Here is a 72,089-nt window from a genome sequence, read left to right on the forward strand (position 1 = left end):
GATCGCGGAATTTGAGAATCTTTGCAATTTTATTCGTACCGTGGTGGAGGCCAGCCCGATGCGCTCATTAAGTAAGCCACTGGACGGTATTGTTGACATTATGACAAAACAGTCCAGGCAGAGGGACGTTTACGACGACGGTCAACGGCCGAGCGCATGGAACGAAGTGTGACCAAGAGTGAAGTAATATTTTATTACTCGGGAACGTACGTAATACCAAAAAACTCACACTTTACAGATTGAACTGGGACTACCAACCATCTCTCAGTAGAGAACGAGCTAGTAAAAGCTAACGGGACAAGTAATATAAGAAAACTACTCGTCATCCTCCTATAGGCCTTCATAGGAAGCATAGCTATAGGTGTACAAATAATCGAACTGCACTAAGTAGCAAACGATGCACACCAGATCTGTGTAACGACTGTAACGACGTTGTTTCGACCAAAATACCCACCCTCGTACTGATCAGGTCTCTACCCTCCGAGATAAGGTTTAACATGTCAGGGCCGATCTGAGGTAGGCCATCCTTTGTGAGTTTGGACTTGGTGTTACAGTCAACGCACAAGTGATAGGACACAGCATCGTTGAGGTAACGATGAAATGGAGAATTTCCGTTCGACCATTTCACGAGTGTACCGTGAATATTAGGAATCCGGTAAAATATTAATATAAAGATTTACGCCTCGTCTAGGCCGTTAACACTGCCATTGGACTATTGATGTCTGGAAACATGTTGCCTAGTCTGACGAAACTCGTTTCAAATTGTATCGAGTGAATAGACGTATACGGCTATGGAGACAACCTCATGAATCCATGGACCCTGCATGTCAGCAGGGGACTGTTCAAGCTGGTTGAAGCTCTAAGCTCTATAATGGCGTAGGGTGTATGCAGGTCGAATGAAGTGAGACTTCTTTATACCTCTAGATACAACTCTGGCAGGTGACACGTACGTAAGCATCCTGTCTGATCGCTTGCATCCTTCCATGTCCATTGTGAATCCCGAAAAAACTTGGTCAATTCCAGCAGGAGAATGTGACACCCCACACATCCAGAATTGCCACAGAGTAGCTACACGAATACTCTTCTGAGTTTAAACACTTCCGCTGGCACAAAACTTCCCAGACATGAACATTTCTGCTGATATTTGCGATGCCTTGCAACGTGCTGTTTAGAAGAGATTTCCATCTTCTCTTACTGTTACTGATTTATGGGATGCCTTGCAGTATTCAAGGTGTCAGCTCCGTCCAGCCATACTTCAGACATTAGTCGAGTCCATGTCACGTCATGTTGCGGCAGTTCTGCGTGCTCACGGGGGCCCTACAGGATATTAAGCGGGTGTACCAGTTTCTTTGGCTCTTTAGTGTGCAGGAAAGAAAAAGCTTTGATATTTAAAGGAAGTGGGTTGCTGTATCTGCACATTTATGATACTTGAATAAATATTAAATAAATAACTTCGCAATATTTACCTGTTGGACAACGAAAAGCAGTAGGACATAAAAATGGAAGTTTGCGAGAGAATATGTAAGCACTTGCTTTGGTAAAAATAACACTTTTATTAAAGACAAAAGTGAACAAACTAGTAAACTAAACAACTAATGAGTGGGTGATGGCTTCTTCTTCTAATATTCCGTTCGGCTGTGTTACAAATAGAATAACTGTATGTATGAGACCCTGTCATGTTGTGTCATTAATTATAAATGAGGTCAGGGTCAGAAGAATCTTTCAATGGCGACGTTCACGCACATATACACATACAATATAGATTCGGGACAAATAGAAGAATAAAGAAAAACTCCATCAATATGCGTGTGGTTGGCAAGCGTGGTCCCCATGGCTGGAGTGCACGAAGCAAGTTAACAAGAATTCATCTCAAAGAATGAACTGTTAATTGTTGCAAAATAGAAGACGTTCGAGAGAATAATTTGGAACTTTAACCCCAAGAATCAGTAACTGTGACTTGTAACATTTCTCGCAATCCACGAACAAGTGGTCGTCACAAACAAAATCCTGCGTAACATAAGTGGTAAAATTCAGAATAGCTAAACAATTTGGACAGGATATATTACCGTGGGACACGATCAGCGAAGGTAGCACTTTGAGATCCGTTCTTAACACATGTTGAGACAACGAAGACACGTGGAAACTAGATAATGAACTGAAATGGAAATCAGAGAAGTTTAAGACACCTGTTCAATTATGCTATACAAGGTAGATCACCATCTTACTAAATCAGACTGAACTGATAAGATATATCACGCTCCATGTGTTCGAACAGGGGGGGACCAGTACAATATCTTGCATGGCTGGATAAGTGGAACTGTTCATAATGTTCCGAAATTAGCAGGAAAAATTCCATATACCGCTCAACGAGCAACGAACGATGAAAGCAAGACGTTAATTCTGACTGGAGCGGAAATCTAGAAAAAAAAAGGTAAAGAGTTAACTGTGAATGGGCACAGTCACACTTAGTCGTTGCCCCGTCTCGTGTTTGTTGACGCTCAACTGCGCGGTCATCAGCTCCCGTGCAGTGTCCCAATGTTTATACAGTCCAATTTCAGACACGTTCAAAAATGATGATGAAATGATGGGGACAACACACCAACACCCAGTCCCCAGAAAGGGAAAAATCCCCAAACAGGCCGGGAATCGAACCCGGGACGCCGTGATACAGAGGCAGCATCGCTAGCTACTTTTTTCTTAAACATTTATTTAAGGAACAATGCACCAACCATGCACGCATTTATATAGGAAATGATTTAAACGAAAACAATTTGATCATTGCAGTTATGCTCATGTTAAAGAAATACAACAGAAGTTGGTATTACTAACTAAATTACCAGAAAGAATTCATTTGAATACCAAGAAAAGATTTATTAAAGACATCCAAACTCCTTCAAATGTGAATAAATAAGAAACTGCACTTTGAATTACATGTACTCCAATCTTTACAGGAGCATAAATAGCACTTTGTGAAGGATATCAGGCAGATTTTGGGATAATTTTAATATGTTAATGTACAAATGGAAATCGTCTACCTGAGAGACACGTCAAGGGAATAAATTGATCTTTAACCTTCTCAACTCAGTCAGACTAGCTATGAGCATTTCACACGATTATATGGAAGTCACTAAAAATTACACAGGATATGGAACATTTATGCCCATCGCACATGAAAACAATTTAAAAATCGCATTATACAATCTCTTAAATATCTGAGAATGGCGGAGAAGAGATGTCATAAAATTTACTAGAATTCCAACTACACTTTCTGGACATGAATGGAACGGTAATTGTCTGATGTGATCAAATCTATATATTAGATATTTCACTGGAAGATTGACTTACACATCACAGTGCAAAAATGAACAGGGCAATTTGCCACCCTTGAATACTGCATTATATTAGGTACAATATTATGGCTTTAACCAACCGATAAAGACGTTTCAATAAATACTGTCAATTTTCACATTAATACTATAAACCATTAATGCAGCTATATTGTTTTGTGTTTTGACACTATTAGACACACGATCTGACTGTCACATAAGTTACATACATTATCATATAAAATTCCAAACACTACTTTCTGAAGTAGAAAAAATACAAACCAAAGGGTTACACTAAAAATTTAAATAATATCCTTGAGGTAACTACAATACATCACTGTCAACAGTCTTCTTTTTTATATTAACCAATGTCCATTCTATCAAATGTAATATTTAACATATTACTGAACTGTTTCTTGTGATTCGAACACCTTCTAATTTTGTGGTATTCACAGAGCATGTGTACCTTGAACTTTGTGGTGCTGTCGGTTCTTAGTTTTGTAATGACGTAATTAACGAAATCTCCTAGCAGCCAGTACACAGTGTTGTTTTTTGCCTCTGGGAAAAAGTGTGGTTCAGGCCTGTGTATCAATGAGAGGGATATACTCTCAGGGGATGTCCTTGTAATCAGAGCTATTTGCTCTTGGATCCACTTCCAACCATTCATGTGACCGCTGTAAGTGTATGTACGAATTTAAAAATAATTCAAAAGCCAAGCTCGCTTAAATACTGTTTAATGGATAACCGGTTGCTACACACTGGAGGTGCCATCATCTGATCTGTGAAGATATAACGTGAAGGGTTTGAGGGAGGGTTACATGAGTTACACTATATACACTACTATTAGTACAGTACCACACACCTGAATGTAGCTTAACGTTTATAAACCATTTGCTTATAACACTACCTGAGGCAGACCAGCTGATGTAACGGTCACAAGAAAATAAAAAACTGCTCTCATTGTCATTCTTTTCCATCAGTTATATAAAACCGAAGTCACAAGATAAAACTATTTGGTACATGACCGCTGCTCGACTAACAACGGTCGGCATCACACTGCCTGATTCCGCGCCGGTACACCTGCTGCGATTCTAGTGATTTACAACCGGCCTCTGGATAGCGCCATCATCCAAGCAGTGCACAGACATTCCGATGGTCTAACCACTCATTACTAGCTGTGCGGAGTGGACGAGTTGTTCTAGGAGCTTTAGTCTGGGGCCGTGCGACCGCTACGGTCGCAGGTTCGAATCCAGCCGCGGGCATGGATCTTTGTGATGTACTTAGGTTAGTTAGTTTAAGAAGTTCTAAGTTCTAGGGGACTGATGACCTCCGATGTTAAGTCCCATAGTGCCCAGAGCCATTTGAACCATTTCAACAACTAATTACCACTACAATACAACGTTACTATTACTGCTAATCAAATACCCATGCAAAGAACACTTTCGCATACACTAACTGTATGTACTATACATGATATGCATACTATATATACTACACACACTATAAGGTACATCAATTACAGAGGAAAAACATCTGAAGCAAAGGTATTATATATATTAGCACCATATGGAGTTTGTTAAGGCGCTAATGTGGATAATGCCTTTGCTTCAGATGGTTTATAAATGTTAAACTCCATTAAGCTATGTGGTACTATACTATTTGTAACGTATATAGTGTAAATCATGTAAGCCCTCCCTCAAACCCGTCGTGTTATATCTTCACAGATCGTAAGATGGCACCTTCAGTGTGTTGAAACCGGTTATCCAGTAAACATTATTTAAGCGATCTTGGCTTTTGAACTTTTTTACAACAGAGTGATCGCCCCACTACCCACTATGTGTTCACTGCAAAATATCTACGAATTATTGTTCAACCAGATGGAGTTATTGACCTAAATTTGGTTCACAGAGTCCGAATGCGTATAGTCTTTCATTGGTTGTTAACTGACTTGCTCCATGATGTAGCACATTAGAACTAATGCTTTTCCAAATCTCAATCCAATCAATGTATGGAAACTGTCGTTCTATTTTGTTCCTTCCTTCGCTTTTTTTCGTTACCGTATTATGGCTCTTGATGTTAAGTGTCATGACTGCCTGATTTCGGCACTTACATCAATGAACTCAACATGGAAAACCCTCACATGCTGCAAACGACTGTTGATATTCTGCTCGTTAATCGGGGGAGGCAGACTTCGAGGTTTAATGATCTCGAAAAGTTGGCTGGTTGTGTTTTCTCGAAGGTCTCTTATTACGTTAACTTGCCTTTCCACAAAAATGTTAGAGGCTTTATCCCTTATATATCAGTTAATTCTAGTCCACCATTTTTAGGATCTAAAGTGGCTACTTTAGCAGATACCTGGAACACTTCACCTATCCACAAAAAGTTTGTGGTTTTGGACATTATTCTCCTCGCTATCATTCACGGTTTTGGAAATAGCTGGGCAATATAATAAACTGTATCAAGGATGCATGAGTTGATATGCATTGTTCTTTGAACTTGGATCATACATGGAGCTAAATTCTCTATAATGGCTCCTTACACTTCGAACTTGGATCAAAAATGGAGTTCAATTCTCTATGATAACTCCTTACACTTCTGCTGCAACTGTTCAATTTAAAATCGTCATTTTCATGGGGCATGCTGTCAGGGTGATCCCAAGTGTTTTATGTCGTCAGATTAATTTTGTGCACTCCTCGTTGATATAAAAATCTCTGAGTTTTAACATCATACTATTTCTTCCGTTTGGATACTCTACAGTATCAGTCACTGCTGCTAGCGTCGTTACCTCTTCGTTATCCCTTATAATGATCCCTATATCGTCAGCATAGGCTCTCATAGCTGTTTTATTTCCTCATAATGTTAAGCCTTTTAATCTAGCATTGACATGTCGGAAGAAACGTTCCAGTGAAATGGCGAAAAGCGAAATGGACAGAGGACTTCCTTGAAGGACACCTCGCTTTACATGTATCAGCCTGGATTGTTGGCAATTCAGAGCTATTTTTACATTTTTTGCTGTGTTCTTTATAAACTGTATGACCCTATCGTTGAATCCTATTTTCTTCAACGCCTGTAGAAGATATTCATGATTTACTACATCGAAGGCTTTATGAAAACCTAAAGGAAGTAAAACACACTTTATGTTTGTTACTGAAGTTATTGCTATGATATCCCTGTATTCTGCTACATTTTGAAAAATCGTTCTTTCTGGCGCTCAGTTCTGACGTTTACTAGTAACTTTATATGTAATGCATGAAATTTTCTTGTTTACTATTCTGGCTATTCATTTATAATCAGAATTCAGCAGTGACATTGGACAAAATTATTTGAACCTTTGTTTCCATTATTTTTTTGCCACAATATTGATTTTACTGCATTGAATAAGAACCTTCCTCAACTTTGACTTCGCCATTTTAAACCACCAGTCGATAGCAGTGGCATATTTACTACGAGCACGCAGGCATATTGCCCATGCTTCTTTAATCAGGTCTTCTAAATCATGATTTACTAACAAGAAAATGTTAAAATTGCACTGATTCTTGAATCGGCGAAATGGCTGTCTTGTTTTATTTACGCAAGCTAAGACACTTGCATGGTCTGAAGGTATGGTTTCTACTTTTTTCACGGAAGTTTCAAGATTTTTAGAAATATATAATCTATCAATCCTGCTACAAGATGTTGCCGGGACATAAGTGAACTTAACAATGTAGTGGTAATTGATTTCACATGCATCCTTTAATTCTAAACCAGTAACTAGTTGTTTTACTTCACTTGAGAAATTACAATTAGGTATCTGTCCTTTTCGATTTAAAACGCAATTAAAATCACTTCCAAGTAATTACTGACTTGGATTTTTCCTTAACAAGTACAGCAGTTCATCTTTGAAGTAACGTGCTCCGTCAGCCCGGTGAGAACTTCCTGAAGGGGTATACAGATTGATGATAGTCACATCATAGATATCTAGGCTTTTTCCCCTGAAGGATTCCAGTCGTTCCACCTCACTTCCTGGAATCCCATCCCTCACCATAACAGCTATTCAAACACTTGTTTCGTGAGACATTTATGTAAGTGACATAACCGGGAATTACTAAATCCGGGATTAGAACTTCTTGTAACTGGACTATATCAGCGCGGATTCGTACAAAAATTCCTGAAGTGTTGATAGTTTCCAACCAGACGTAATTTTATTTAAGTTTATAGTGGTGACAGAATAAAATTGCGTCATTGCGCTGTCAACACGTAGATGTTTTCATGAACAAATTTAGTTTCCTGTGGTTCAGAGTTCAGTATTAACAGTTTTCTCGGAATGCTGAACATCGAATAAGACTTCAGTCAGTTTATTACTTACTGTCCCTTTTTTTCCTACTTCTGAGGTTTTGTGTTGTACCGCTAGCAGACTGATTTCCTTCTAAACTTCCTTATTTTTCCTTCAGTGATTCGTGTAGGACTGTTTCGTATTGAACATTCTTTGGGCTTAGGTCGCCCTTTTCGAATTTTCGCTTCCCTTGGTTACGATCTATAATCACATTTGGTAGCTTTATTAATTTACTTCGCGACTCATCTGCAGCAGCAGCAGACGCTTTCTCAATTTTTTTTGCTGGCGCCTGTCCAGCGGTGTTGACCGTGATTTCATTTTGGCCACCACTTCCTTGTTATTTATTAATATCACTTACTTGCTGATCGAGGGAAAACAGTAGAGACGGCAGTTTTGCAACCTCTCCCTGAATTTGTTTACTAACAGATAGCTGCTGATCTTTGCAATCGGCTGCTGCACCTGTTGTCTCATGCAGATTAATGCTCACTACACCGTCTTCGTTTTCTGGTACCGCATACGTATTATCTTTCTGTTCATCATTTTCCATTAGCATTTTGCCTTCGGGTTCCTCTGGCTAGTCAACGCACTGTTTTTGCTGGCGGAGTGAGTGTGTTTAACAGGACAGCTCGTCCTCTGAACAACTATCAGTTGCCTCCAGAGGTCGTCTCTTCGGTTGCATTTCAGTTTCACGGGTAGTGGTAAAAGGGATTTCCCTTTATTGTTAACGGTGGAAATTGACTGTTATCATGAAGGTGGACACCAGCTTGGCCCGCTGCTATAACATTCTCAACCAGTTGATCCGAGCTATTCATTGGTAACAGATGATTAAAGGTAAGTTTCTCACACTATATCAAATTACTTTTAACAACAACACGTCGCTCGGACATTCTTGTCTGAAGTGGCCGGTTTCGTTACATATATGACATGTAGCTTCCTATACAAACAATTTGCGCCTTATACCCACAAACCATTATGTGAGACGGAATATTTGTCTTGACGTCCATCTCTACACAGTGGACAACGTTGAAACATTGCAATTTAAAGGGAAACGACTGTCTTTCATTTACAATTGATTTGACGTCCCCATAGTTTCAAAGAGCTTCCTTATACTTATTATTTTCAATTTCAATCGGAAGATTCAAGACACGAACGGTTTTGTAATCAATGTCAGCTGTATAGTTGGAAACCTTACTTTTATAGCCATTTATACTTCATAGCCCCACTTTGTCATACTTTATGAACTGTTGAAGCCCTGAATGGTTCAGATGGCTCTGAGCACTATAGGATTTAACATCTGAGGTCATCAGTCCCCTAGAACATAGAACTACTTAAACACAACAAACCTAAGACATCGCACACATCCGTGTCCGAGGCAGGATTCGATCCTGCGACCGTAGCGGTCGCGCGGTTCCAGACTGAAGCGCCTAAAACCGCTCGGCCACACCGGCTGTCAATTACCTGTGTAATCCAGTCACCTGTTCCCAGGGATGTCGGCTGAACAGGACGGGACACCTTGTCAAAAGGAAATACTAGCGTATCATTCGTGAGGTTTGTAGCTATAGTTAATCTAGCGACGAAATTTCGGTTAAACACCCAAAATTCCAATTAGAATCAGCACGACCAAAAGGAGCAATCAGATCACAAGAAATATCAACGAACATGGAGATTAACGGACGCATAACACTCAGCGAAGCTCAAGTACTGCGATGTAAACACGGAATTGCAGTGCAGCAGTAAAAAACGTGCACTCACTAGCGCGACTGAAACTGAACTACCACTAGACCACGAGCTGCGGACAACCTCTTTGCTACCTGATATGTGCTTAATGGAACTGGCTATTCAGCCACACTAGCAGATTACTTTTACTCTCACAGAGCTAGATATTGAAATTTGTCTTGTACACTCTCATTCACGCTATTCATTCATCAGGTCAGATGAGGATAGGATGTGTATACCGACATATTGCACATATAGAGTATGTATTGAATATGCGTGGTCGTGCTCGGACAGTTACCAAAAGTTCGTAAAATGTGCAGTAAAATAATGATAATACACCTTGTAGCCACTATAGACGCACTCAGCTGCTCAGGCTTTTTTATTTAGTTTACAGTTTGCGACCAGATTTCAGGTGCCAGAAGTACGTACATAAAGTTAAATGTTAAGCAAAATGATGAAAGGCTCATGTAGAGGCCCTTCAATGTGATATGTTTAATGCAGGTAGATTAAAACAATAATAGTCTTAGCCCGCTGCTGAACCCACGGAAACTGATTTCATTGTGCTGTTTTGCCCCCTGTGGTTCTAGTAAATTAAACAGGTACCATTAAGAAGTGGTAGAAGACTCTTCACTAGGTCCTTATTACACGCGATTTCCTCAGGCTCTGTCGAGTCGAATATTCTGAGACTTTTCCCCACTAAAGCTTCCCATTATATGTGGTGCAGTTCGATCCTCCTCAGCACTTGGTCCACACTTAGTGGGCCTTTCCCTCCGTATCCATCGTGTGTTAATGTTTTATGAAGTTCCCCGGCCAGTCATGATTTCTACCACGAGTTCGATCTGTTTCCTGTTCAAGTTCCTCAATATAGAACTTCTCTATAAATACGGATTCGGCAACATTGGTATGCCATATTTTTGATTTTGCGTCTTAGATGAATATTTTACGTGCTGCCTTGTGATTCAACTATGTAGTTTTAATTGTACCATCGCCTTAGGTTATGACAGGTTCCGATCCAATAAGTCGACACATCGCGCCTGTCCTGGTCATTCTATTAGCTTGTTCATTGCCATCGGTTCCTGAGTGACCAGTGACCCCAGAAATTTTACCCTGTTGCTTTCCCCTACTCTCCGAAGGGCTTCATTGCATTTTGCGATGATCTTTGATCTAGTTCCAGGGACTGATAGATATTTCACAGCTGGTTAGCAATCTGAATAAATGACAAATGAGTAACACTCCCACTGTATTTCTGTTTCTGCATGAAATTTAGCTCTATCTTACGTTCCACTCTTAAAAAAATACTTATTACCAAGACTATGTCCTTACAAACTGTTTTCCACCTTGATCTTGTATGCTAACCTTTAACAAAGTATAACGTAATTTGAACTGAAATGCAGCTTGTCTCAATACAACCTCTCTTTATTTTAAATGAACTGAAGTAAAACAGTTACATGCCCCTAATCAAAATTTCCACTTACCTCACGTCTTGTGACAACACTTTTCCAGATTTCTCGAAAGTACAACAGCAAACGGCAAGCAGGCAGCAGCTAAGCTAGATATCTGTTTCAAAATGAAATTATCAAATTCTATTCAATCTGTTGCGTAAGTCTTGGTGCAATGAGAACAACGACACAATGAGGTACAAAATTTGCAGAGAATTTCTATAAAAATGAAACAGCTTAATCAGTTGAAATGTTAATTCATGATCAGGGAAGTGGAAGTGTGGTGATCTTTCCCTCAGCGCCGGCCCGTGCGGTTCTAGGCGCTTCAGTCTGCAACCGCGTGACCGCTGCGGTCGCAGGTTCGAAACCTGCCTCGGGCATGGATGTGAGTGATGTCCTTAGGCTAGTTAGGTTTAAGTAGTTCTAAGTTCTAGGGGACTGATGACCACAGATGTTAAGTCCCATAGTGCTCAGAGCCATTTGAATCTTTCGCTTGCCACTTTCTTTTAAATAAAACAGTTATTCAAAATTTGTATTCCTTTCAACTTTCAATATATAGATGATATTCATCCTTGTTGTCGTTTACAACACATCTTTCTTCATCTAAAAGATAGAATCACAAGTCAACACAGCATTACAAAATACGTCCCTCACCTACCCTACTTAAAATAACGTATCAGAGTGCGCAGAGGCAAATACTTTGCACGAGAAGTCCAAAGATAGTTTAAGGTCGATTGCTCTCTCTCTCTCTCTCTCTCTCTCTCTCTCTCTCTCTCTCTCTAACGCGCACGTACAAAAATAAAAACAACATGACCACCTTACAGAAATGCAAATGCTCCTCCGTGCACACACTGATAGCGGATAATTTCGCCTATGGCCAAATTACCTCGACAGACTGCTCTCTCTATTCTGCGCTGTACCCCGTATATTGGAACCCCAGCAGGTTTATCTGTTTTCGACTCTTCAGCATATCAGACTATGTCTCCTGAAAGGTGCTGTGGTTCATACTTCCACTGCTCCTTTCTTGCAGTAGTTACGTCGAAAAGTTTATGAAGTAGCAAAAAATTATTGTGTGGTCGATCATTCGGCATTTCACAGACAGTTCCTATATTTAGCACATTCACTACACTGGTGTGAAATTCTCGTTATGCTAAAGGAATCAAGTTATTTCTAATTTTTTAACTGTATGTCCCTGCCGCTGTCTCCATTGTAACCGAAAGATGCAATGGTGGCTTGTCCAGCATGGTCTCCATACCAGCAACGGGTGTGCTGCTAATTCCTCCAGTTATAGCTAACCAGTCCAATGTCTGCACCTTACCAACCTCCCTGACAACGACCTTATACTTTATTTCACCATATTGTAGCCCCATCAGTTGTCATAGGTCTTATTAAAGTGGTGAATATCCAGAACATGTACCTAGGGATTTAGAACCTATCTTTTACATCTGGCCCTTTTAGTGCTCAAAACAGTGTTTTTTGCCAGTAAATGATTATTCTTTATGTGAATGACCCATGAAGGTTTCGCATCCATCTGCTCGTAGAAATTCATCAGGAAGCTTGACAAACCAATATACGTTGTATATGATGAATTTGCTTGCTCGTAAATGGTGCTACATCAGTTTTCTTGGGCCTGACGCTTATATTCTTTTTCTCTGCACCTGTTTTCCACAATGTGTAGTACACTTTGTGCTGTTACGTCCTTTAAAATTTCTGCACGGTATTTGTGAATTGTAAGAATGTAATTCCTACCACCTGCAGGCAGTAGTGGCCTGCCAAGCCTATGTGGTAACTAAGTAAGCCACTAGACGGTACTGTTGCCACAATGATGAAACAGTCCAGGCAGAGGGGCGTTTACGACTCCTGTCAACGGCCGAGCGCAAGGAACAGTCTGACTAAGAATGAAGTAATATTTTATTACTCGGGAACGTACGTGCTACCAAGAAACTCACACTTCGCAAATTTAACTGGGTATAGCGACCCGTGCTCAGTAGAGAGCGAGCTAGAAAAAGGTAACACAACAGATAATATAAAGAAAAACTACTCGTCACCCTCCGATAGGTCTACATCAGAATCATAGCTATAAGCGCATAAATAATCGAACTTGATTGCTCAAAGCATTGAGTAGAACTATCATTCTGTCTGCCTCTTCAACCTAAGAGAATGATGTGCTTTTTAATATCAGAGAATCCACAATCCACCCTTCTTGATGAAGATCGGTTGACTACCTGCCCAATGACTGACTCACCGAGCACCGGCTAGGCATATTAGCTGCGGGACTTTGGAAACTTCACTGATGTGGGGAGCTGATGTGCGGACAATGGAGTGCAAGCTGTTTACAGTCTGGATGGGGAGAGCGCGACTTACTGTTCAGCAATGGGCATCTGTTATCGCTACTGCCCCCAAGTGTGTGACATGGAGACAACAAGTAAGAGAAGGGGTGCATAGACAGCAAGACTATGATTGACCTTAAGGCACACCCTCGCTGGACAGCTGGAATGTAGTATAAGGTTGCTTTAATAAAGATCTGTAAATACTACAACTGTTTGAGTATACAGCCCCGCGTTTATCTGCCCTCTCCCCCACCATCTCACCCATCATAAGGCGCGGGGGTCAGGAATAGGCTCAGCTGTTACAGTTGGTGTCATGAAGTAGTCGTTACGCTTCACGACGCAGGTTGTCTGGGGAAGTGTTTTTCCAGCATAAAACCCTACAGTTTGCCGAGATAAGTGATTGTTGGGTAACTCTTGAGCCCAAACATAGTTTGCCGGCCGGGGTGGCCGAGCGGTTCTAGGCGCTACAGTCTGGAACCGTGCGACCGCTACGGTCGCAGGTTCGAATCTTGCCTTGTTCATGGATGTGTGTGATGTCCTTAGGTTAGTTAGGTATAAGTAGTTCTAAGTGCAAGGGGACTGATGACCTCAGCAGTTAAGTCCCATAGTGCTCACAGCCACTTGAACCACTTTGAACCAAAGACTGATTTTTAGTGTCGGGCAGTAAGACTGAGTAGTTTAGTAAATTACATTCGAGCGGCATATCTCCAAACCACTAGTATTGGCTCACTACAATTGGGTGCGTTGAGCCACACTTTGTTTATGTTTAATTCAGTATTTTTTCTGAGTTAAGAGCCCCAATTTGTGGAGTAATGGATAGAGTATGATAAGGTTATGTTTGCGAATTCATGTGAGTCCATGAACTAGTCATTGTTTGTTTTGCAGTCTTGCAAGGCAAGAACTGCCGTGCACTACGGCTGTAGCAGGCACATTTTTTACATGTACACGTGTTGATCATTTGGCTCTCGATTGTTCAGACTGTAGATGGGTGACGACACACGAGAAAAAGGTAACTTACAACCTTTTTCTTTAGTAGTGTTTTAGTGGTTTATTTGTGTTTCTGATACTGCTAATGGTGAAATCAAGTGCTGGTGTTACTACAGAATCTGTTGCTGCTGTAACAGAGGAAAAGTTTCCCCAAAAGCTCGAGCACGAGGACCGTCTTAATAGATCTGTGGCTTTGGAAACCTCTCAGGTTGAGTCGCAATCTGAGTCTTGGGAAAATAAGGCAGAGTTGGAGGTAGACTCTTCTACTTTTGATCCAGCAGCAACTGCACTCATCAATCCCTTTCGAAACCGGCGTCACCAAGAATTTTAGGCTGATGGCCACACCGGCTCCACTAAATCCCAAGGTCCAAAACCGAGCCATAATCTGTCTTCCTGGAGGCCTAATACCCTAGAACTGCTAGGATATCCTTAATGTAGTGCAGAAGTTTTCATGACATTTGCCACTACTGCCGGTCCTTACGGGCTGACATCGATAGCATTGCAGCACTCATTACACAATGGTCGGTTTATTGTTTGTTCTTGAGATGTGGCCCTAACTTCATTACATTGTTACAAATAAAAATCACTCGCGAGGCTTGCTGTAACACAGTTTCGAGAAACCTTGTAACTTCCGTGCGTCATTAAAATCGCAGCAGGAGTTCAGCACGTCGCTCGATCTGCATAATTCCATCAGCCCTGCAGGATATATTCCCACCACAATATTACTCACAACGCGTCGACAATAGTGGATACCTCTTCGTTCCCTATGATCATCTCTGAATCAATCAAACTTGGACAGACTTTGGTTCATGACACATAACTACTGAAGTGTTGGGTTACGCGCAAATTTTTGTTGATGGTCTAGGCAGTGATTGAGATATCTATGGCATAGGGAGCGGGAGTGAATATCGTTCCCCAGTTCCTGTTGGCACTTGCGGGCAAGTGTACTGCTCATTTCACTGACTCGCCGATAACCAATGTGCATGCAGGTCTTTACGTATTGCTGTGACTGCTTGACGGTATTAAATAAATGTTGTTGTGGTCTTCACCCCAGAGACTGGTTTGATGCAGCTCTCCATATTACTCTATCCTGTGCAAGCTTCTTCTCCTCCCAGTACTTACTGCAACCTGCATCCTTCTGAATCTACTTAGTGTATTCATCTCTTGGTCTCCCTCTACGATTTTCACCCTCCACGCTGCCCTCCAATGTTAAATTTGTAATCCCTTGACGCCTCAGAACTTGTCCTACCAACCGTCTTGTCAAGTTATGTCACAACATCCTCTTCTCCCCAATTCTGTTCAATACCTCCTCATTAGTTATGTGATCTACCCATCTAATCTTCAGCATTCTCCTGTAGCACCACATTTCGGAAGCTTCTATTCTCTTCTTGTCCAAATTATTTATCGTCCATTTTTCACTTCTATACATGGCTACATCCCATACAAATACTTTCAGAAACGACTTCCTGTCATTAAAATATATACTCTATGTTAACAAATTTCTGTTCTTCTGAAACGATTTTCTTGCCATTGTCAGCCTACATTTTATATGACCATTATCAGTTATTTTGCTCCACAAATAGCAAAACTCCGTTACTACTTTAGTGTCTCATTTCCTAATCTTATTCCCTCAGCGTCACTTGAATTTATTCGACTACATTCCATTATCTTCGTTTTAGTTTTGTTGATGTTTCTCCTTCAAGACTCTGTCGATTCCGTTGAACTATTCTTCCAAGTCCTTTGCTGTCTCTGACAGAATTACGATGTCATCGGCGAACCTCCAAAGTTTTATTTCATCTCCATGGATTTTAATACCTACTCTGAATTTTTCTTTTTTTTCCTTTACTGCTTGGTCAATATACAGATTAAATAACATCGGGGTGAGGCTACAACCCTGTCTCAATCCCTTACCAACCACTGCTTCCCTTTCATGCCCCTCGACTCTTATCACTGCCATCTGTTCAGTACAAATTGTAAATAGCGTTTCGCTCCCTGTATTTTACTCCTGCCACCTTTAGAATTTGAAAGAGAGTATTCCAGTCAACATTGTCAAAAGCTTTCTCTAAGTCTACAAATGCTAGAAACGTAGGTTTGCCTTTTCTTAATCTATCTTCTAAGATAAGTCGTAAGGTCAGTATTACCTCACGTATTTCAACATTTCTACGGAATCCAAACTGATCTACCCCGAGGTCGGCTTCTAACAGTTTTCCCATTCGTCTGTTAATAATACGCGTTAGTATTTTGCAGCTGTGACTTATTAAACTGATAGTTCGGTAATTTTCACATCTGTCAACACCTGCTTTCTTTGGGATTGGAATTATTATATTATTCTTGAAGTCTGAGGGTATTTCGCCTGTCTCATACATCTTGCTCACTAGACGGTAGAGTTTTGTCAGGACTGGCTCTTCCAAGGCCATCAGTAGTTTTAATGTAAAGTTGTCTATTCCCGGAGCCTTGTTTCGACTCAGGTCTTTCAGTGCTCTGTCAAGCTCTTCACGCTGTATCATATCTCCCATATCATCTTCATCTACATCCTCTTCCATTTCCATAATATTGTCCTCAAGTACATCGCCCTTGTACAGACACTCTATATACTCCTTCCACCTTTATGCTTTCGCTTCTTTGCTTAGAACTGGGTTTTTGATGTGAGCTCTTGATATTCATACAAGTGGCTCTCTTTTCCCCGAAGGTCTGTTTAATTTTCCTGTAGGCATTATCTATCTTACCCCTAGTGAGATATGCCTCTACATCCTTACATTTGTCCTCTAGCCATCCCTGCTTAGCCATTTTGCACTTCCTGTCGATCTCATTTTTGAGACGTTTGTATTCCTTTTTGCCTGCTTCATTTACTGCGTTTTTATATTTTCTCCTTTCATCAATTAAATTCAATAATTCTTCTGTTACCCAAGGATTTCTACTAGTCCGCGTCTATTTACCTACTTGATCCTCTGCTGCCTTCACTACTTCGTCCCTCAGAGCTACCCATTCTTCTTCTACTGTATTTCTTTTCCCCATACTTGTCAATCGTTCCCTTATGCTCTCCTGAAACTCTGTACAACCTTTGGTTTAGACAGTTTATCCAGGTCCCATCTCCTTAAATTCCCACCTTTTTGCAGTTTCTTTATTTTTAATCTACAGTTCATAACCAGTAGATTGTGGTCAGAGTCCACATCTGCCCCTGGAAATGTCTTACAATTTATAACCTGGTTCCTAAATCTCTGTCTCACCATTATATAATCTGTCTGATACCTTCTAGTATCTCCAGGATTCTTCCATGTATACAAACTTCTATTATGATTCTTGAACCAAGTGTTGGCTACTCTCGAATTACAGTCACCCATGACTGTTCAATTTTCGTTTTCCTTCGCTACCTAATTAATTTCCTTTATCTCATTATACATTTCTTAATTTTTATCATCATCTGCAGAGCTAGTTTCATATAAAATTATACGACTGCAGTAGGCATGGCTTCATGTCTATATTGGCCACAATAATGCGTTTACTATGCTTTTTGTAGTAGCTTAGCCGCACTTAAATTTTTTTATTCATTATTCTGCTCCTGCATTACACCTATTTGATTTTGTATTTATAACCCTGTATTCATCTGACCAAAATCTTGTTCCTACTGCCACCGCACTTGACTAATTCCCACTGTATCTAACTTTAACCTACCCACCCCTTTTTAAATTTTCTAAGCTACCGACTCGATTAAGAGATCTGACATTCCACGCTCCGATCCGTGGAAAGCCAGTTTTCTTTCTCCTGATAACCACATCCTCTTGAGTATTCCCCGCCCGGGGATCCGAATGGGGGAATATTTTCCCTGCGGAGTATTTTACCAAAGATGACGCCAACATCATTTAACCATACAGTAAAGCTGCATGCCCTCGGGAAAAATTACGACTGTAGTTTCCCCTTGCTTTCAGATGTTCGCAGTACCAGCACAGCAAGGCCATTTTGGTTAGTGTTACAAGGCCAGATCAGTCAGTCATCCAGACTCTGGCCCCTGCAACTACTGAAAAGGCTGCTGCCATTCTTCATGAACCACACGTTTATCTGGCCTCTCAACAGATACCCCTCCGTTGTGGTTGCACCTACGGTACAGCCATCTGTATCGCTGAGGCAATGTCCATGGTTCATATATAATAATGACGTTTTCCGGAGAGTACAGAAGTTTAGTGTGTTTTGTGAATACAGTGTCTTCGTGGAAATACGGTATATTTAACAGCGAGTTTTTAATTTTCTTAAAATCCACTTGAAAGTAAATCCAGTGCAAGTCTTTACTCTGAACCCTCCTTATTAATACTATTAAATGGCGTCAATTTGATTTGCACTCAAGTCTCTGTTGGCCGGATTCGTGTAAATATGTAAAATACACAGAAGGCAGATAGTGAGTGCTGAATTTTCCAAGAGCAATGAGGACATCTTTATTTCGTAATTGAGTGAAGTAATAAGTCAATGTGTATAATTTGCAATAAAACAATATCAGTTCTCAAGGAATACATTATGAGGCTAAAAATTCTGAAAACTATTCCAAACTTACAAGGTAATAAAAGTTAGAAATTATGCGTGTTTGAAACGTGGATTGAAATCTGAGAAAATTTTGTTTTAAGAAAGTAAAAATTGAACAACAAGCAGCAACTCTCCTAGTTTTCCCATGGCTCACCCAGCAACAAAACATGGAAAATCATTTTCTGGCTGCAAATTTATAAAGAATTGCATGACTGCAGATGCTGATGAAATGTCTCCAGAGAAAGCTAATTTATTTAAAAACATCAGTTTTTCTGCAAACGCTGCAGCTGGAATCGAAATACATAACTCAGTTTTCTGAGAAAACTCAACATAATGAGTGATTGTCTTTGGTTCTGAATGAGTCAACGTGTGTTTCTATTCTTATTGAATGGATGAACAAAAATTATGAAGTTTATGAACAGTTTCTTGACGTTCATAGCATTCACGGCATTGCCACGAGAGAAGAACTTTTTAAAGGCGTAGAAAATGCTGTTGAGTAAAACAGTCTTCAACGTAAAATCTTAAGGTGTTTCTGAACTAATAGTGGCAAAAACATTTGTGGAGAAAACACAAGTATCATTGCTATAATAAGAAAGGAGATAGAAAATGTCGGAGGATCGAAACCGTTAATCCCACGTTCTCTCATTCGTCAACAGTTCCTGGGTGGAAAATCCTTGAATATATCAGAAGCCTTAAAGACACTCATATCAGCTGTATAAAAGAACACATACTCTCAGTCATCGTCAACTCCGCGAGTTTACTGTATGCTAGAGTGCGTTGGCTTAGCTGTGGAAAATCTCTGACCCGGTTTTTGGGCTCCTAGCAAGAATTGAAATTTTCTGAATAGAAGGAATCGATCTCAGTTGTCACAGAACGCTGGGTAGCTATGGAAGTATTCACTTTGTACAAATTTAATTAAACATGTGAACAACAGTATTTTCAAGTTACAAGGCGAAAACTAACTACTGCCTGATTTGCACACTCATATTAAATCCTGTCAAAAAAAAAAAAAATTGTTTCAGTCTCAATTCAACAAAAAGGGTTTCATGTATTTTAATACATGCCAAAATTCATTAAGCAGTCAGAGACTCCATTCCTGGTTGATTTTGCAACTGAAACTTCGAATGCTTGAGAATTAAATTTTGATTGCTGTGTTTCAGAATTTGGTACAAACGATATTAAGATTATTCAAAATCTTTTTAATGCCGATATTGAAACACTTGCCTCAGAATTGCAAATGGAATTGGTTGAATAGCAATGTAGCGATTTTTGTAGTGATAAATGACTGTATTCGTCATTGCTGGCATTTTATATCTCCACTCACACAGTTTCACCAGTTGTGTGTGTTTGCTTGTGACGTTTTATCCACTTTTGGCTCTACTTATCTTTGTGAAAAAAACGAACTATACAGTAATATTAAAGATCTAAACAAGCTTAGGAGCATTTGAAGCCGCTGCTGATAATTTCCCGTAGTGAGCCCCCCAACTGCAAACAATTGTAAGAGTTAAGTTGCAGCTACGTAAATCTAATTAATTATAATTACAATACTTAATTGCGAATTGCCTACGTATGTCACTTAGTTGTAAATTTTCAAGAAATATCATGTAAGTAATTACAGTTAAAGCAATCAGTACCTTTATATACGTCAGTTAATGTTTGTCTTAATCGGTAATAAATAAAAATAACTAATTATTGTACCTCTACATCTACATCTACATCCATACTCCGCAAGCCACCTGACGGTGTGTGGCGGAGGGTACCTTCAGTACCTCTATCGGTTCTCCCTTCTATTCCAGTCTCGTATTGTTCGTGGAAAGAAGGATTGTCGGTATGCCTCTGTGTGGGCTCTAATCTCTCTGATTTTATCCTCATGGTCTCTTCGCGAGATATACGTAGGAGGGAGCAATATACTGCTTGACTCTTCGGTGAAGGTATGTTCTCGAAACTTTGACAAAAGCCCGTAACGAGCTACTGAGCGTCTCTCCTGCAGAGTCTTCCACTGGAGTTTATCTATCATCTCCGTAACGCTTTCGCGATTACTAAATGATCCTGTAACGAAGCGCGCTGCTCTCCGTTGGATCTTCTCTACGTCTTGTACCAACCCTATCTGGTACGGATCCCACACTGCTGAGCAGTATTCAAGCAGTGGGCGAACAAGCGTACTGTAACCTACTTCCTTTGTTTTCGGATTGCATTTCCTTAGGATTCTTCCAATGAATCTCAGTCTGGCATCTGCTTTACCGACAATCAACATTATATGATCATTCCATTTTAAATCACTCCTAATGCGTACTCCCAGATAATTTATGGTATTAACTGCTTCCAGTTGCTGACCTGCTATTTTGTAGCTAAATGATAAAGGATCTATCTTTCTGTGTATTCGCAGCACATTACACTTGTCTACATTGAGATTCAGTTGCCATTCCCTGCACCATGCGTCAATTCGCTGCAGATCCTCCTGCATTTCAGTACAATTTTCCATTGTTACAACCTCTCGATACACCACAGCATCATCTGCAAAAAGCCTCAGTGAACTTCCGATGTCATCCACCAGGTCATTTATGTATATTGTGAATAGCAACGGTCCTATGACACTCCCATGCGGCACACCTGAAATTACTCTTACTTCGGAAGACTTCTCTCCATTGAGAATAACATGCTGCATCCTGTTATCTAGGACCTCCTCAATCCAATCACACAATTGGTCTGATAGTCCATATGCTCTTACTTTGTTCAATAAACGACTGTGGGGAACTGTATCGAACGCCTTGCGGAAGTCAAGAAACACGGCATCTACCTGTGAACCCGTGTCTATGGCCCTCTGAGTCTCGTGGACGAATAGCGCGAGCTGGGTTTCACATGACCGTCTTTTTCGAAACCCATGCTGATTCCTACAGAGTAGATTTCTAGTCTCCAGAAAAGTCATTATACTCGAACACAATACGTGTTCCAAAATTCTACAACTGATCGACGTTAGAGATATAGGTCTATAGTTCTGCACATCTGTTCGACGTCCCTTCTTGAAAACGGGGATGACCTGCGCCCTTTTCCAGTCCTTTGGAACGCTACGCTCTTCTAGAGACCTACGGTACACCGCTGCAAGAAGGGGGGCAAGTTCCTTCGCGTACTCTGTGTAAAATTGAACTGGTATCCCATCAGGTCCAGAGGCCTTTCCTCTTTTGAGCGATTTTAATTGTTTCTCTATCCCTTTGTCGTCTATTTCGATATCTACCATTTTGTCATCTGTGCGACAATCTAGACCTATGACCTATGACCTATTTGTCATGATTTACTCGCACTGTAAATATTGCAAGAATTCCATGTAGAATAAGCCAATGCTTTCCATTCCGAATAAAATAGTTACTCAAACCGTTTTATAATACAGTATAGTAATTTTTTATTTTTGCCACACTATACCCTATTTTAGAATAAAGTTGCCTAAAGGTATTTGTTCTTGCCTGTGCTGCAAAATGTGTCGAAAAAGAGACATACCTTCATCGTTAATAAGATCTGTAGCGAGCATAGCAACTACCCTACTTGCATGTTTAACGAAATCGTGTTGGCAAACGACGGCAAATCAGAATTCGATTCATAAACAGATACTGAAAGGGAAAGGGTTACGATGCTTCAACGAAGAGAAAAACCTTGCAACATTGTTGGAGAGAAATTGCTAACTCGTCGCGGAAGCTCGGGCATTACAGATGACTGCACAGAGCACTGTCGCAGGCCCTACTTTATAGTGCCGAGTTTACAGGAGAACGAGTGACTTACAAATTGCACATTTCTAGTAACCAAAGAGACCGATCCAGGCCTTAAGGTGGTTAATGAATTTTAAAAAGAAATTAAAAAAAATATTCTAATTGCAAAAGTGTCTGAACCAAGTTGTTTTAGGAATTCCGAAATGCACTCTTTCCAGTTTAAATGCTCATCATTACTGACATATAAAAAATTTGAAGTTTCACCCTATTCGTTATTCCTTACTACTTGTTACCTTGATATCTGATATAGTGCCCATAGATATGCAGAACTGAATATATTGTGCCTTTTTAAATTTGAGTGTGAGACCATTCGTGGGAGACTAATGATAGTTTTAAAAACATCGTTTACCAACTGGTGCTTTTTATCATTTAATGTTTTTAAAATTTGTATGTTAACACGTAAATGTCGTTCTCAGTAAAGCAACTCCTCTGAAAGCCAAACTGTGATTTGCTGAGGATATTATTGTTGCTAAGGTAAGATTCTATTCCGTAACAAATCACCTGATGTCAACAGCGAAACAGGTCGGTACCTATAGACACCACTCTTATCAAATTTCTTAAAGAGGAGCTTAACAACGCGATATTTCAGTCTCTCTGGAAAAATGCCTTGAGTTAGTCACGCATTGCATATTTCGGATAAGACCACACTTATTATATAGAAACAAATCTTTAGTACTGTAACGGGATCACCATTAAAACCAGATGCGATTTATGTTTTAGAGAATGTATAATTTTTTAACTAGATAACTCACAAACAGAGTAAAGTTTCAGTGGATGCTGGAGTATCAGGTAGCGTTGGTAGCATTGGAGAAATTGGAGGATACAATGGTTTCCGATCTCGTATTAGTTATTCCAGATTTTGACAAAGACTTCATCCTCTCTTATGATGCATCAAATAAGGCAATCGGCTGTATTTTGGCTCAGATGCTTGATGGATAGGTGTATCCAGTAGTTTAAGTACCGTGGCGGTTCAATAAGGTGTAAGGTAACGGCTCAACAAACGAAAAGGGAATGTTACCGGTCATACGTGATATTACACATTACTGATTTTTTTCAATGGTAGAAGCTTTAAAGTTGTGACCATGCGTCACTGAACTGATTGTTTAGTCAACACGATCCCACTACTCGTTTGCCACGTTGGGCTCTCAAGCTTAGTGAGTTTAATTACGAGTTTGTCGCGAATAAGACACACAAATGCGGATACATTAAGTCGCAAAATTGACATGTTTAGTGTACTGGACAAGAGCTTATTGGAACAGGAGGGAGCACAGGCGGATGATAAAGACTGTCAGACCTTTAAGTCACAGACGCATGTTATCATACTTGATGATCTGTTGTACAGAGTCCCGAAATGGGGACCACGTATCGTGGTCCCGACAGTTCTTCAAAAGGAAGAGCTACAGCAGGCTCATGACCAGCTGCTGTCTGTTGCTGATGGCCAACGAGCAACAGATAGGCTTATTGCGGAATGGTTTTGGTTGAGGAACAGCCAGCGTGACTTGCAGGAATATGTCAAAGAATGTGTACCATGCGCTGAGGGAGAGGATACTTTGCACTAGAGAATCCCTTCCCTGAGGTTAACAGAGGCATTGAAGCCATTTTAAATGCTTCAGCTCGACATTTGTTATCCACAGAACACGTGTACGTATGTGCTTACGGTCATCGCCCTTTTTAGCGGTATCTAGTAATGACACCAATTCCAGATCAACAGGCCAGGGAGACTGGAGTCCCCAATAATTTAATTTCGGGCCAGGGTAAGTGCTTAGTTTTGGAACCTACGGAGCAAATGTGCCATGTATTGCGTATTCGGAAGTTACGAAAGAGCCCGTTCCACCCGCAAACCGAATGTAGAATGGAGCACCACCCTAAGACCATTTGCAAACTGCTAAGCTTTAATGATGACTGTGTTATCTATTTTCTATATATAGTTTGCACCTGCAACTCGTAGGTCCATACAGGAACAGTCATGTCTCTACTTGAGGTAGTATATGGGCCGAATTTGCCGTCCCACTTTGACGTTTTGAGTCCTAAATTAGGCGCCAACTGCGAACCAGTGAAGATGTTTGTGAGAAGAAATCGGGAGGTGTGGAGAAACATACAAAAGGTGAACATGAAGGCTGTGGTATGCCAGGAACCGCCGAATAGGCTAATGGGCAGATTACCACAGTACTGTATACGGAAGTGGGTATTGGTCACTAATCCCGGTACACCAGAAGGAATGTCGAAGAAGATCTTGGTCAAATATCACGTACCATATCTGGTCGTGGAGATGAACTCGCCAGTTAGCGGAAAAGTACAGTTTCCTACCAAAATGCCTGTCGTGCACGTCAGTCTGGTGGAACTGCTTAGTAGTATTTTGAATGCTGTGCCACAGTTACCTGTGTACACGGTACGGTAGGGTGCAGTAGGCAAAATCAAGGAACCTCATCGGTTAGACAGTTTAATGCACAAGCATTCGTTATACTTTGAGGTCACGTAATTAGTTATGTTGTTAGATTATGTTAGTGTTAAATTTATACTTGATATTTGTGTTATGAGTATATCTTGCATTGTGTTATGTTGGGTTGGATTTAGTGTTTTCGTATCATTGAAACATATACTTTTCTTTTATTACTATAGTATTACTGTCAGGTACTTGTTACTATTGTTTCTTCTTTCTGCTTATCGTTAGTTACTCTCTTTGGAAGGAAGGCGATGATGGATGGTTCCATGGTTCCTATCCTCAGGTGACGATTTTGTGACGTCATCCTGGATGATGGAATTGTCCTGGGTTTGTCATACATTATCGGGAGTGGAGGAGAACGATTAGTTTTCGGTCAACACTGGTATGATTTGTGTTGTTCTCTAGACAATCGGATGTCTTCTTTATGAGGCATCAGCGGATATTGAAATAAAGAATGAAATTCGGAGATTGGAAGATTTTCTTTCGGAATTGTTTGAAGAGCTACAGGGAAGTGACGGTTATTTGGGACTTACAAGGGAGGTGCCTTAGTCACAGTTTATCTACGGCAAATTATGAGCACAGTTATCACAGCTGGTAGATATTGTATCACAGAGTATAGTTAAGAGAAAAATAGGTTTGTTAATGGGGGGAGATTATTAATAAAAATGTTGTTCAGCAATGAGGAGGATATTCCGAAATTAAATTATTCACTTAGTCATATTCAGAAAGCGGCGATTTCTATGACGAGTGCTGTGGAATGGCACTCAACTCGGGGCGGATTTCCTTCTTCCGTTTACACTCACTTGTACGACTGTCATGACACTGACGCGGAATAACTGTATTGGCCGGAAGGGTCATTAAGAGCATTACCCGTCGAGAATTTAGCTCACCTTAATGCCACCCTCAACCCTGAATTTAGGCGTTCGCTCGACAAATTTATGGGGAAAATGTAATGGAGCAGATGTACAAAATCTTCAGCAACAGATTATATCGATAATTATTTCATATACCAGTTGTGCCTGCTTCTACTAGGTATTTGCATATTTTATTTCTGTAATAAAAGCAGAAGGGGACAGAGTTTACAGAACAACCGGCACACCAGTTTCCAGCCGACTGGTTAACCGGCATAAGCTATGGAACAACCGACGGAAGTAGAATCTCTATACTAGGTAGCATAAACATTAGATTGAGAACTGTGTTGTAGTTACGTCCTGGAAGCCGCACTTTGAGAGTAAGTGTATAAAGGAGAAACTCATATGGGACATCTCAGGGCTGCAGCACAGCACAGAATTCTTTTGGTTAAGAGTAATTTCAATTAAAGATTCGTCATGGAAGATTCGGGAGACCTTTCGAAAGAAGGGAGGTATGCAGCAGCCGGAATAAAAGTTCGGTGCACCGAATGTGAATATCTTAAACGTTGTATTTTAACAAACGACCAGCCTTGAGAGACCAGCTCGGCCGATGTACTAATCGAGTAAGCTTCTGGATTGCACTTTTGACATTACGCTCAAACTTTCTGGCCAAAAAGGCTTGACCCATTAGACTCAGGGGAGGCACACAGAACCGTGAAATCCGCAACACGTTGTGACCAATAGGGAAATGATGTATTATATCTACATCTACTCCTACATGGATACTCTGCAAATCACATTGAAGTGCCTGGCAGAGGGTTCATCGGACCGCCTTCACAATTCCAATCTCATATAGCGCGCGGATAGAATGAACCCCAAGATCGTTCCGTACGAGCTCTGATTTCCCTTATTTTTATCGTGGCGATCGTTCCTCCCTATGTAGGTCGGTGTCAACAAAATATTTTCGCATTCGGAGGAGAAAGTTAGTGATTGGTATCTCATTAGAAGATTCCGTCGAAACGAAAAACGCCTTTCTTTTAACGACTTCTAGCCCAAATCCCATATCTTTCCTGTGACACTCTCTCCCATATTTCGCGATAATGCAAAACGTGCTGCTTTTCTTTGAACTTTGTCGATGTACTCCAACAGTGCTATCTGGTAAGGATCCCACACGGCGCAGCAGTATTCTAAAAGAGGACGGACAAGCGTAGTGTAGGCAGTCTCCTTAGTACGTCTGTTACATTTTCAAAGTGTCCTGCCAATAAAACGCAGTTTTTGGTTAGACTTCCCCACAATATTTTCTATGTGTTTCTTCCAATTTAAGTCGTTCGTAATTGTAATACCTATGTATTTAGTTGAATATACAGCTTTTAGATTAGACTGATTTATCGTGTAACCGAAGTTTAACGAGTTTCTTTTAGCACTCGTGTGGATGACCTCACACTTTTCGGTATTCAGGGTCAACTGCCCCTTTTCACACCATTCAGAGATCTTTTATAAATCGTTTTGCAGTTTGTTTTGATCTTCTGATGACTTTATTAGTCGATATACGACAGCATCATATGAAAACAACCGAAGACGAGAGCTCAGACTGTCTCCCAAATTGTTTATATAGACAAGGAACAGCAAAGGGCTTATAACACTATCTTCGGGAATGCCAGAAATTACTTCTGCTTTACTCGATGACTTTCCGTCAGTTACTACAAACTGTGACCTCTCCGACAGGAAATAACTAATCCAAGAACATAACTGAGACGATATTCCATATGCTGGCAATTTCAATACGAACCGCTTGTGTGGTACAGTGTCAAAAGCCTTCCGGAAATGCAGAAATACGGAATCGATCTGAAATACCTTGTCGGTAGCATTCATCATTTCATATGAATAAGGAGCTAGTTGTGTTTATCAGGAACGATGTTTTCTAAACCCATGTTGGCTGTGTGTCAATACACAGTTTTCTTCGAGGAAATTCATAATGTTCGAACACAATATATGGTCTAAAATCCCGCTACATATCGACGTTAACGATATGGGCTGTAAGTAACGGATTACTCCTGCTATCTTTCTTGAATATTGGTGTGACCTGTGCAACTTTCAACTCTTGTGTACCGATCTTTCCACGAGCGAACGGTTGTATATGATTGTTATGTATAGAGCTAATGCATCAGCATACTCTGAAAGGAACCTAACTGGTATACAGTCTGGACCAGAAAACTTGCCTTTATTAAGTGATTTAAGTTGCTTCACTATTCCGAGGATATTAATTTCTATGTTCTTGATTCGAATACTGGAACATTTACTACGTCAACTCTTGTGAAGGCGTTTCGGAATGCTGTGTTTAGTAACTGTGCTTTGACTGCACTGTCTTCTATAGTATCTCCACTGCTATCACGCAAAGAAGGCACTGATTGTTTCTTGCCGCTAACATACTTCACATACGACCTGAATCTCTTTGGATTTTCTGACAGGTTTCGAGACACCGTTTCATTGTGGAAACTGTTACATGCATCTCGCATTGAAGTCTGCGCTAAATTTTAAGCTTCTGTAAAAGGTCGCCAATCTTGGGGATTTTGCGTCTGTTTAAATTGGGCATGTTTGTTTCGTTGTTTCTGCAACAGTGTTATAATCCGTTTTGTGTACCAAGAATGATTAGTTCCGTCGTTTGTTAATTTATTTCGTGTAAATCTCTCAGTTGCTGCCGATACTATTTCTTTGAATTTAGGCTACATCTGGTCTATGCTTACGTTATTAAACTCGAATGAGTGGAGATTGTCTCGCAAGAAGGCGTCAAGTGAATTTTTGTCTGATTTTTTGAGTAGGTATATTTTTCGATGAAATGTATGACGAGATAAAAGAAATTATTCAGGTAGTGAAGGGAGACGAAAATTTAATAGTGATGGGTCACTGGAATTCGTCAGTAGGAAAAGGGAGAGAAGGAAACATAGTAGGTGAATATGGATTGGGGGGAAGGAATGAAAGAGGAAGCCGCCTTGCAGAATTTTGCACAGAGCATAACTTAATCATAGCTAACACTTGGTTCAAGAATCATGAAAGGAGGCTGTATACATGGAAGAAGCCTGGAGATACTGACAGGTTTCAGATAGATTATATAATGGTAAGACAGAGATTTAGGAACCAGGTATTAAATTGTAAGACATTTCCTGGGGCAGATGTAGATTCTAACCACAATCTATTGGTTATGAACTGCAGATTGAAACTGAAGAAACTGCAAAAAGGTGGGAATTTAAGAAGATGGGACCTGGATAAACTGAAAGAACCAGAGGTTGTAGAGAGTTTCAGGGAGAGCATTAGGGAACAATTGACAGGAATGGGGGAAAGAAATACAGTAGAAGAAGAATGGGTAGCTCTGAGGGATGAAGTGGTGAAGGCAGCAGACGATCAAGTAGGTAAAAAGACGCGGGCTAATAGAAATCCTTGGGTAACAGAAGAAATATTGAATTTAATTGATGAAAGGAGAAAATATAAAAATGCAGTAAATAAAGCAGGCAAAAAAGAATATAAACGTCTCAAAAATGAAATCGACAGGAAGTGCAAAATGGCTAAGCAGGGATGGCTAGAGGACAAATGTAAGGATGTAGAGGCTTGTCTCACTAGGGGTAAGATAGATACTGCCTACAGGAAAATTAAAGAGACCTTTGGAGAGAAGAGAACCACTTGTATGAATATCAAGAGCTCAGATGGCAACCCAGTTCTAAGCAAAGAAGGGAAAGCAGAAAGGTGGAAGGAGTATATAGAGGGTTTATACAAGGGCGATGTACTTGAGGACAATATTATGGAAATGGAAGAGGATGTAGATGAAGATGAAATGGGAGATAAGATACTGCATGAAGAGTTTGACAGAGCACTGAAAGACCTGAGTCAAAACAAGGCCCCGGGAGTAGACAACATTCCATTAGAACTACTGATGGCCTCAGGAGAGCCAGTCATGACAAAACTCTACCATCTGGTGAGCAAGATGTATGAGACAGGCGAAATACCCTCAGACTTAAGAAGAATATAATAATTCCAATCCCAAAGAAAGCAGGTGTTGACAGATGTGAAAGTTACCGAACTATCAGTTTAATAAGTCACAGCTGCAAAATACTAACGCGAATTCTTTACAGACGAATGGAAAAACTGGTAGAAGCCGACCTCGGGGAAGATCAGTTTGGATTCCGTAGAAATGTTGGAACACGTGAGGCAATACTGACCTTACGACTTATCTTGGAAGAAAGATTAAGAAAAGGCAAACCTACGTTTCTAGCATTTGTAGACTTAGAGAAAGCTTTTGACAATGTTAACTGGAATACTCTCTTTCAAATTCTGAAGGTGGCAGGGGTAAAATACAGGGAGCGAAAGGCTATTTACAATTTGTACAGAAACCAGATGGCAGTTATAAGAGTCGAGGGGCATGAAAGGGAAGCAGTGGTTGGGAAAGGAGTGAGACAGGGTTGTATGCTCTCCCCGATGTTATTCAATCTGTATATTGAGCAAGCAGTAAAGGAAACAAAACAAAAATCCGGAGTAGGTATTAAAATTCATGGAGAAGAAGTAAAAACTTTGAGGTTCGCCGATGACATTGTAATTCTGTCAGAGACAGCAAAGGACTTGGAAGAGCAGTTGAACGGAATGGACAGTGTCTTGAAAGGAGGATATAAGATGAACATCAACAAAAGCAAAACGAGGATAATGGAATGTAGTCAAATTAAGTCGGGTGATGCTGAGGTTATTAGATTAGGAAATGAGACACTTAAAGTAGTAAAGGAGTTTTGATATTTGGGGAGCAAAATAACTGATGATGGTCGAAGTAGAGAGGATATAAAATGTAGACTGGAAATGGCAAGGAAAGCGTTTCTCAAGAAGAGAAATTTGTTAACATCGAATATAGATTTAGGTGTCAGGAAGTCGTTTCTGAAAGTATTTGTATGGAGTGTAGCCATGTATGGAAGTGAGACATGGACGATAACTAGTTTGGACAAGAAGAGAATAGAAGCTTTCGAAATGTGGTGCTACAGAAGAATGCTGAAGATAAGGTGGGTAGATCACGTAACTAATGAGGAGGTATTGAATAGAATTGGGGAGAAGAGAAGTTTGTGGCACAACTTGACTAGAAGAAGGGATCGGTTGGTAGGACATGTTCTGAGGCATCGAGGGATCACAAATTTAGCATTGGAGGGCAGCGTGGACGGTAAAAATCGTAGAGGGAGACCAAGAGATGAATACACTAAGCAGATTCAGAAGGATGTAGGTTGCAGTAGGTACTGGGAGATGAAGAAGCTTGCACAGGATAGAGTAGCATGGAGAGCTGCATCAAACCAGTCTCAGGACTGAAGACCACAACAACACAACAACATATTTTTCGCATATTTTTCGGTGATTTGAGGATTACAACATGCAATCTCGCAACGACAGCCCTGTGTTCACTAATCCCTGAATCGGTTTTGATGCTCGTTATTAACTCAGGATTATTTGTTGGTAAGAGGTAAAGTGTGTTTTCACTACCGTTTACTATTTGTGTGGGCTCTTGAACTAACCGCTCAAAATAATTTTCAGAGAATGCGTTTAGCACAATTTCGGATGATATTTTATGCGTACCTTCGGAATTAAACAAGTATTTCCGCCAAAATATCGAGGGTCAATTAAAATCACCACCAACTATGAGTCGGGTATGTGTTAGAAATCGAACCCAAGTTTTCTTTGAATCTTTTAGCAGCTGTGTCACCTGAATTATTATTTTAATCCGGCTGCCAACATTGACCTCCGCCCATTCTAACTCACCAAAAGTATCTACTTCAATTTCGCGACAATTTAAACTTCTGACAGCAAGAAACACGCCACCGCCAACCGTGTTTAGCGTATCCTTTCGGAACACCATTAGGTTTTTCAAAAATATTTCGACTGAGCTTATGTCCGGATTTAGACAGCTTTCAGTGCCTATAACGGTTCGAGCATCAGTGCTTCCTATTATCGCCTGGACCTCTGGTACTTTCCCAACACAGCTACGACAATTTACAACTGTTATACCAATGGTTGATTATCTACGCTCTTCCAGTGTTCAGCCTGCTCCTTTTGTGACTGAAGCCCTTCTCGTGTTTCCCCGAGGCCCTCTAACCCAAAAAACCGCCCAGTCCACGCCACACAGTCCCTGCTACCCACGTAGCTGCCTCCTGCGTATAGTGGACACGTGACCTATTCAGCGGAACCCGAAACCCAACCACCCTTTGGCGCAAGTCGAGGAGTCTGCAGCCTACTCGGTCGCAGAACCGTCTCAGCCTCTGATTCAGACCCTCCACTCGGCTCTGTACCAGAAGTCCGCAATAGGTCCTGTCGACTGTGCGACAAATAATCAGCTCTGCTTATATCTTGCAAGCAAGACTGGCAGCCTTTACCACTTCAGTTAGCCGATTGAAACCAGAGAGAATCGGTTCTGATCCAAAGTGACACATATTATTGGTACCCATGTGAGCACCCACCTGCAGTTGGCTGCACCCTGTGCTCATCATGGCTTCCGGGAGGACCCTTTCCACAACTGGAATAATTACAACCGGTATGCACACGGAGTGCAAATAGGTTTTCTTACCCTTCTTATCAGCCAAGTCCCTAAGTGGCCGCATAATTCGCCTAGCGTTGGAGCTCCCAACTACCAATAACCCAACCCTCTGTCATTTCCCGGATCTTGCAGGCCGAGTGGTTTTCTCTGGAACAGGACAGGAGACAGCATCTGGCTCAGTGAGAGTGTCAGCCACAGACAGAACCTGGAACCTGTTTGTCAAACAAACCGAAGAGGCCTCACGTGCGGCCGCTTGGGAAGTCTTTCGCCAACTTCTTCGTCCTGGAGCGACCTCCCACTTGACCACAGGTGAGGGGTCAACCTTAGTGTGAGCAGTAACTCTGCTGGCCACCAGTCAAGACCGATGGGAGGACTCTGAAGCACTGGACGTCCGATGAATCCCCACTGCTGGCCCACAACAGCTGTACCCATTCACTGCAGCCTCGAGATGTGTAACCGTAGCCAACATAGCCTGGAGCTGAGAGCGAAGCGTCTCCAACTCGGCTTGTGTTTCAGTACCGAGATCTGGGCTAGCACGATCGATGTGGGAGGAAGTTTGTTGAGTATGATCTGAAACGTGTTCCAGGTTTTGTGATTGCTGTGACAGTAAGTGTTACAAGTTCCCTTATCAACCATTCCGCTGGGTTACAGCTCGGTTGGCACACTGAAATGAATAACGGCTTTACTTTCCGACGCCTCACAATTTGTGATCACTCTTTCGAGCGAAACTGCGACCTATTGTCTGAAACTAACCGCTACCCCGGTTCTAAATCTCGTTAAAAATTGTTAACGAAAGTCTTCGCCACAAGTTTTCCATTTGCCATCCTCTTTTGGGTAAAGGAACCAAACTTACACGTAAGTTCCACAGCCTCCAGTACATAAGGAAGGCCTGATCTAGTACGGACTAGTGGGTCAAATGGCTCTGAGCACTATGGGACCTTCTTTGCACCGAAAATCCCATAACTCAAGTGTATGCACCGTACAAATTTGTCCATGAGTACACCTGGACTTGCGAGTTGTCACCGTGTGTCGTCTGGACCACGAATTTTAAAGTGAATGCCGTCTCTTACTAAGCAGAAATGACGAATCGACGCATTGTCGCGATCGTCACATTTTTCTTTAATGTCTATAAATATCTCATCTCTGTCCTGCTTATGTGCATTGTTCCTGAGGCAGGTTGTAACAGCATTTTCCCCTGCTTCGCCTCTTAGATATAAGAAGCTGAAGTTTTTGTCTCCTTCACTACCATCGTCTGCACGTACTAATCCTACAGGTACACGTGAGAACGCGTCTGCAATGATGTTTCTATCGATGGGATTGTACGCCACATTAAATCGGAATTCTTAGAGGTACAGTGCCCACCGCGCCAGTCTCTTATGGGATGGCTTAGCGGTCTTTAAAAATTGCAGAGCTCGGTGATCGATAAATACCCTTGTCGTTCGACCTATAAGGTAATATTAGAATCTGTAAACACCCACACAATGGCGGGTGCCAAAAGTTCCATGAGAGTGTAATTTCCTTCACAGAGGGTGAGCACCCGGTTTGCGAAAGAAATCATTGTCTAAGAGAATGTATCGGTGATGTCCTCTGGTTTGAACAGAATGACGCCCAAACCATAGAATGAACTGTCAGTCATGACACAGAAGTTTTGCTACAGGTCGGGGTGTGGAGGAATCGGTGTCTTGACTAATGCCTCTTTACGTTTCGTGAATTCGTCTTCTGCCTGCATGTCCCAGATCCACGGAGTATTTTTTCCCGTTAGGACACGAAGACGTAGTCTGGAGGTAAAGTTAGATTTTCTTTTCTTTGGAATTTTGTGGTAAGTTTCTAAGGGACCAAAGTGCTGATGTCATTGGTCCCTAGGCCTAGAAACACTTAATCCAACTTACACTAACTTACGCTAAGCACATAACACAACATTGCCCGAAGGAGGACTCGAACCTACAATGGGGTGCCACGCGAATCTTGGCAAGGCGCCTAAGACAGCACGGCTACCAATTTTCGATTCACAAAGCGCTGACAGAAATTAAATAGTCTGAGAAAACCGTGTAATTATTTTTATTGGTTGGAGTTACGCATTCCGCAATCGCACAATTCTTGTCCGGGTCAGGTTGTATTTCATCTGCAGATGCGATGACTTCCAGGAATCGTATTTCTTTTCTGCCGAATTGTGACTTGTCTAAGTTCACAGTCTCTCTGACCTGTTCAAAGTCTTACAATAACCGATGCACCACTGCATTGTGGACAACCCATGACTTCACTGCCACGAGAATGTCATCCACATAGAGTGCTAGGTCTGATCGTCAGTGTGCAGGAATTATACTGTTCAGGAATCTAATAAAAGGAGCTGACGATGTATTTATCCAAACGGAAGGCTTCTGAACTGGTAATTGTTCATTTAAATTTATTTTGCACACGCTCATTCATGCTCTTGATCGATTCAGGTGAGAGCAGGGAAGGATGTATGTACTGACATAGTACACATAAATGTATTGAATATGGGTGTGGGGCTCCGATAATTACCGTAAACATTGTAAAATGTGAAGTGAAATAAAGATAATCTACCTTCGATCCACTACAGTCACACTCAGCAGTTCAGACTTTTATAAGCAGTTTGCAGTTTGCGCCCAGAATATAGGTGCCAGGGGTGGGTACATTAAGTTAAATGTTAAGCAAAATGATGAAGAGCCTCATGTGGAGACCGTTCAATTTGACATTTCTAATTGAGAGAGATAAGACCAACAAGGTCTTAGGCCACAGGTGGACCCACGGAAACTGAGTTTATTCTGGTATTTCTAGTAGAGTAAACCGGTAACATTAAGAAGTAGCAGAAGACTCTTTACTATGTCCTTATGAGACACGTTTCCTTCTGGCTCTACCGACTCAACTATTCTGTGTCTTTTGGCCGCCAAAGTTTCGCATTGGAAGTTTAGATGTGGTGGAGTTTCATCTTCTTCATCACATAGTCCACACGTAGAGGCTTCCATCCGGTGCAAATGTAGTATGAAGTTCCATGTCCAGCCATAAGTTCTACGACGAGTTTGATCTGTTGTCTGTTCAAGTTAATTATTATAGATATTCAACTGAAAGGTTCGGCAACATTTACTTGCCATGTTTTTGATTTTGGCTCGTAGTTCAATATACGTTCCACATCCTGTTTCAGTTACGCAGTTTTGGTGGTACTGTCACCTTACGTGATGACAGGTTCCGGTCCAATAAATGAGTCATTGTGCCTGTCCTGGTCACTCTACTAGCTTGTTCCTTGCCATGATTTCCTGGGTGTCCTGGGACCCACAGCAGGTTTGCCTGTTGCTTTCCCCTACTCTGCTAAGAGTTTCATGTCGTTGCAGCGACTGTTAGACATTTTACAGCTAGTTAGCAGTCAGAAGAAATAAATAACATCCCCACTACACTTTTTAATGACATTTAGCCCTACTTTACTTTCCACTCTATAGGAGAAAGCTACGTTTTACTTAAACTATGTCCTTATGAACTGTTATCCACCTTAAGCTCATATTCTAACATTTGACAAAAAAAAAAATTGAACTGAACTGTAACTGTTCTGAGTACAACTTCTATTTAAATCAAATGCCCGTCCGAAATAAAACACTTATATGCCCCCAATCAAAATTTCCACATACCTCGCATCTTGACAACACTGTTGCTGAATTCTCGAAAGTACAACAGCAAACAGCAAGCAGGTAGCAGTTATGCTAGATTCCTAAGTAAAAGTTTCAAACTATATTCAAACTGTTATATACCACATTGTTCAATATGTACAATAATTTTAATAGGGTACAAAGATAAAAAAAACTTCTAAGGAAGTCTAACAGCTTAATCAGTTGAAATCGTAATGCGTGAATCAGGCAAGTGTGGAGGTCATTCTCTTAGAGAGAGAGAGAGAGAGAGAGAGGGAGAGAGAGAGAGAGAGGGAGAGAGAGAGAGAGAGGGAGAGAGAGAGAGAGAGAGATGCCTGATTCACGCAATAACATTTCAACTTATATATATATATATATATATATATATATATCATTTATAGCTTGAAGCCATATGCTTGAATATTTCTGGTATTTCAATTGCAGATTTTTCAGCGCTTATTTAACTTTTCAATATATACCTCTTATTCATCTCTGCTGTCATTCACCGTATATCTTTCATCATCTAACAGATGCAATCGAAAGTCAACACAGCACTACCAAATACGTCCCTCGCCTACGACACTGCTAATAACAACGTATAAGACTGATGAGAGGCAAATATTTTTCCACAGAAAGACCTAAGATTGACTAAATACTAAGATGTTATCTGTTCTTTCGGACATGTCCGAAAGAACAGATACTATCGGTGACCATGCAGCTCGTTAGAACGAAATTACTATGAAATGAAAACTCTTAGCAGCTTACAGGAGTTGACACACGTCAACAGGGACAGATGAAAATTGGTGCCCCGATCGGGACTCTTGCTGACATGGCATACGCTCTATCCACCTAAGCCACCGAGGACACAGAGGATAGTGCGACTGCAGGGATTTATCTCTGGCACGCCTCCCGAGAAACCCACATGCTCAAAGTATTGGCATACACTACATTCCTAGTGCCCCCACCCATTATACTCATTACTCGTGGCGCGTTGCCGATTCCCGTAAGAGTTTGGGCACTGTTTGTGCATCTGAACAGAAGAAGAAGATGGTCAAGTGGCCGGTGAACCTTAACTACATATATACTAAGATGGTATGTTCTTTTGGACATGCCGCACGGACCGGGACAAAGTGCCCCAGAGTGCCCCAGACCGCGCTCATCATATGTGCTTGCCACAAAGCAGAGAACAACAATGTGTTTTGGCAGGAGGTTGCAGCTCTTAGGACTGTGGCGCAATTTGAGTAAATGAATTTTGTCATGAAGGAATGGGTAGCTCACTGTTTAATCCCTTCTGAGGTGAGGTGCTACAGGTGTGGGCGCAAGGGCCATACACAGAAATAGTGGAAAAATGGGTCAAATGGCTCTAACCACTATGGGACTTAACATCTGAGGTCATCAGTCCCGTAGACGTAGAACTATTTAAACCTAACTAACCTAAGGAGTTCACACACGTCCATGCCCGAGGGAGGATTCAAACCTGCGACCGTAGCAGCAGGGCTGTTCCGCACTAGATCCGCTGTAGCCGCTCGGCCACAACGGCTGGCGAAATAGTGGAGGCAACTAGAGCGTTACTCATGTGGTGAAGTGGGCTACCGAGTATCTGAATGACGGCAGAGGAAGAACAGGAAGCATCATTGTGGTAAACAGCCGCTAAACAGAAACGGGAAAACTTTGACCATCGAAAGGCAGTCCTGATAGGTCGTAACACTACACAAGTTAGTGCACAGCGAGAAGGATGCTTAGTGGTTGTAGTGGGTGGTATGGAACAGAGGTTTCTTGTAGACACGAGGACACACGTTATCAGTCTGAACACAGTAAACAGTGGTCGGTGGGGGGGGGGGGAGGGGGTGACCACAACGATGTAAGTTACATGGGGTTGTCGATAGAAATGTTGCGTCGTTGTGTATGACAGTACGAGAGTTGAACTTTATGGAAACTAAGTTTAAAGTGCACATGGATGTTATTCCAAGTGATGGTGAGCTTTGGAAAAGCTCTTGAGATCGCTGAAACTTTGTTTCACTTTGGTAATACAGTTGCAAACGTAGAGACATAGCAAGGCTTACGTGTCATGAAGGTGATGCCAGCTAAACTGCAGTCGAGTTCGTTAAAGATTGATCTGCAGGATAAAATATCCGCAGGTATGGGAATGAAAGTGCGGGTTGCAGTGGGTACGGATTTACCTTGTGGGACGTTGTATGTGGTTGAACTCAAGTAATGGACAGTTTGATGTTTCACATTGTTTTGTGCGCAGAAGCATAGCGCACTGAGTAATGTTAATTTCAATATTTGGTTCCCGTTAGTACAGCTAACTTTGACAAATCTGAAGCTAATCTGTCAGAAGGTATAACGATAGAAAAAGACATCGATAGGTGGAGTTTCGGTAGAAGACGTCAGCAAGCATTAAGCGATGAACTGTGTCACTCGTAGGACAGTAATCATACAAGCATGGGAAAAGTATTACTGAAGTTTAGCGACTTGTTTTATACACATTGGGTGTTACAGTAACACTATTAATTCAGCCGTATATACAGTTATGGGGTGGTACTCCAGTTTATAGCGAACAATATCGTACAGCGGGACACTTACAACCATTATCAGAAGAAATCATTGAACAGCCACTACGAGATGGGATCAAGAAACCAGTGATAGTCCCTGAAGCACAAATATTGTAATTATCCCTAAGAAATCATTGGATGGGAGGAAGAAATACATGTCTTTCTGTGGTTACAGATGCCTATCAGATCCTTAATATTAAGGAATTCTCCGAGGATAATTTGGACGAACGTCGTTAATTACCGCAGGCGACCTCAAAACCGGTTACAATCAATTAAAAGTAGCACTTGAACATTGGCCAAAGGCAGCGTTTACCGCTCCCTGTTGACATTATCAATATATGGAGATTCCCTTTGGTTTAAAAAATTCACCTGAAGATTGTTAAAGCCTAAAGGATATGTGATCAATTTAGATGACTCAATTGTCTATTCAGCCGTTCTTCCAAAAATTGTTTTTGATATGCTACAGTCAGTACGTCGGACGCCGTCCATGGGCTAGTACCGTTTTGCTCAAACTCGAGTTCAGAATCTGGGACACGTAATTAGTGAGCGTAGTATACAGACTGATCTTCCTTTTACAAAAGCAATTCAAAATTTTCCAGAACTGTGGACGGACGAACAGATGTAGTCGTTCGTCGGAGTGTTCAATTACTACCGGAAATTCGTAATGCATTTCGTGAAAGGATTTGTTTGTTAGTTAGTTACTTTCAAGTTCATGGGTCAGTTTGTACAATAAATCGTAATGTGGAATGAGGTACTTTATGTACATATCGTAAACAGGACTATATGCTACAAATTTATAACTTTATATTCTTCCCCAAAATATAAGTATGTGGAATAGTAATGATTACCCATCATCTTTTACAATTTACAATAGAAATTTTCGTACAGATAAGAAGACAGTGCCAACAAGAAACTACCTCAGTTGGTTTTCGAATTTTACTTTGCTTTCTGTCAGACATTTGTGTTTTGCTAGGCAAGTGATCAAAACCTTTTCTTGCTACATCCTGCACCACTTCTTGTGCTAACGGCAACCTTAACATGGAATAATGAATATCATTTTTCCTTCTGACATTGTAATTACGTACATCGTTGTTCCTTATGAAGTGCATTGAAATATATACAAAAGTCTTCAGGAGCGAATAAATAAATTGTGTAAAGGGAGTCACAATGCTCCACTGTTTACACAGATGTCTAAAGGTGATCACAGGTGAGAATCACATATTATTCCTGCAGCACGTATTTTGAGCAATGAGGAGTTTCTTTTTTAAAGATGACTTGGCACAGAACATTATTCCATATGACGTTATGGAATGAAAACACGGAGAATACGACGAGTTACTGATATGCTCTCCCCAAGTCTGCAAAATTTATAATTGCAGAAGTGTCTGAACTAACCTTTTTATGGAGTACCAAAATGTGCTTTTTCCAGTTTATATTCTCATCACTATGCACATAAAAGCATTTTGATGTTTTCACCCTATTCTTTATTTCCTTACTGTGTGATAACGCTATCATTGGTGTAGTACCTCTAGGTACACAGAACTCAATATGCTGTGTCTTTTTAAAATGAAGGGTGAGACTATTCGCAGAAAACCAGTCAACGATACCTCTGAAAACATTTGTGTCTTTTTAATATTGACTGCGAGGCAACTCGCAGAAATCCAGTCAATGACACTTTCAGAAATATTGTTTTCCATTAGTTCTGTTTCTGTATGTATGTTTGGACTGATTTTAGCACCGGTGTCGTATGCACCCAGAACTAATTCTGTTTGTTGTATATTAGACCAAAGATCGTTTAAATACGTGTGGAACAATAGCAGACCCAAGTCTGATCCTTGGTTATTCATGCCCCTGGACTATAATTCTTGAATTATTAAATATAACATTCTGCATTTACTTGAATAGATATGACATTATCCATTGGTTGGCTGTACAATCAGTCTCACAAAATTTCAATTGATCTAGGAGAATATTGTGATTCATTCAGTCAGAGGCCATAAGTAGGTTTCCGAAAATACCAACCGATGCTACTTCATAATTGAACCATTGTAAAACGTGGCTAGTTAACATGTAAATGTCTTTCTCAATAGAGCACCTCTTTTAAAATCCTAACTGTAATTTTCTGAGGATACTTTCATTGCTAAGGTGAGATATTATTCTAGGCTAAAACACCTTCTCAGATAATTTTTCCAAAAGATGTCAGCAGTTAAACAGGTATATAGCTGAGTTAGTGATGCATTTCATAGTTCGGATAAGACCCTGACTTCTCAAGTTCAATGAGTGTGATTACGAGGTTGGCCACGCAAATGCAGCCAAATTAAGTCGCAAAATAGCGGTGCTGAGTACTCTGGACAAGACTATATTGGAAGAGCAGCAAGCACAGGCAGATAGTAAAGAGTGTTAGGCTTTTAAGTCAAACTGCACTTCATCATGCATGACGATATTCAGTACACAATTCCAAAAGAATGTGTTACAACAGGCTCCTGAGCATGTTATTTCAGATCGTGGCGATCTACGATTAACAGATAGGCGTAATGCGAAATGGTTTTGGTGGGAAACAGGAAGAGTGGTGTGGTGAAATATGTCAAAGGCTGTATACCATGTGCTCAGAGATTGGATGCTTTGCACCAAAAAATCCCTTCACAGTGGTTACCAGAGGCGTCGAAGTCATTTTAAATGCTAGTTCTAGACATTTCCTAACCATAGCCAGTACACCTGTAAAGAATACGTATGTGCTTACGATCATCAATGTTTCTCACGGTATCTAGTAATGATAGCAATTCCAGATCAAAAGGCCACTACTGTAGTACAAGTATTTATTAACAATTGAACTCTGAAGATTGGAGTGCCTGATACCTTAGTTATAGCCCAGCGGTAGGAACTTAGCTTCGGTACCTACAACCTGCTATGCCGTGTGTTGCATATTCGGAAGTTACGAACGAGCCCTTTCTACCCACAAACTGAAAGCAGGATTGAGCGTGAGCCTAAGACCATTTCTAAACTACTAAGCTTTTTACTTGAATGCCAGACACGACGACTGGGATACCCATTGTGCATATGTAGTTTGCGCGAACAATTTAAAGGTTCATACGGGAACAGTCATGTCACTATTTGTGGTACGGGATGAAAATGTCCACTTAATTTGACTTTTTGTCTAGCGAATAGCGAACCAATGAATAGGGGAAGGAACGTGCAAAACCCGTACACAAAGTCTCTGGAACGCCAGGAACAGCGAAATAGGCGCACGGGCAGGCTGCGGCAGTATCGTGGAGGGCAGCGTGTGTTTATTACTAGCCCCTATATACCAAAGAGGAACACAAATAATTTCTTCACTAAATATCACGAGCGGTACCAGGTCTTGGATATGACCTCAACTGTTAACGGAAAGGTACAGTTTCCTACCAAAACTTACAACGTCTATCCTGCACTTCAGTTTGGTTAAACAGTTTAAAAGTACTTTGGACGCTGTGACCGACCCGGTACGATTACGTGCAGCTGGTGGAAAGGAGGAACGTAGTCGTCTAGACAGCTTAAAGCACAAGGCATGCCTGTGGTCTGACATCACAGTTGTTACATTATTTGAAATATTACGTTGGTGTTAGATTTATTCCTGATATTTGAGTTATGGGTATTTTTTGCATTGTGTTGTTTTCAGGGAATTTATTGTTTTCATGTCGTTGACACATGTGGTTTTTCATTATTGTAAGGTTATTTTCAGGTATTTGTTACTGTTGTTCTTGTTGCTATCTGTCGTTAGTTACTCGTTTCGGAAGGAGAACGGGGATGATAGATGAATCCTTTCCTTAGTTGGCGACTTCGTTATGACATCCTGGATGATGGGAATGGTCCTCGGTTTGCCATACATAATCGGGAGTGGAGCAGAATGCTTAGCTGTGGTTCAAACGTTTGTTTGAGGTATATATTTCTCTAGGCAGTCGGATGCTTTCCTTATGAGACATCAGTGGACATTGAAATCAACAGATCAGAGATACGAAATTTCGAGACTGCTAGTTTTTGTTTCGGACTGATATACAGAGGCACGAGGAATGATGTTTTTCATGGAGATGCTGAAGGAGTACCATAATCACAGTAAATTAAGAGCACACTTATCACAGCTTGTATATGTTGGCCACAACCTGTTGTTTGTAGGAAGTGAGCTTGGTTAAATGCGGGAGGTAAATTAAAAAGAAAAAAACGTTGTCCGCGATAGCAGAGTAGCAGAAGTTCCGAAATTAAATGATGTACTTGGTCATTTTCAAAAGGCGGTGATTGCTATGAAGAGTGAGGTGCTATGGCTTTCTTCTCGGAAAGGGTTTCTGTCTTAGGTGTACACTCACTTGTATGACTGTCAATACACTAACGCGGAATTCACTGCATTGGCCAGAAGGGCCATTATGGGTGTTACACTTCCAGAATTTAGAGCACCTTCATGCCACCCTCAACCATGTACTTACACATTCATTACACAGACTAATCGATTCACAGCAGGGGAAGATTTCGGTGGAGAGGATGTTACATTATATCGAATCCATTCTAGAAAATCGTCAAATCATGATTACATAGATTATTTTCAGCAAACAAGATGTCGTGTCTTTACTAGGTATTTGAATATTTTATTTATGCAATAATCTCAAAGGGCACAACCTACAGATGAGCCGAGACACCAGGTGCCAGTCGAGTGTTTAGCAGGGAATGGCAGTGGGAAAGATTGATGGAAGTAGAAGATCTGTATTAGGTGGTATAAACTTCACATTCAGGATTGTATTGTAGTAAGGTCCTGGAGACCTCCCATTAAGAGTCAGCTCATACTATAAATGGATAAGGAAGGACCCATGTGGGACACCTCAGGAGTGGAAGGCTCGGTCTTGGAAGATTCTGGACGAATCTTTCGAAAGAGGGGATGTGTGTTGCACACCAGAAATTTATATGCGCGAGTTGCGATTATCTTAAATGTGTTGTTCCCACTCGCGGCTCCGCGGTAGAGGCAAGCCTGTCCGCAGTCCTAACAGAGTAAGCCGTTGGACTTGGACGGGCGGGAAGTTTCGATGTTGTGGGGAGCTTGGGCCCAGCCAATCTCCACCCCATGAACTACTTCGGTCGATGGACTACCAGATGTCTACAGTCTGGCTGCGAGAGATGCTCACTCGCGGTATCCTAGAAACCTAGACGTCCTTGGCCACCGGGCGCGCAGGATTAGCTGAGTGGTCAAAGGCGCTGCAGTCATGGGCTGTGCGGCTGGTCCCAGCAGAGGTTCGAGTCCGCCCTCGAGCATGGGTGTATGTGTTTGTCCTTAGGATAATTTAGGTTAAGCAGTGTGTAAAGTTAGGGACTGATGACCTCAGCAGTTAAGTCCCATAAGATTTCACTCACATTTGAATATTTGGCCACCGTCGTCGTCTATCTCTGGCGAGTGACTAGGGCATCGCTGGTCCTCATCAGGACATCTATCGTCAGCTGCCACACCCAAGCGCACAAGAGGGGACAACAGGTACGGGGGGGGGGAGGGGGGGCTGCTTAGCCGACATACTCCGGAGGGCCTGGACAGCCAGCGCTCATCTTCATCGCTGGCGGCAGCCACGGCGGCCCAGGGTAACAGGCGTCAGCGCATTCCGCGGTCGGCTGAGTTTTCAATAACATAATACGACACTGAGGCTAGATGGAGTGCTGTGTATGAATGCTTCAACAGACCTGTGTCAGTGCTATGACTGTTTCACTGCAAGTTCGGGTTTGAATGTGCCCGCTCCTTCGCCATATCTCTCACCCGTCCTGATGGATAGCGACGACGGATAGGCAGGGTCAATTCAGTACAGAGATCACAGTTTTCATTGTGCTGATGAGGAGGTTTCTCTTTTACCTTTTTGACGTACATTGCAGCATACAGGATAATGTTTTGTTGTTTTGTTTATGACGTCTTTACTCTTGTTATATGTAACAATTTTATTGTTAATTCGTGTACACAGTTGTCTGGGATTTACGCTTCATAATGTTTTTGCTTATTCATTAGAACTGGATTTGCTATATTGATTAGGTTTTTCTACCTGCTACATAAGAGTCAATAGTTCAGATGCTATTAGAGTGAGTCATATCTGGATAAGTATGGTGCTCTACAAAAATGATGTCATTATAATGGAAAAAGGACGTGAGTTTGGTTAATAAATTAGTGTTTGAAAACAAAAGTTTTCTTCAAAACACCACCTCTACACTCACCTGTGTTTGAACAGTGTGAGATTGTGAAGAAGTTTGATCCTTAAGTCGTTTGTGCATTGTTAGAACATGTCGAGTATAGTGGAATATAGAACAATTCATATTTAAATTATTTGTATAATTACTATTAGTATGAATCTGGACTTTAAAAAATCATATATCTGGAGTGTTCATGCAGTGGATTGTGGAAAGAGGCTGTCAGCTAGGGCTGCTTGTGCTTCTGTGATCATCAACGCAGTTTTTACGATGAATAATTAATGTTTGTGGAGCGATAATGTAAGTTTTAGTACATCATTCCTACAAAGATTTAATGTTTACACTGATGTGTTTAATTTGATACAATTTCTGAATCTAGTACTACTTGTTTTATTCTGCAAAATGATTCTATAGCTCCTGTTGATGACGTATAGAGAGGTAATTCAGTTTCAAACACGATTGCAAAATGAATAATATGCTAATGTTCCAAGAATTATGGGACAAGTTGGAGTCTAATGTGAAGGGGCCTAATTAAATGTTAGCAACAGAACTAGTGGAAAGTAACTTAGATTGATATTACAGACTAGTACCAATTGGTTTAATGGTAACTTGCTGGCTGGTCCCAGTCAACAACGAGGTAGTGCTACTCTACTACAAAGGCGAATTCACAATTTAGTGCAGAAGTTTGAATTTACTGTGGAAGACATTTCGAGGAAATTTAGTGCACTTACCACTCAGTTAAGGTAAGAGCTGCAGAGTGGCTCTCTGCTGTGAAAAAAATAACAGTGCTTTCTGTAGAAGAGAGTCCAGTAGTAATCACTACAAAATTACTGTTCAGTTTGCACATACAAATGATTTATTCTATTTTAACCAGTAGTACAGAACTGTAATTATAATCCTAAAACTGAGTTTCTACTTAGAGTATCTACTCTACTACTCTCGAAGAACTCTCTTGAACTGTAGAATGGATTCATTATTAACAAGTTATAGAACTTACTTATACAACTTACTTCTAAAAAGGTTGAAATATGTATTGATTGGACAGTATGTCAGTGTATTCAAAAAGTTCAAACAGTTTACTTTGCGAAAGTTACCTATTTCTGTGAGTCTAGTCTAGAAATATCATAGCTAACACTTGCTTCAAGAATCATAAAAGAAGGTTGTATACATGGAAGAAGCCTGGAGAAACTGACATGATACAGATAGATTATATAATGGTAAGACAGAAGTTAGGAACCAGGTTTTACATTGTAAGACATTTCCAGAGGCAGATGTGGCATCTGACCACAATCTATTGGTTATGAACTGTAGAAGAAAACTGAAGAAACGCAAAAAGGTGTGAATTTAAGGAGATGGGACCTGGATAAACTGACTAAACCACACTACACTAGAAGAAGAATGGGTAGCTATGAGGGACGAAGTAGTGAAGGCACCAGAGCATCTAGAAGGTAAAAGACGAGGGCTAGTAGAAATCCTTGGGTAACAGAAGAAATATTGAATTTAATTGATGAAAGGAGAATATATAAAAATCCAGTAAATGAAGCAGGCAAAAAGGAATACAAACGTCTCAAAAATGAAATCGAGAGGAAGCGCAAAATGGCTAAGCAAGGATGGCTAGATGACAAATGTAAGGATGTAGAGGCTTATCTCATTAGGGGTAAGATAGATACTGCCTAAGGGAAATTAAAAAGGCCTTTGGAGAAAAGAGAGCCACTTGTATGAATATCAAGAGCTGAGATGGAAACCCAGTTCTAAGCAAAGAAGGGAAACCAGAAATGTGGAAGCACTGAAAGACCTAAGTCGAAACAAGTTCGGGAGTACACAACATAACATTGGAACTAGTGACGACCTTGGGAGAGCCAGTCCTGACAAAACCCTACCATCTGGTGAGCCAGATGTATAAGACAGGCGAAATAGCCTCAGACTTCAAGAAGATTATAATAATTCCAATCCCAAAGAAAGCAGGTGTTGAGAGATGTGAAAATTACCGAACAATCAATTTAATAAATCAGCTGCAAAATACTAACGCGAATTCCTTACAGAAGAATGGTAATCTGATAGAAGCCGACCTCAGGGAAGATCGGTTTGGATTAGATAGAAATGTTGGAACACGTTAGGTAATGCTGACCTTTTGACTTATCATATCTTATCTGGAACACACTCTTTCAAATTATAAAGGTGGCAGGGGTAAAATACAGGCAGCAAAAGGCTATTTACAATTTGTACAGAAACCATGTGGCAGTTATAAGAGTCGAGGGGCATGAAAGGGAAGCAGTGGTTGAGAAGGGAGTGAGACAGGGTTGTAGACTCTCCCCGATGTTATTCAATCTGTATACTGAGCAAGCAGTAAAGGAAACAAAAGGTATTAAAATTCATGGAGAAGACATACAAACTTTGAGGTTTGCCGATGACATTGTAATTCTGTCAAAGACAGCAAAGGACTTGGAAGAGCAGTTGAACGGAATTGACAGTGTCTTGAATGGAGGATATAAGATAAACATCAGCAAAAGTAAAACGAGGATAAGGGAATGTAGTCGAATTAAGTCGGGTTGGATTAGGAAATGAGACACTTAAAGTAGTAAAGGAGTTTTGCTATTTGTGGAGCAACATAACTGATGATGGTCGAAGTAGAGAGGATACAAAATGTAGACTGGCAGTGGAAAGGAAAGCGTTTCTGAAGAAGAGAAATTTGTTAACATCGAGTACAGATTTAAGGATCAGGAGGTCGTTTCTGAAAGTATTTGTATGGAGCGAAACATGGACGATAAATAGTTTGGAAAAAGAGAATAGAAGCTTTCGAAATGTGGTGCTACAGAAGAATGCTGAAGATTAGATGGGTAGATCACATAACTAATGAAGAGGAATTGAATAGGATTGGGGAGAAGAGGAGTTTGTGGCACAACTTCACAAGAAGAAGGGACCGGTTGGTAGGACATGTTCTTAGGCATCAAGGGATCACAAATTTAGCATTGGAGGGCAGCGTGTAGGGTAAAAATTGTAGAGGGAGAGCAAGAGATGAATACACTTAGCAAATTCAGAAGGATGTAGGTTGCAAGGGGTACTGGGAGAACAAGAACATTGCACAGGATAGAGTAGCACGGAGAGTTGCATCAAACCAATCTCTGGACTGAAGACCACAACAACAACAACAATAATTCCCATCATACACCTGCATTGAATGCTCTATGAATTTGTTGCGGAGAAAATCCATTCGTTTTATTAAAGCTCTTGAGGTATGTGAGCTCTTCTTGCAATTTATCTACGCCGTAAGCACTAAGGTCTTAAAGACACCTGTGGTCTGTGAAGGGCGATGACATCTACTGGCGTGTAGATATTGATTTGTATGTTTTGGTTTACGGTATGCGGCATGACCTAATGTGCCATCAACTGTAGGGCGAACGACAACATCCAAATAGGGAAGGCAGCCATTTTTTTCTATTTCCATAGTAAATATAATACTAGCATAGCTAGAATTCAGATGCTCAAGAAGCGTGATTCTATGCCTTAGAGTTTTGTAGAGAACAATACCGAATGAGGCACTCCTGGTGATATTAGACTTGCTAATCTGGACACAGCCACATGAAAGTAAGGTATACTGTATTAGTTCAGAAAGGGAGAATATGGAGCAGTATAGGAGATACTGGGCACAAGAGCCACATCGAATAAGGAAATGAAGGCATACGCCGATAGAAAATGGCAATATTTCTGGGACGAGGCAAAAACAGGAAGGAGAACTAAACATTTCCAACCTAACATATAAGAAAGATCCACATGTCATAATTCTTCCCGACGAAGGAACCTACACACTACCTGACGGAACATGGCCCATATCCTTCTTTAATGCAGAAAATACAACCAGACATCACAGACCCTTGTGAATATGGAGCAGTTGTCACACTTTAACACATCGTCTGAGAATGTGCCACTAGACAAAACGTTGCAGACTACGATAGTAGCATCTTTGGTTATGGAACAGTCGATGACATAATAAGGAAAGAAGAGGTGTGGCACAAGTGGAATTTGCTGCCAGCGAAAATACAGACATAAAAGAAAAATATGCACCACTTCGGTTCCCAGAGTTCCGAACCTGTACAGAAAAGTGGAATAGAAATCAACATAAACATTATTTCCCTCCTTTTTATTTCTCATGAAAACCAAGCATAGCATATTGTACCACTGTATAGAGAGATGTTCAGAGGTTGTGGTCCAGACTTCTGTACACACCGGTACCTCCAATACCCAGAAGCATATCATCTTGCATTGACGCATGCCTGTATTCGTCGTGGCATACTATCCACAAGTTCATCAACGCACTCCTCAACGGCAATTTGCCGTAGATCCCTAAGAGTTGTGATGGATCACGTCATCCATAAACAGCCCGTTTTAGTCTATCCCGGGCATGTTTAATAGGGTTCATGTCTGGAGAACATGCTGGCCACTCTAGTCAAGCGATTTCGTTATTCTGAAGGATGTGATTCACAAGATGTGCACGAAGGATGCGCTACTTGTCGCCCATGAAGACGAATGCCTTGTAAATATGCTGCCATAATTATGGGTGCACTGTCAGTCGGAGGAAGGCATTCACGTATCGTACAGCCGTTACATCGCCTTCCATGACCATCAACGGCGTAAGTCGGCCCCACATAATCCACCTCAAAACAGCAGGGAACCTCCACGTTGCTGTGGTCAGTGGACAATGTGTCTAAGGAGTTCAGCCAGACCGGGTTGCCTCCAAACATAACTCCGACGATTCTGAGGTTGAAGGCATGTGCGGCACACATCGGTGAAGAGAACATGATGCCAGTCTTGAGCGGTCTATTCGACATGTTGTTGGGCCCATGCGTACCGCGCTGCATGGTGTCGTGGTTGCAAACATGAACCTCGCGTTGATCGTCGTGAGTGAAGTTGTGCACCATGTAGCATATTGCGCACAGTTTGAGTTGTAACACGACGTCCTGTGGCAGCACGAAAAGCATTATTTAATATGGTGGCGTTGCTGTCAGGGTTCGTCCCGAGCCATAATCCGTAGGTAGCGGTCGTCCACTGCAGTAGTAGCCATTGCTCGGCCTGAGCGACGCATATCATCGACAGCTCCCGTCTCTCTGTATCCCCTGCATGTCTGAACAAAGTCGTTTTGTTTCACTCCGAGACACGTGGACACTTCCCTTGTTGATAGCACTTCCTGGCACAAAGTAAGAATGAAGACGCGATCAAACCGCGGTATTGACTGTCTAGGCACGATGGAACTACAGACTACATGAGCCGTGTACCTTTTTCCTGGTGGAGTGACTGGATCTGATCGGCTATCGGACCCCCTTTGTCTAATGGGAGCAGCTCATGCATGACTGTTTACACCTTTAGGCACGGTTAGTGACATATCTCAACAGTCAAAGGGACTAGATGTGTGATACGGAATCCACAGTCAACGCCTATCTTCAGGATTTCTGGGAACCGGGTAGATGCAAAACTTTTTTTTATGTATGTATTAGCATATGAACTGCAAGCATACATTTGCTAGAGACAACAAGGAAAAGGCCACATATGAAGACGACGAGTTGCACCACAGCTGAACATCCACCTACAGCAACCTTTCACAAGGAGAGAGGAGATGATCTTCGGTGAGGACTCCCTGGCAGTCACCTCCCAATCTATACAACCTGGGTGGCAGTAGCAGGGTCCCTATGAAACCTGAGCTGTGCCTCAGTATGGCAGGGGTCAACTATCAAGACTAATGAAAAATCTAGCTTGGTTGTGTGACCGGTTAGAGTAGTCTAATGTAGTGTGGTGTTAATGTAGTATAGTGCTGCGAAGTGTAGTGTTGTATAGTAATGTAGTCAAGAATCACAAATTACAAAATTTTTGATGTCTCAAAGCAGCATAGTACAAAAAGCAAGTAGCATGTAACTCAGGATTCCGAACTAATATACGGTTAATATCTATGTGGAAAATGGCCAAAGGGTAGCCGGCAGCTGTGGCCGAGCGCAACATCTGGTTCACTGTTGTATTTAGATGAAAGACTAAAGGAAAATACGAGATAAATCAGTAAAAACAAATAAATAAGTGTCATTTTTGTACTGTATGGAGATGAGCAAGTGGTACTCAGCTATTCCTTCATAATACCTCCAACATGGCGGCAGTGGTTAACGTACACAACCGCCATACGGTGGTGACCACAGCGCCATATGCTCTCACTTCATACCACTACATAATGTTTCACTTTCTAAACCTTCAATCGTGTATGTGTGTACATGGTCTTTACTATAGCGGGTAATTCGCATTCGGGACCCAGTATTTACTACCGCATACGAATTTTGAAACTGTTTTCAACCGGAACTTCACACCCTACTTGAATTTGTTTTTAGAATCTCCTCCATTGCCCTGAAACTGTCGTTATGGAGAAGTACAGTGGCACTTCAAACCATTACATCATTTTCTTAGTCTCTTTTGACGCCCGAATGATTCGGACATTATACTGATTTTGTTCTGTAAGAAGCATCTACACACCGCAACGAACCACAGATGCACTAAGTACGTCGGCCAACAAATCTAAAAATGTCGTGGCAAATGTCTGATGCCAATACATTTCATCGAACTGGAAATTAAGTGTTATCAAAACTTCAAAAGAAGCGGATGTTTCAGATTTGTGCATTTTCATAAGTGGCCCCCACCATCACTACACAGCTCATTACGAAATGATCTACCGTAACAGTAAGGTAAGCCAAAACGTCGTCTTGTAGTCAGCGAAAAGTAAAACTATAGCGATAGTGGATTACGTGCCATTGGTTCAAATGGTTCAAATGGCTCTGAGTATATGGGACTTAACATCCAAGGTCATAAGTCCCATAGAACTTAGAACTACATAAACCTAACAAACCTAAGGTCATCACACACATCCATGCACGAGACAGGATTCGAACCTGCGACAGTAGCAGTTGCGCGGTTAAGTACTGAAGCGCCAAGAAGCGCTCGGCCACCACGGGCGGCCCACGTACCATTAAGGAAAACTTATTACCCCAATTCTTCGCACATATGGTAGCAGCTGTCCTCGTTTATAATAGTTTATATCACATCATCATCTTCACTTCGAGGCTTTTCAAAGAGAGATGATTAATAAATTATACTTAAGAGGAAAACAATAATACTGAGAATAAACATTGCAGTAACTTATTTTGTATAGTCAGTACGATACTATTGTACTGTCAGAAGAGATCGTCGCTCTTTAGCTTGGGTACCAGGGAAATTTGTCAACAATGAAATATCCTACGTCATCTGGCAGGCAGTTGCGTAGCAACATTGCGATTGCGAATCGTGTTGCGTAAACACACTGTCTGTGCTTGCGTGATTTTCGTTGTGCTATTCGTTGTGTTCTAGAGCGTCTTCTTGGTGAGAAAAGCTCATTAACTGAATATCTGAAGTGCTTTTCGTGAACAGTCTTCCAACAGAGTAACTTCCAAAGCCAGCGTTGGGTGTGACGCAGTACGGAACCGTAAGTGAACATCGACATCTTATCTTCTTCATTCTTATCCACACTAACATCCTTTGCCGTTAATGTCACTCTAAATTACTGCTGCTGAGCGCTTTAGCACACACATGAAATCGCTTGTATTTGATTTTATTTGGATGTTTAATCACACCAGCTACATTTTAACGAAAAATGGAAAAGATAATGTTTCCAGTGATCCGACTTGAGCTTTAGCCTATGAGAGCAGTTTTATAAAATCGTGGGCATGATTTCGGTAACTGATGTAACCTGCTGAACTCTTTATATCCTTCAAATTCCGAAAGGTATATATGTCCATCATGAAGAGTGTTTAGGGACTACGAGTCGGCTATATTCTGCGTCATATTACCGTAATGTATCGCTTTTTAAGTCCTAAATGTTCTGGATATTGCTAAGGTTGTTTATATTGTTCGTAGTCGACGAAGACCAAATGAGCGGGGTGAAAATTGATGTTGTTGAAAATTTGTGCTTGGTGGTAGCAGGGACTGATATGAATATTGTACGTAAAAGTCCAGATCGGCGAGATGTGAGCTATAGCATATGAGAGGGAGATGGGATGGGATGAGGTGAGGAAGGGAGGGAGTTGGGTAAAAGATTAATTTTTTATTTATCTTAAATAAATCGAAATGGGCTGCTTCAAGCAAAAATGTATTTCTGTAGTCAGTAAGCTACATTAAATTTGTTAGGAAAATTGTCCTATTCAGTTCTCTGTAACAGGGTGGTGACGTGAGGGGATGCAGTTGTTTGGTATTTGATGAAACTCTTCCCTCTTCGTTAGTCTGAAAACTGAAGCGCTACCAGGCACATTTGACCACAGTTTTATTACATCGCTTTCTGGCACTCTCTCTGTCTGTCAGTCTCTCTCCCTCTCCCTCTCTCTCTCTCTCTCTCTGTCCTCTCTCTCTCTCACTCTCTCATACACTTACACGCATTTCGTTGCAGAATGAAAGCGAGGCATTTATTTAGCTAAAAGGGGTCTTGCCGCCAAAAGACATATACTCAGTTTCGAATCTGTCAGCAGTGGACAGCATTAAAACATCTGACTTCATTTTACATTTACACAGTACATACAACTCCAGCGTGTTGCACAAGTTCCGATAAAGTGGACGAAGATGTTTTCTCCTTTAAACGGTCTATCTGCGTATCAACACTATCTTCCCTCTTTTGTACAAAAGTACATTCACAGTGTAGCTAGCTCTTAAATTGATTTGTGAAGTTGGTAACTGAGTAGTAAATGACGCGAAGTGAAGGGGACCAATCATGTGTAGGACGCCGGCAGTTGACCACCAACGAGCAACGAAAAGTAAAGCGAAACAAATTGCAAACTTCACAATGCAACATGGGGGCTGGACAGAGTATAATGAAATCCACCTGGTACTAAGGAAATAATGTTCTGTGTCTGTTCGCGCACATCACATTTTGTTCGAGTAGAATCTGTTGTAATGTTTTGATAATTTTCAAGGAATCAGGGCTTTCGTGAAATCTTTTATGTTTGCAGGAAGGTATGGAAAATATTGTATGGATAATTTGTTTAGAATGTGTTTTAGGAAGCGCATCGGTGACCTCGATGTGTTTTCCTTAAGTTTTATTACAAGGAAATGGTGCAGATACGTAAGGGGATTAAGGACTCCACTATTCATCTGTTGTGTGGCAGCGGAAATGAGTTACAGTTTATTGCTTCTGACCTCTAAATAAATAATTTTGGATTTTGAATGTTGTTAGTTACATTATTTGTTCACTACTGTATAGCTAATATCTCTGATTACGTCTTCACTGATTTTTAGGTTTTTTGAGCTTATGTTCAAGAGTATTCTCTATTTACTGATTATGTCTGACCTCTGGATGCACGAATAATATTCGAAATTTCCAGTAATATGGATCAAATATTTGGCTGGCGTTATTAACAAATTTACCCATCTTTGTCCCTGGTTTCCGAATAGTTGGTATACGTAACTGACCTACGAATAGTGTGGAAATCCTCACGTCCCTCAGAATTTCGTATCATCACACAATATTTCACGTTCTAAACATACAAACATGTGTTTACATGTTCTTTAATAAGGACCTTAATGCTCTCAGGCGACGCAATATTTACTGCCTCACACGCATTTCGATTTTGTTTCGAAACGCAGCTGAACCATCTGCATGTCTGTCATTGTATTAGATGTGTCGTCTTTGAGAATTATAGTTGCTTCTTGAAATCATTGCATCTTATTTCACAGTTTCTCTCGACGCTCATCGTATTCGGACTCCATCTTAATTTTGTTCAGGCTTTAAGGAAGGGTCATCTGCACATCGCAGCGAACCATAGACGCACTCAGGTCGTCGGCTTATAAATGTCAAAATTTCATGAAAAGTGTCTGATGAAAACATATTTCTCTCATCTGCTTTCCCAGTGTTATTCAAACTTGAAAAGAAGTGAATTTTCGGATATGTTCGCATTCATAAGTAGTAGTCACTTTCATTTCACAGTACATTAAAAAATGATTTCAGGTACTCCTGTGGCCAAAGAGACACGTTGTAATCATCGAAGAAATAATTATATGATATGTGTAAGTGAACTGCTTGTTTTTAAACCAAATTTATAACACAGTTCTCCAGGCACCAACGCGTAGCTGATCAAAAAATTATCGGCTTCTGCCAGCATATTAGGTTCATTTTTGGATATTTTCAATATTCTCAACATTTCTTGGCCCTGTCAGCAACTGTATAAATATTTATTTTAAATTAACAACAGCCTCAGATGCAATGTTTACCTAGATTTACCTAGGTTTCAGTTGGGATAACCCAATCTTCTTCAGAATAAAAGGAACTACGATTCGTCCGTAATGGAAACGTCAAAAACTAAAAACTGCAATATAGTAATACATCGTAATATTGCAATAACTTATCCGTTGTAGCCGTACTGCAGTCGCGAAGTGGGGCCAAGGCTGTTTCCCAGTTAAGTTATTGCAATATGACGATGTATTACTATTTATAGTTTTTAGTTTTTGAGGTTGTCCATTATGGACAAATCGTAGTTCCTTTTATTCTGATGAAGGTTGGGTTATCCCAACTGAAGTCTAGGTAAATCTAGGTAAACATTGGAACGGAGGCTGTTGTTAATTTAAAATTAATATTTTCAGTAAATGCTATTCCTTTACCTCGCTTTATAGGCAACGAATAATTTGAGGGTGTAAGTTTAAAGCTGAAACTAACGTGGTCAGCAAGGAAAGTGACAAATTTCATAGCTTATAATACATGCACTTCTGAGTTGCAGTTGATTTGGGAATTTGTGGGCTTGGCAGATCAGTCACGTATTATACGTATGGTCAGTAAACTGTATGGATACAGTCGGAAGTAATCGTTGCTATTTGACGTAGGTCCCAGAGGAATTTGTCAACAATGAAATGTCACACAACATTAGGTGCACGCAATACGGAACCGTAAGTGATCAGTCAACATCTTCTCTTGGTCATCTCTTATCCACGCTAAAATTCTTTGCTGTTGATGTTACTGTAATCTACTGCTGCTGAAGGCTGTAGCTCACGCATCATATCGCTTGTATTTGGTTTCACTTGGGATGTTTAATAACACCAGCTACCTTTTAACGTGAAAGACAAAAGAAATCCTTTCCATTACGACTTCAGATTCAATTTACGAGAGCACTTTCACTAAATCGGGGGCATGATTTCGGTAACTCAGGTAGCCTGCTGAGTTCTTTACATTATTTCAATTCCGGAATTATTTTATTTTCATTTTCGTGATGGTTTATTGACTTTGTGCCGACTTTATTCTGCTTCGTATTAGCATAGTGAATCATGGTATGTCTTACATCTTCTATTTATTATCAAGATTGTGTATATTGTTCATAGCCCAGCCAACGAAGAACAGATAGGTCGAATCAAGAAAAAGTTCCTGTAGTTGATAATTTTTGCTTAGTAGTATCAGGGACTGACATGAATATTATACTAATGGTCCAGGTAGGTGGACTGCTTTGAGAAAAAATGCATTCCAGTGTTCAGTTAAGCTGCATTAAATTTCCTAAGAAAATTGTCCTGTTCAATTTTCTGGAGAAGAAATAATCTTAGTGTTGCAGCGGTTGGAAAAATCGTAGATTATTGAAAATAATATTTGGCTTTGTAAAATAAATGTTTATTGTTAAACGTAGTGGATAAAGGAACTTATTAAATGAATGTCGCTGGACTAAGTGCATTATAACGTTGTTAAGGGATAAATTATGTTCTGGTACTGTAACAGGGGGGAGAAGTGTGGGCGGATGGTACACACGTGAGGGAACGCAGGCCGCTGGCATGTGGTCCAACTCTTCCCTCTTCGTTAGTCTGCAAACTGAAGCGCGGTCAGCCAATTCCCCATTCTCTCTCTACCGTACTATGTCACGAGTCATTACACTCAAAGCCGCCACTTTTAACGATGGTTGTATTAGGTCGCTTGCTGGCTGTCTATCTGTATCTCTCTCTCTCTCTCTCTCTCTCTCTCGTACACTTACATTTCGATGCAGAATGAAAACTTCGTCCTCGGTCTTACACTCTTTCCCACTGACGCCAATGCAGTTAAGCATTTATTCAACTAATACGGGCCTTGTCGCCAAAAGGCATATATCTGGATATGAATATGTCAGCAGTACACAGATTTAAGACTTTTTGCTTCATTTTACATTTACATACTCCTTGCAGGTGTAGCATGTCCCTCAGGTTCTGATAAAGAGGACTAGGATGTGATCTCCTTTAAAGGGTCTGTCTGTGTATCTAGATTATCTAGCCTCTTTTGCTTCTTTTGTCTACAAATACAGTTACATTTACAATTACAGTGTACCGAGCTCATAGGTGGCGTTGTGAAGTTGCTAACTGAGTGGTCAATGAAGCAAAGCGAAGACAACCAAACATCGGTCGGACGTCAGTAGCCAAGTGGTAATGAGCAACGGAAACAAAAACGAAAACCACTGCAACCTTCGCAATGCAACGTAAGAGCAGGAGAGGTTCAAAAAGTCCCAACTGCTTCCAAATCAGATGCAAGTAAAATAATGTTCATTGTGTGCTGGCGCACATCACGTTCTGTTCCAGTAGAATTCGTGCATAAGGAACGTGTTCCAATTATATAAGTTTTGCCCATTTTCAAGAAATCAGGATTTACCTGAGATCTTTTAGGTTTGCAGGAAACTGTGGAAAATGTTACATGGATAATTTGTTTCAGAATGTTTTTACACGTGCTTCGATGAACTCGGTGTGTCTTCCTTATGGTTTTACTGCAAGAATATGGTGCAGATATGTAAGGGAATTATTTAAGGTGTCTACTGTTTACATGTTGTGTTGCAGCGGAAAGGAGCTGTGGTTTACTTGTTCTTACCACTAAATACGTATTTTTGGATTGTGGATGCTAATAATTACATTACACACGGGTACTTTTGTATGGATAATATCTTGTGATTTCGCGTCCACAAATTTATAGGTTTTCTAACATTATGTTCAAAAGTATCCACAATTTATTGGGTAAGTCTTACTTTTGGGTGCATGAATATTATTCGACATTTCCGTTAATTTGTATCGAATATCTCCCTCGTGTTATTAATAATTCTGCACCCAGTTCCAGAAAATTTCAGGAACGTAACTGACCTAGGAACTGGCTGCACTGTCTCATGTCTGTAACACTTTCGTACAATCACGTTCTAAGTGTTCAAACAAGTGTGTACATTTTCTTTAGTATGGGTCTTAATTCTCTTAGGGAACCAGTATTTACTACATTATGCACATTTTGATTCTATTTCACCTTCTGCATACATTCCTCCATAATTAATTCACCGTCGTATTGAATGTGTCTTCCTTGCAAACTTCGGTGGCTCCTTGACACCATCGCTTTGGTTTTTTAGTTTTTTCCGATGTTTACTCCATTCCGTCCTAATTTTATTCAAGGTCTAAAAGGACGTAACTGCATATCCTGACGACCCACAGACCCACTCAGTGCGTCGGTTCATAAATATCAGAAGTTCTTGGGAAATGTCTGATGCTAACGTATTTCGTACAACTATAAGTTCAGTGTCGCTGAAACTTCACATGACGTGACTATTTCGTATGTGTCCACATACACAAGTAGTTACCGTTCTCATTTCACAGCATATTAAAAAAAAATTATCTAAGGTATCGGTCTGTCAAAAAGATATGTTGTCGTCGTCTATGTCGACGTCTTGCTTTGAAAGCAAACTTATTACACACTTCTGTAGGCATCTGCGGGTACTGCATGCGGCTCAACTCAATTATAGAGACTTCTATCAGCACATTAGCTTCGATTTGGGACATTTTCAAATGCACATTATTCTTTCATCTTGCTTAGTAGGGCAATAATGAATATGATTTTGAAATGTTTAATTCGATACTAACATTATCATTGATGAAGGTTACAAAGACAGATCAGCCACGTATTACCTATGGCTAGTAAAGCGCTGCGCTACAGTCAGGAGCTATCTTCGTTCATTAGTTTTCGTCCCAGACGAATTTGTCAACAATGAAATATCGCACAACACGAGGGGCCAGATGAGAGGCAACACTGCGATGGCGAATCGTGTGGCGTAAACATATTGCCTGTGCTTGTGTGATTTTCGTAGTGCTATTTTTCGTTCTGAAGTGCTTCTTCTTGGTGAGAAAAGGGCATTGACTGAATATTTGAACTGCTTGTTGAGGACCGTCTTTAGATAGGAAAACGTAGAAAGATAGCGCTTGGTGGGACACTTTACGAAACAGCAAGTGACGAGCCAACATCTTGTCTCCGTCATCTCTTATCCACACTAACATCATTTGCTGTTGACGTCGAGTGTAAACCACTGCTGCTGATCGCTGTGGCCTCACGTTTGAAATAATTCGTATCCACCTTTATTCAGATGTTTATTCGACCAGATGCGTTTTACCGAAGGAAACAATCCTTTCCAGTGATCAGATTTGATGTTCATTCTTCGAGAGTAGTTTTACAGTATTGTCGGACAGGGTTTCGGTAACTGATATACCCCGCTGAATATTTTGCATTCGGTAAATGCCGATAGCTTTTCGTTTCCTTTATCAATTGAATTTAGTGGCTACCCGGCGACGTTGTTTAGGACATATTAGAATACTATATCATGTTACGTACTGCATATAGTGTAGATCATAAAGGTTCTTTATTTAGTTCTGCGTGATTCACCAGCAGCAAATATATGTACACAATTAATTTTTGTTGGCCTGGAACATGGGCGTATCCTGCGAGAAACCGATGGGGCAGCTTTCCCTTCCTATGAAGAAACTGATACCCTGTATCGCCAGCGAGACAGAAAAAAAAATTCAGAATAAGTTTGAAGAAATGCATATCAGTTATTGGGTTCTGTGTAGTGGCATGAATAGTGAAGTCTGTCATTCTACAAACTATTATGAGTTGCCTACGTCCCGTCCCCATGGCCCTATTTTTGCAGACGTTCTAGGTACCCATCTGCTCTGTAGTGAAAATAAATGCTATTTGATTGTTGTGTATAAGCAGTAAACGAAGAAACAAATATTTTGTTCATGTAATGGTTATTTTCGCTTCCAGTTTTGTTTAGCTGCTGCTGAAACTTACAGCTTGTATGATTGCGGTCCATGTGACTTATCTGTCCTGGCTCTTCGTCCACAGGCAGCGTTGAACATCAGAGAAGCTCCCGCCAATTCCCCTAAGGCATGCAGACACAAGAGGTCAGGTGAGAAACGTGGCCGAACCACGAACCGCTCAATAGTTGTCCAAGACAGATTTGGAAGAAACGTCAGGAACAAAAGAGTTTCACGTGCCTCGACCTACAACATGGGAGGTGCACCTGTAGCTATTTACTATTTTATTTAACAGCGAGTATTGTTGCATGCGCTCTTTTTGGTTTAGAAGAGAACGAACTCTCCTGTAATGACCGTATATTTTAGGGTAAGACACCGGTTAATGAAGAGGAAAGAATTTATGTTAGAGATGCTATAATATTTGTAGATTATGAAAATGCTTTTGAGAAAGGCATTAGACGAGTGATGTGTCAGATCATGAAAAAAAAGTGTACCCGGTGCGTCTAATTAACTCTTTTGAAGCTGTTACAAAGAGACAAAAATTATGGAGACTAAAGAACTTGTGTAAATAAGTAACAATAAAACAGAATTAGACAAGAATGTAGCCTATCCCCAGCTCTTTTCAACTTCTACGTGAGTGACACAGTCAGTGCTTGGAAACGCAGTATCAGCATGAAGATCAACAGGGAGAAATGTTTTAATACTCTGCTATAAGCAGATACTCAAATGACGAGATTTCAGTAATGAAATTAGAAACTACATCCCAAAATTAAACGCAATCTGTTGCACAATTAGAAATGCGCTACAAAAACAAACGGCAGAGAAGAGAAGGATGAAGTCGACAAAGTCATGGCAGTACTTACTATCCTCCATGGATCTTAAACTGAATTTCCCACACAAAATGATTTGAGCAGGCTAAGTGAGATTTTTCCGTAGTGTTATAGCGTGTATCAGGAAATAGCGCCTCATAAATGTAGAGATGAAGAATAAATTACAAGTTGACTTAGTGTGTAAGAAAACAGACCCTAACAGCAAAAGATGGCGGGGGTATGTTTCAGTACTGTTTATCTTAGCCTGCTGTAGTAAGTTGACAGCAATCCAATTTCCAGTGATGCTGCAGTCAACTGATAAGCACTGACTAGTAATCTCAGCTTGGGCTTTCTGTGGCAAACCAGCAATCAATTGAACCACCGACCACGTCTCTCAGCACACTTCAAGGCTTCAGTCTGTTTCCTTCTCTCCCTTCCTCCCTCTCTCTCTCTCACTCCCACCTCCTCTCTTTCTGTCTCTATCTCTCATATGCACACGCTCACTCTCTCTGTTTGTCTCCCTATCCCATACATTTACAAACTTTTCGTTGCAGAAAGGAAACTTCATCCTCGGTGATACATTTTCTTCCCAAGGACCTCAATACAGCAAGACGTTTCTTTAGCTAATAAGATCCACGTTGCGAGCAGGCACACATCTGGACTCCAACATGTCAGCAATACATAGTTGTCATATCTTAGGCAGTATCTGACTCCTATACTTGCCAACGGCCTAGTCGCTGTGGTAACACCGGTTCCAGTCGGATCCCTGAAGTTAACTGCTGTCGGAGTGGTCTAGCATTTGGATGGGCGACCACCCGGTCTGCCGAGCGCTGTTGGCTATCTAGGGGACTGATGACCTCAGAAGTTAAGTCCCATAGTGGTCAGAGCCATTTGAACAAAGGAACGGCTCCGGTCTCGTAAACTGTCATACGTCCGGAAGAGCGGTGTGCTGACCACATGCCCCTCCATATCCGCTTCTAGCGACGCCTGTCGTCTGAGGATGACACGGCGGCCGGTCGGAAACTTGGTGCCTCCTGGCCTGTTCGGATGGAGTTTAGTTTTCAGACTCCTATACTTGACTTGAGACGTGTTTATCAACTTACTGATTATCTGAATGTTGAGTTGAGTTCGATTCATGGTTTCTTAGGATTTACCTTTAACATCACATCACCAGAAAAGCGCCACTTTCAAGCACATTCCTGTTAGATCGCTTCCTTGTCTGTCAATCTCTTCGATACAGATTTCGCAATTGATTCTAAATTAACTTAAAGTTGACCTAGAGTCTTGAAACTTCCAGCATTGCTCAGACATCTCTGACAAGAGCAATATTAGCTCACTATCTTGTCTGGTGTGTGGCGGAGTGTACGTTATATACCACTGCCATCTGCCTTTTTTCTGATCCATTCGCGAATTACGAATTGAAATCGATTGATAAAATTTCACCCACCGAAGAGTAAGAAACAGAAAACAACTATTGAAAGGAAAAATCACTTTTTCGTTTACCACGCTTTTAAATCTGACTAACAGATATAAAACGATTTCTCATTGCTCCATACAGACTACGAACAGCATGTAGAGAGTCTTGGAAAGTTGTGATTACGCATTTTTAATGTCTATGAAAATACATGAAACATTTAAAACGAGAATTGTGGGGCATACGCAATACATAAGTGATGCATGAATAATCCACCTGCTGACTAACATGAAACTATTTTACAAGAGGTCGACGTTTATCGTTTTTAATCTTACAAGAATTACCACGGATACTAAAAGTTAACAATCACAAATTTTCAGCAGTACTTTTATAAGGATAAGAATATGTACGGGACTGTGAGATATTACTTTACACTTTTTAGTCCGATTTAGTTATGTGGTAAATTAAAATTTCCCTTTTATTTAAATAATTATTTTTTGTTTATTTCTCTTGTGAATGTGTCAAATTTTTCAATCGATTTAATAAACTAGTAAGATTACAACCTGTGGTATATTTAAGATATCACGTGACAAAGCAAGTGTGTACACAGAGACTATTAGTCGTCCTACTAAAGTCCCTTCTGATATTGGGTGCTAATGTATTTTCTGTGGAATATCAAAAAACAGTGTAACGTGCTGCGTTTTATTAGTCAGAACAAAGGGTCTAGTGTACGACTTGCAATTGTACTCTGGGAGTGTCCTTTTCAAATAGAGGTAGCTACTTCTAAGTTTGTAGGAAATAAAGATGGATCGTTCACTATCTCTCTCTCTCTTTTTATTTCTCCTTTTCTTGTTCTGATGGACGGTTAAGCACCACTGCGAGTTAGGTTTACATCAGCATAGAATATTTGGTTGCATCTGCTCGTGCGTTCCTATGAGCCTGAGTGTTACGTTTGAGAGCTTTTCGTAGCCCTAGCTGTGAATCACGTATCATTCAATGGAAGCTTCGAAGGACACACACCGCTAAATACGAGATACGTTTTGAAGAAATTTCAAGGACAGCATGTTAAGTTTCACCTAGCTGCTAAAGTGAGCAACGCATGCTGTCTAATGCACTCCACCTGAAACTAATATAACCAGGCATCTCAGTGTAGGTGGAGTAATCGAAAGTCACTTGCTGCTAAACGTCAGCACTTCTCATTCCGTCCCAATTGAAACAATGACTGCATGAGACGTTAATATTATTGCCCTCTCTGCTACTCCTCCTCCAAATGGTGGTTGTTTTTGCTAGCTTCAGAAAGGAACAAAGTTAAGTAACTCAGTTACTAGTGAGCGTACGACGCATACAGTCATAAACAATTACCATCTCGTTATGAGAATTTTTAGAGTTTGTAGGAGCTCAAGTCTACATGTTTAAGTATTGGACAACAGAAAGGGAAACTGAGAATACAATCTCGTCAACGGCCGAACTGGTTAACGACGTGGCAGCAAGTCGACATTTTCTTTTCAGAAGAGTTATTTCATCTTTCTCCTCAGCAAGTGGCTTTAGAACAACTTATGAAAATCTCTGAACTTGGCTGAACCGAAATTTTAACTCATTTAAGCCATATATAGCGCAAATAACTCAATGCTACTTCACGCAACTATTCCTTCTTGTCGATAGATCAAGGTATCCGCGACATGCTGGACATTCGGCCATTTGCCACAAGCAACTCGTATCTTTCGGCGCCATTTGTGGGCAAATTGGTGGTAGCCTCTTTACATGTCGAAGTGGCTTTAAAATGGCAGGACAAAGAATTTGTGGAAATTTGTACAGAGAGCGCAAATAAGTCGGGCAACAGTAACTAGTGTGAACCGCTGTTTTTCCTTATGTTATCTGTTGACGTGAAGAACAGAGAAAGAAACGGAAAAGAAAAAGAGAACCGTACCACGTTGGTAAACTATAATGCCGTGTTCTGTCAAATGATATCATGTGTACTGTTCGTACATTGGTGTCAAATGCAAAGCGAAGCCCCTCATACTTGACATCACTTATCATAACACTTGTTCGAAGACTGTGAACCTGTTTCAATTGGCACTGTATGTCCCCACAACCCGACTAGGCTTGAACAATCGATTCGGTTTTTAGAACATGTTGGATCTACATGTATTATTGTACTAACTAAAACCATTACTTTGGTCAGAATTTGTAAATCATTCATGAGCTAATATTGAAATTTCCTAAAAACACTCCATTATCAGAAATTTCGACGATTCTGTAGGTTTCATGTCCTTGAATACTGATTAGTAAAAAATCTTCGTAGGAACCTCTCCATGTTCTCATTCCAATCTTTCTGACTGTCCTGCAACCCATAATGGACGCGCTGTGATTCCATATGGTCAGTACGTGACGTGATATCTATTTTTTTCTCCGCAGATGTTCCGAAGGCTTTTGGGCGTGTTCTGCCTCCGATCTCGGCGGGAGGCAGAGGAAGACTTTTACGGAGACCTGATAGACGTCGATTTAATTGGAAAGCCAGAGGTGAGGAACACCGAGATTCATTGGAAAAACAATAATGACTCTTAGGTGCACCCACGTTTACTAACATAATTACTTTATATCTCTGATTACTGTAAGGCCTTCCGGATTTAGTAAAACTATCTTAGCTACTCGTAGTTACAAATAGGCCATCATAGAATAACAACTATTCTTTTGTCCCTTCCTTAAACGTGCTTGTAGCGCCAATAAAACGAAATATCGTTTGGCTTTCTATACGAGTACATCCGTTTCGTAGGAACTCTGTAGCCACTGGCCCGCACAAAATTGTACTTTGCACAGGAAGAATGTACTTTAAATAAAAAAGGAGGTTACGCAGGACATTAATAGTCAGAAATCACTTAAGTTTTGTGACTTTTAATATTAGATGGAACTATTCGAAATCACAAGAGCTGCACAAGAATTTACAGAATGTGGAGAAATGTCTTCATAAACTGGTTTCTGTTGGTTCCAAAATAGGTAACAATGTAGTTTACACTACGTGCAGTTCCTGCTAGTACAGCATTTATCAATACTGAAGATTCTCTCTAACTTCTGATAAAATTAATGCAAGAACTGTATGAGATCTCACTTATGCATAACGATGATTCGTCAGCTGATACTTGGACAAAGTGACTAGGCGGTGATTTTAGGACTGGCTTAGCCACTTGCAGGTTTTCAAGTCGACCGTTGTAACTGAATGGGCGTACACGTGCTCGGTATTTGGAGTTCCCAAAGCAGTGAGTGGATCCATTAGCTTATTCTGTTTTGCTTATGGAGGATATTATGAGTGTGGTATGTTAGGTACCAGTTGGAGGTAGTTTATGTGACTATTTGTACTGCTCGTACTTGGCTGGTTCATGTGGTTAGACGATAGAAGTTCTGAAACGAATTGGATTTTCTAGAGACCATTTATGAGAGACTTCTTGACTGTGTCTCGCCGACGCAGAAGTGTTTCAGTCGGGGTGACGTTTTAGTTGCGTTGTAGGGAGGTGGGACCACATCGTTTTAGCTTGTTAAACTATTTTATATGCATACAATATCAGATTTCATGGTCGGTATTATCTTCACTTAAAACGTCCGGGCTGATAGGCCGTGTTCGATGTATAAAACTGGACCCTGACAATTCCTCGGAGGATGTCTCTCACAGTCGGAGACGATTCGCCAGGAGAGAGTTTTATACATCGACCAAGGCCTATCAGCCCGGAAGTTTTAAATGAAGATAATGAATATGCAGTTTCCTTGAATCCCTATTCTAATTGCAACACATTTAGGACCCAGACTCAAGGTAAAATAAAGTCCAATTTTTACCTTATGACCGTCTGGAAATAATTCCATGTATGTGCTACCAAAACTAAGACGTTTTGGTCTAATTACTGAATGTTACAAGCCTGCTGAATTTGATACACTAATATGAGAATAATTTAATTAGTGCTGCGATTAAACACTCACGATTAAACACAAACAAAATATCAGACGTTAGATAAACGTTAGAAAAATAAAGCTGTAAATCAACAAATGAATGAATTGTGATGGTGGAAACAAATCTTCCACAGAGGATGAGCGCCGCGCGTTGGCGGCTGCGCTCAGACGTGGACGAGTTGGTTCTGCTGGCAGCGCAGGCGGAGAAGTCCCGGCCACCGCCTGCTGCTGTTGATGTAGCCTGCGGCAAAGTCATCGGGAAGGTAAGGCGGCGCTAAAGACACAACTTTATTGATAACTCGCTACTAAGTGATGAGTTAGATTACATACAGCATACCCTTTTCTCACACCATTATAAAATGGCACAAGTTTAGTTAATACTGGAAGATGATAAATATGATCCTTGTCACCGTTAATGATTGTGTTTGAAAACTCTTCCCTTCCTTTCGATCACACACAAAAATAGAATGTTGTTCTCTCTTAATGAACGCTTTGTCGATACCAGTAACCGTATAGACCTATTTCTACTGTTGTTGCATTAGGAAAGTCTTGTGTATTTTAATGTGAAGAATTGCTTTTCTGTGCAGGTGAACGATGGCTGGATGATTGTGACGACTGCCGAGATCCATGAGCCGCCTGTGGTGGAGTGTGACGAGGACATCCCGCCGATCCCTCGCCGCCGGAGAGGGTGTCGGAGGTGCTGGGCGGAGAGAGTCGGGGAGAAGACCGTTGTGCGGCCACCTGGTGGCCGGGCACACCGCCTCACTACCCACTAAACGTATTCATGACGAGGACATCCCACCAGTTCCTCGTCGTCAGAGAGGGTGTTGGAGGTGCTGAGTGAAGAAAGTCAGTGCAAAATGTGTTGCGGGTGTACAAAGTGGACAGGGATAATGACTCACTAACCGATAGACATGTTCGTGAGGAACTGAGTACAGTGGATAGGAAGGACATCCCACCAATACCTCAAGGTTGGGGAGCGTGTTAGAGATACTGGTCAGAGAATATCATGTGTTAAACTCTTGGGTGACACAAATTGGGTGGTGACAACATCTTTTCTACAAGCCAATGAACATATTAGTTTGGGACTTGGAACAGTGTATGAGGAGGGCATATCACCGATGCCTCATTATTGGAGAATGTCAGGGCTGGGACTCTTGTCTGTCTGCAAAGTGGATTGTGATACCGGCTCACTAGCCAATAAACATATTCATGTGGAACCAAGTAGAGTGGCTCAGAAGGACATCCCTCTGATGCCTCGTCATCAGAGACAGTGCTGGAGGTGCTGGCAGAGAAAATCAGGACTAAATCTCTTGTTTGTCTCAAAAGTGATTGGCGACACCGACTCACAGATATTTAAAGTGAATAAATTATTAAATGAATTAATAAAATATCTTAGAACTGAGACTTTAAAAGCACCCGTGTAAAAGAATGTTAATGAAGCTTTAATATCAGTGAACTCTATTTAAACAAATATTAAAATAAAATTTATAATTTCTATCAAAGATGTACGATTATTTCTCTCTCTTTATATGTGTGACTTCATTAGACTAATATTTAAGAATGTTATTTTTTAGATGTCCATATCCCACAGAAAGATTATACACAGACTGCCACTACTATCAGTACATAGGATATCCTTCTCAATCATGACAAATGGCAAATAATATCGAGTTCATTTCGTTCATGACCAACTGTCAAACCAATTACACAAGTAGTCCATCTTATCTAACTGCATTGATGCATAGTGCAGTTCTATTTTTACGTAAATTTAAGTAAATTACATAGCCGTATAACATTATAACACGGCTGTGAATGAAGGTGCGTCATTCGCTCGAACGCCTACGACAGAAGAGAAGTGAAAACAGAGGACGGTCAAACTGAACATCGATTGAAACATGTGAAGAACTAAAGCCCGGAAACGATTCGCTTAAAACTCCATTGCTCTCCTCTCAACTTCAGTGATTTGATTCTACACGTCAATAAAATTAATATTCCATACAAGAATCTAATGATAGTTTCTGATATTACAGGGTGCCTAAGGGTTACATGAATAAATAGGAATGCAGCAAGTGGTGTACTCAATAGTGGGCTTACTGAACATTTAAGAAAGATAATATTCACACACACCATATACTGAAGACTAGAATAGTTGACGTACACAGAAATGGTCATACAGACACATACGAACAGCACTGCACTTAGTGGCGAAAATTAATTACTCTAAGTAGCTGAATTAATAAATACACAAAGAGTATAAGCGAAGTATATACAGACAAAAATATTAATATATTATGAGTAACCGAAGCCACCGGCTTTGTCATTATTTTCATCTGTACAACTTTACTGTTTGCACAGCATGGATACTGCACTGTCTTGCAGACCGTTCAACCATCCTAATGCGCTGTTGAATGTTACGACTGGGCCAGACAACAATGAAGAGCATTCGCCGTTGTCAACACCAACACTATTTTATTCAATAGAACATTAACACAAATTCTTTTGCCCTATTTCCTTAAAAACCAAATATCTTTCCAAATTCTTAACAAGAATGTGTTTCCCATATTATCTAAACCTGTATTTTGTTTATAAAACTTTGGCAATGACCAACAATTCCATTTTTTATAGACTTCAAAAGTCGTTAAAGTGACTTTGGACATGAAATTTAAATAATCTTATTAAAATTCACCGCAAAGTATTTGAAAACACACAACAAACGCGTTACGCCCCTTGGTGACGTAAGTTTAGAATAAGACGAAGCTATATGAATACAATTGAGACCTCGGTTCGGCGGTGATAATGCAACAGACAGCATCGGTGGTGCTGAACTGCCATCCACGACCGTTCTGGTATGTGGGGGGATGCCATACAAGGTCAACTACAACAGACTAAAAACTGATCTTAAGATCTCATAACAGTCCACTTCTTTTACAGCAAAGTAAGGACAAATACTTGTACATAACAACTTGTAACCCAACATAAATTGGTATAAACATCTGCCCAATGACTACACATGATGGTAAGTGAACTATCTGTAGGCGCAACTCAGAATTGCAATGGGCTGTACAGTCCTCTGTATCACCAGAATTACAGTAACACCAGAATTACAGTAAAAGGCGAGTAGAAAAGGCTTTAATACTCAAAAATTATTTTTCTGTGTGAATGCCCTTAATGACCGCCCTGAATATAATAGCTTTTATTAAAGTGAGTATCCATATTTTTATTGGCAGTGCAGACAAACTTTAAATGCCCAAAAAGATGTACTAAAGCATGCGCGGAATAATTGCAATGTTAAGGGTAGCTCCCCTTAAGGTAAACTGCACTGCTTTTAAGTAGCAGACACGACAAAATTTGAATCTGCAGAATTGTGGTTGGTCATAATATATATGAAATAAGCATCATCCATTAAAAAAATCTTTACCAATGAAATGTGCATCAGTTATATTGGAATGAACCGCGAAAGGCAACAAGTACAGGGATACAGTTGAGGGGAACCTGTGTGAAGTACCACGATCCTAAGGCGACTACCACGTAGTATACTTTAACAAGCTCACCGAAATACTTCATGAATTAATAGCAAAGGGCAACCAAGGTAACATCAAGCTTGGAGTAGGGAAATTTATGGAGTTTACTATGACCCCAAAATTGGCCAAAACGACGTCCTCGTACAGACCAGGTGCCCAGCCGCCGATATAGAGTTTGATATGTCAGTGCTGAAAGGCGGTAGATGAGTTACTACAAGTGGGATAAGTTTTGTGACTGTTGGAACGTTTTGAGGAACTTGCGAATGCCTTAACGTTCCACGTCTGGTGAACCTTAAGTTAACGTACCTGGTGACGAGAGGTTTGTTACATAAAAGTGTGGCTGAGGTACTAGAGGTTTAGTGAATGTTAGATGACTTAGGGAGATAGATTGTGTGAGAAAGTTAATGGTCGCGAGTTAGGGGGGAACTGCTGTATAAATACATTCTACACGTCGATCCCCGTGGCGGAACTCACCAACGTCATTCTGTGGAGATTAGAATTAGTATTAATTCTTAACTATGCCGAAAAGAAGATTTCATTCCATTTCAGTCTTGTTGAGGATTTTAAGCTGTATGCTTGCCAGTCTGTCCGAGAGGTCAATTACCTCGCGGTACATAACAGTTTCAGGTCAGTCATTTGCGGGAGTGTAAAGCTAAAGCTCGGTTAGGAGTACCTGGGTGGTTTTCTGACGTGATGACTAATACACTCGGAATCACCACCAGGATTCAGTATAAGATCGGTTTGATGGACGAAATTCTGGTTTGCCAACATCCATAACGGTTCCGCCACCCACAATGAAAATTTTGTGACAGCTGATTGATGAGAGGATTCGCGTCGGCGTGATACGGGTTTCCACCACTCCGTATGCATCTCCCATGTTTCAGGTACCGACGGGACAAGCCGGTAGTCATCGATCGGCAGTTGATTGCAGAATTCTAAACCGAAAAGTCGTCTTAAGATCTGTGCCACTACCGAACTTCCGCACCTGTTCTACTTCCTTTGCGGGGGCACACTATTTTACGATCCTGGATTTGAACTAGGCCGACCAGCAGATTCCTCTCACTGAGGACACTAAACCTGCAGCGGGATTTGACACCGTTTGGAAACTGTACCAGTTCAGTAGCGTTTGTTTCAACTTGTCATACGATGCGGCTGTATTATCACGTCTATTACACTCTGTTTTGTGTGACATGAAATTCAGATCGTGTACAGCAAAGACCTCATTGGCATGGAGGAAGTGGGTTTGACCTTGTGTAGTAAATCTGGATCTAAGGGAGCTTCCCTTTTTAGGACCTTGGTCTAAGCCAGTGTTGTTAAAATGGGTCAGGAAAGGAGACGAGATCTTCAGAGAAGAAGGAAGTAGCTCGCTTCGTCAGTATCTCACATATATTTTATAAAATTTCTATCGTATTTTGTCCAATTAGCGGCCACAGTAAATGGCTTGAGGAAGAAAGGGTTGAGATTCCTGATGGGGGAAACGCAGCAGGCGGTCGTTGAGGAAATTAAATATCGCTGAGTATTCTGCCGGTTTTGGAGGTTCCGAATATTGAACGAACCCTCATTGTCCAAACGTGTGCTTCTAATTCTGTCGTCGTTGCTGTCCTTTCACGAAAGAAACGATGGCGAGCGTCATCCTTCAGCTTACGCTTCCGGAGCCGTGTCGCACGCGGAACTGAAGAACTCAGTGTGAGAGGGAGGCCTTCTTGGTTTTGACCTCAGAAAAAATTTAAGTTCAGTTTGGAGCTTTGACATTTTGTCATTTTGTCCTGAAAACAGACAATCAGGCTTTGACTCTGGAGGTCGCGAGATCCAGGAAGACTGGACGAACCGCGAGATGGGCTGTGTATGTGTGTACCTTTCGCTTCTCTGTCAGGCACATCCAGGGTGCAATAAGGTAACAGATGCCCTTAGCCGTATGTTCCAGGAGCACGCAACGGAATAACAGCTGTGACAGGATTTACTGGACTCTAAATGTGTTTGAATCGTGTTTTCTGAGGTACATGAGCTCTTTGCGAACTTGCTGGACTAACAGGGGCAGGAACTATAGATTCAGGGGATGAAACGAAAGCTTGATACTTTGGAAAAGTTGCCAGATTATAAACTGAGAAAAAGGAGTATATGTTGTAAGACGAAGAGCGACAAATCCTTTAAGATCTGTTTACCTGAGAAACTAGTGCTGGCCAATTTTAAGTATTTTAACAACAACCTTACTGTCGGTCATTTGGAAGTGAATAAAACCATTATGAAAGTTAAACAGTACCAGTCTCGCCCACAATGAGTAAAGATGTGGGTAAAATAGTGGGCGAGTGTGAAGAATGCAATGTCGTCAAGGCCGAACACAGTTTTACAGAAGGGTTACTTCAGTCCACGCGTGAAAGTGATACTATGGACAAAATGTTCATTGGTTATATCGCGCCAGTCCCACGGCAAAGGGATGGGAACCTTTATGGTTTTGTGGTGGTGGACACCATTTTTATTTTTTGGGTCATCAGGTTTTTGACTGGTTTGATGCAGCCCGCAACGAATTTTTCCCCTGCGCCAACCTCTTCATCTCAGAGTACCATTTGCAACCTATGTCTTCAGTTATTCGCTGGATGTATTCGAATGTCTGCCTTCGTCTACAGATTTGCCCTCTATTGCTATGGAAGCAATTCCTTGATATCATAACATGTCCTATCATCTTGTTTCTTCTCCTTATCAATGTTTCCCACATATTTCTTTCCTCACCGATTCTGCGCAGAACCTCCTCATTCCTTACCTTACCAGT

Source organism: Schistocerca cancellata, chromosome 7, assembly GCF_023864275.1.
Source record: "Schistocerca cancellata isolate TAMUIC-IGC-003103 chromosome 7, iqSchCanc2.1, whole genome shotgun sequence".
Classification (NCBI taxonomy): Eukaryota; Metazoa; Arthropoda; class Insecta; order Orthoptera; family Acrididae; genus Schistocerca; species Schistocerca cancellata.